This window comes from Haemorhous mexicanus, chromosome 14 (genome assembly GCF_027477595.1).
Source record: "Haemorhous mexicanus isolate bHaeMex1 chromosome 14, bHaeMex1.pri, whole genome shotgun sequence".
In the NCBI taxonomy this organism is placed as follows: Eukaryota; Metazoa; Chordata; class Aves; order Passeriformes; family Fringillidae; genus Haemorhous; species Haemorhous mexicanus.
Window position 1 is genome coordinate 3256432 of NC_082354.1, and position 71378 is coordinate 3327809.

The window sequence follows — 71378 nt, forward strand, 5'->3', positions numbered from 1 at the left end:
TACCTTGGGTCTGAGTCTACCTTTTTTCAGTTAAAACCATGCCCCAACCCCCCTGCTGAAAAGTCTCTCCCCAAGACTTGCACTAAGGAGCTGGAACTGTTTCCAGCCCATGGGTCAGAGGATTGGGCCCACATGGGACACACCTGATGGTTTTGGTGGCCGTGGGCCTGGCCCAGCCCTCTGTGTGTTTTATTTATTGGAGAGCTTCTAGTGCCAGGTGAAGCTCAGCCCTTCTCAAAGCTGGGCTGCTGATGGACTTCCCTGGACCATGGCCCCACTCCATCCCTGTCCTGCCCTGGGCTCCTGGCACCAGGATCCACATGGCACTGGAGCACTGAAATCCCTCCTGGCTCCGTTTTACTCATCTGAAACCCCTCTGAGAACACAGGCAGCTTGTAGAGCTAGCAGCTCTGCTTTTGGGGATTATTTCCCAGCCCCCTGCCAAGGGATCCACTTGCAGAACACAGCGTTCATGTCCTGCTTTCTGCTGGCAGGGCTGGGAATGACCCAGCCTGAATTTAGCCCCACTTCCTGCATTGCTCCTATCAATACTAATAAAAGGAATTGTCGTTTTTAAGACAACTAAGTTTTATTCCTTTTCCACAAGACATTGAAATCAGTGGCATTTCAGTACACACAGCTGCTCCTTCCCAGGAAAAGGCCGATCTAGGAGTGTGCTGGGACAGTCCCGGGACAGGGACCCACCCAGGGACAGTGGGCTGGGAAGAGGCTCCTCTCCCTTCGGCCGAGCCCAGCCCCACCTCTGCACCCGCGGAAGACAAAGCTGGAACTCTGCCTTGCCTTGCTGAGGTTTCCATTTCTCAGTTAAAGCAGCCCCACGTTACAGCAGAAGCGATCCAAGCCTTTTTCCCCACTTTTCCCCACCCCCAGGCGCTCTTCCCTCCCTGATGTGCTTCCCACTAACGAGCATCAGCCCAATTAGGCGGGGCCTGGAGTGCCCTGGGAGGGGGCAGCCAGACAGATTTGGTTAAAGAAACGATTCCTAATATTCAATAAATGGCAGTTTTAATTTCTTCTTCATACATGATCTTAAAATGAGATTTTAAATTTTTTTATTTATTCCATAAACAATATAACAAAACTCAGCAAGTTAACAATATGACGTTTTCACCATACAGAGTCAGTCACAAATATTTAAAACCTTTGCAACAAGAACAACAAAACCCAAAATATTACAAGAATAATTTACAAGAGGATCTATAAAACAGCAAAGCGCTCACAAATTTTCCAGTTTCCTTTACACAATATCACTACACTCTTTCACAACATTTCTTTTTATTACAAAATTCCCAACAAAAGTTTAATTTTTTTCTTTGTATTTTGGTTTTTAAAACCAGAAACTCTTAAGTATACATCCTTTTATTAACACCCGAAGGTGCAAAAAAAGGGAAACCTCACACATACAAACACTTCACAGCACTTTTCTAAGAAAAATATACACTTACAAAATATTTTACAAATTGGCACACTTAAAAATATACAAGATTTTGTAGGCGTCTTAGAGTGATCCTTAAGAATTATACTTCAATTGACTCTACAGAATATTTATAAAGCTTATTCTAAAAGAAAAAAGGCAAATCATTTCCAAACATGTTAAAATTGCAGTGTAAAATGTGGAACAGAAATGGATATGTTACATTCATAAAAAGGGCCTTTTAATAGTTCTTAAATGCTCGAGGGGGGGAATAAAAGTTTTCTTTAGCACCATAAAACAGGAGCAACTTCCTAACGAGGTGCCTCTAGTTCTATGGAAGGGAACTCAAGGAGCAGTACATTCACATCTCTGGAGGCAGCAGTCGAAGCGCCCGGCCGGCGCCGGGGCAGCGGAACAGAGCAGCTCCTTGGATTTCTACCCTGCTTCCCACCGGGAGTAAGAGACAAAAGGAGTTTCACTGGTACCTTGGTTTTGTGTGTGTGTGTGGTTTAGTCTAGGTTTAAGTCTTCCCTTTGTGCTTTAGAAATGGACGTCTGTCTGTCTGTCTAGCTAGCGAAGGGTAGTGAAAAGACCAATTTTATTTCTCGTTTCCTTTTGCACCAAGTGTTTAAAGGCTCAGTAAACGTGTCTGGCAACCCAAGCGTCCTGCAAGATGGAGGGAATCCTCCTGCTTCAGATCCCAATTCCCTTAGATGGCTGTTACTCCACTGTCATTAGTGTCACTTGTTTACCTGAGAAACAGATTTGAAAAGCCTTGCTTCTACCACAGACATTGTACTTGGTTTATTTTATATATTTTTCTCTTTTTTTCTTTTTTTTTTTCTTTTTTTTTTTGCACTATTTCACATGCTGAAGAGATAAAGAGGCACATTCTCCAATAGATGTCAGCGGTTTGAACCATGCAACCTCCACTGGACACCCTGGGAGCTGCACAGGCAAAGTCCAACACTGAGCTGAGAAAGTACAGACCGAGGGCCTGATCCTGCACCAACCCAAGTCCACGCTCCTGATCCTCTTCCCACTTACACTGACTTCAGGGGAGTTTCTCTTGGGACTTGACATACAGAGCTGGGAAAGCACTTCGGAGTGAGCTCCCACCTAAGTGCTCTGCTAGATCGGGAGCTTAGAGAAAGAACATGGTCAGCAGCTAAAGGATGACAATGCTTAAAACATCTTTATTTTGGTTCCTGGCTTGTTTGGCCCATAATGCTGAAAAAATGAACAGCGATCCTGATTTTTCAAAAGAGCAAACGGTGCAGCAATGGTTTCTCCAAGCAATCACCAGCCAGCCTTGGCTTCTCCTCTCCAAGCCAACCCAGCCTCAGCAGGACAGCACAGCATGGCAACAAGGACAGTCCTGTGGCTGTCCCAGCCCTCCTCTTGCTCCTCTTCCCAAAATGCCTGGCTACCTCTGGTCCACAATTCATTATTCTCATGATGTTTTTTAAAAACATCCTCCTATGCTCAAAAAAAAAAAAAAAAAAAAAAAAAAAAAAAAAAAAAAAAGAAAAAGAAAAGCATGATGTAAACCTGGTAAGATGTATTTTGTAATAAAAACCCAAAAGGTTTTTATTGGATCCCCATCACTGATATTTTTCTATTTACAAAACCTCTAAATGCAATTGATGGCCGTGGGCTGGGTTGGCTCCTGCTGCAGGATTCCTTTCTGCAGGACATCTCTCCTATTCCAGTGCCATGGGAGACCCGTGCTCCTGTGGCAGAGCAGTGAGTACCACCTTGCCCTGTGGAATTCTCCTCTCAGATGGATTTTACAACCTTTGGAAGTGGCTGGTCCCTGCTTTCTAATGCCAGTGCCAATTCTAAGTCACCCAGACCACGGTGACAGCATGGCTCAGCAGCAATGCTGGCACCATCCTCCCATCCTGCACTGGAGTAGGAGTGAAAAGAGATGAAGCAGAAAAGCCATTTGAAGGAATGCTGCAGAATAAACATCTTCTGTGTGGCTTGGATCCATTGCTCCCAAGAGCAAAATGAGCTCCCAGAGCCCAACGAGGAGATGCAAGAGGAGGATGGAAATTGCACTGGGACTGGACAAGAGGATGGGCCAAGGTGGGAGCCAGCACAAGCAGGGGCAGGGAGCCCCAGGGGTGTGGGGTGGCAGCTGTGAGCAGTGCCATGAAAAACAAAAATGCAATGGGAGAACAAGAGTTTCTATGGTGAGGGATGAGGCAAATGTAGGAAGTGAAAACCTTGAGGTAGTGATAGGCAGGTGGAGATGAATCCTGGGAAAGTAAAGTGCTGGCTCCTCAAGGAGGTGATCAGTAGGATCCCCTGGGAAACTGCCCTCGGGGATGAGGGAGCACAACAGAGCTGGCACATCTTTCAGGATGCTCTTCATAGAAAGCAAGAGCTCACAATCCCCAGGTGTATGAAATCAGGCAAGGAAGGCAAGAGACTGGCCTGCTGGTCAGGCCGAAGGGCAGGAGATGCACAGGCAGCAGGAGCAGAGACAGATATCCTGGGAAGAGTACTGGGATACTGTCAGGTTGTTCAGGGACAGGGTGAGGAAGGCAAGGTGCAGATGGAGCTGAATGTGGCAAGAGACACGAAGAATAACAAGGGCCTCTACAGGTGTGTCAGCATGAAAAGGAAGGGGCAAAGCAGGTGTGACACAACTGGCAGACTGCTAACAATGGATGAGAAGGTTGAGGAAACCTCTCTTTCCATCTCCCATGAGTGGTGGAACCACAGGACAGGGATTGGAGGAGCAAAGTCCCTCCCACTGTAAGAGAAAATCAAGTCTGTGACCACCTGAGGAACCTGAATATACCTAAGACTATGGACTATGCATCCCAGAGCCCAGAGGAAATTGGCTGATGGAGTTGCCTAGTCACTCTCCACAGTATCTGAAAAGTCCTGGCAGTCAGGTGAAGTCTTGGATGACTGGGAAAATGAAACCATTGAAACACTACCCTGTCAGCCTCCCCTCTGTGCCAGGACCAGATCCTCCTAGAAACTCTGCTGGGGCTCATGGAGGACAGGGAGGTGACTCAGGACAGCCAGCACAGCTTCACCAAGGGCAAGTCCTGCCTGGCCAGCCCAGTGGCCTTCTAGGATGGAGTGACTACATCCATGGACAAGAGAAGGGCTCCAGGTGTCATTTGTCTGGACTTCTGTAAAGCCTTTGACACAGTTCCCCACAACACCTTTCTAAACTGAAGAGACAGATTTGAAGGATGGTGTTCAGCAGATGAGGAATTGGTTGGACAGTCACATCCTGAGGGCAGTGGTCAACAGCTCACTGTCCAGGAGGACACCAGTGCTGAGTGCTGTCCCTCAGGGGTCTGTCCTGGGACCAGCAATATGGAGTATCTTCACCAGTGACGTAGACACTGGGATCGAGTCCCCTCAGCAGGTTTGCAGATGACACTAAACTGAGTGGTGAGGTTAACACACCTGAGGGACAGAGTGACATCCACAGGGGACAGGGACAAGCTCCAGAAGTGGGCCCAGGGGAACCTCAGAAGGTTCAACAAGGCCAAATGCCATGTGCTGCACCTGAGATGGGGCAACCCTGGGATCCACAGGCTGGGAATGAAGGGATTTAGAGCAGCCCTGCCGACAAGGACTCAAGAAAGACATTTTTTATGAGGGTGGTGAAACGCTGGCTCAGGTTGCTCAGAGAGGTGGTAGCCATCCCCTCCCTGGAAACATTCAAAGTCAGGTCAGACAGGGCTCTGACCAATCTCATCTAATAGAAGATGTCCCTGCTATTTGCAGGGGAGTTGGACTAGATGGCCTTCAAAGGTCCCTTCAGACAAATACTCTGTAAGGATCAAAAGGGAGGAGGGCAAATGGTCAGCTCAAGGCAATTTCTAAATTCTGGGGTCAAGCAGCAGAGGGCTGACCTTTTCAGACACAGGGAAGAGTCACTGCCACATCATGAGGGACCCAGGCTCTTTAACATCTCCCCAGCAGAGATATTTGGAGGACATGGGATGACCACCAAAGCTGTCAGCAACTGGAATAACAGGAGGACTGAAGGAGAGCAACAAGACAGCTGGGACTTGTGATTAACACCGTTCTGAAACACCCAGCTGGGTATTCATGGATAAAACAGTTGATATGTTTCATGCCTGATCTTCATGCCCTATTGCACATTCCTCAGATGCAGGAAGTATTGCTATCCCGTCCAGTACAAGGGGTTTTACTCTGAGTCCCATATTCTTAACATTAAGCATAAGGAGCACAGTGCAGGCCAGGTGAAATGTGCTTTCAACTGATGGTTCTGGGTCAGAAAGAAGGTCTGTGCCACATCCCAGCCCTGGGCCTGACCTGGCTCTGTAAGAGCAGGAGCCAGAACATCCAAAAGAAGGGAGCTGCCAGACCCACTCCTGCAGCACGTGGGGGAATGATCAAAAACTGGGATATGCCAACACCACAGGAGTGGCTGGAGCTTGTAGTATTTGATGAGCCTGTGAATAGAAAAGAGAGCTGCTGGGGAAGCAGGGAGAGCGTGGCGGCTGCAGGCCAGCCCAAGAGCCCAGGGATGGAGGCCTACCACAGCTCTTGTCTCCAGAGTAAATCCTGAGCATCTTCTGGATCTCCGTCCTGGAGCCAGAGCTGGGGGGGGACACTGCATGCCATGGGGCACCAGGGACCACTCTCATCCAGAGCAACCCACTCCAGGCAACACCAGCATTTATTCCATGAAAAAATGAACTTACAGGATGCTTTTTTAATTAGGTTTTTTTTTTTCAGAGTTCATCCTTTCATCTGTTAAATAAAAGACAATGCAACTACCAAGCTGTTCTCTCTGGGATTGCAGAGCTGAGCTGAGCTGCACCCCAAGATTTGTAGGAGCTGAAAACATGATTCTAAACTAACACTCTGCATCTCCACTTTGATTTTAAGTGATCGCTCTGCTGTTCTGCTAAATTAACTTAAACCAATTCTGCTGCTTTGCCTGGCACATGGGTGGAAAAAAACTGACTTGGGAGGAAACCTGAGCCCAGTCCTGCCCTCTGTGTGACACCACGTCTACGCCTGTGGCCGTATCAGCAAAGTGATCTGTCCACTGCTAGAAAGGCTCCTCTTCCTCACCACCTGCTATTGCATAAAGTGTCCAAGCCTCACATCCCTCTGCTCCCAGTCGCTCCCAGGGCTCTTGCATATCAGGGTTTTTCATGAGAAATCAGCAGCAAAACGCACAGGCTCTCAATTGCACAAGGAAAATAGATCTTTGTTGGGTTCCTTATTCTCGTGGAGGGCGAGGGTGTGGTGAGGAGGGTTACAAATAAGGCCTTTTGAGAATACATTTAGCATTCAGTACTTAACGCTGTCTTAGTAAAGTCCAGTCATGATCCGGCCCTGATTGGTGAGATCACAAATAGCTCCATTGGCTGGATTTGTTTCATGAACTGAATCAAATAAAAGGTTCAGAGTTGTATTCTAAATGAATGACTCTGCTTTTGAAAGTTCAAACTATATTGGCATCGCAAGGTTAGACATGGAGGAAACACCAAAGCTATGATGGGAGAGCGCTTCTGACAGGCTCTGCATCGAACATGTTTCAGAAACTATTCAAAGGAAAAGTGAATAGCACTCAATGTATGAAATGTATTAGTTCTGTTTTTATACCTATTTCAGAATTTATCCCAGGTTCTTATAAAATATATAAAACTGAGATACAAAGAATTAGCAATGTAACTTTGCATTTCAAATGATCTTCAGCTACAGGTTTTGCTTTAAGAAAACAGACACTTGAAAAGCAGCTGTTCTGTAGTCTCTAGATGCAGACACTTGAGTTCCTGGCAAACTTACCGTCAGTGGTTTTCTGAACTCCTCCACCATTGCAACTCTCTCCTATAATGAAACTCAACATTTCACCATTAAGTTTTTCTGCTCGTGGTTTCAAAGAGAGGACGTTACCATTTCCCAGCATCGGTTTCAAAGTTCCTTTTTTTCTTTTTTTTCTCCCCCCCCTTTTTGTTTCTTTTTTTTTTTTTTCTTCCCTTTATGAGCTTTAAACCACAGGGTGAATCCATGAAATGAGGTAAGTAAATTTGGCACACTTCTAGTCATGTCCATAAAACTTTTGGTAAGTTGTATCAGTGAACAATATCGTTTTTCATCTTGAGTTACAGGTGCTTTCGAAGGGGGGTGGTTAGTACTTAACAACTGGAATGTTTCTAGTAAAACCAAAAGGCATAGCTGCAGAAAACACTCACAACCCAATGTTGATAGAGAAGTAAAAATATATACAATACAGTCACTTGTTCATAGTTTGGCACAATTTTTTGTTGTTGTGGGTAATAGTGCATAAACTACTGTACAACAGTATGACTTTTAAAACAGTCTTTCACAGAGAATACCAGATTAGGTTTGCTTTCAAATAATAAAATTCCCACAATTTCAAACTCTTCATTTCAGCACTTACATTTCAACAGACCACAAGGCAGATTTCGAAAAGGAACCGATGGGGGGAAAAAAGAAAAAACAACTGGAAAAAAAAATGGTAAGAAAAGAACCAAACATCAACCGTCTTTCTAGAAAAGGGAGTCTCTTCTTCAAATACAGGAAAACCCAAAAATGCTGTTTCTGCTTTAAGAAGAATGGAGTCTGATTCCCTGCAGGAAAAAATCAAACATTTGATGCCATCTTAGTTAGCTCGTCCGGAGTCACCACGACGGAGTGAACGCGCTAAAGGCGGGCGGGTAGAGAAGATGCAGCTTTAGATGATGCAGGTTAGGAGACACAACAGCAGAGGGGGCCAGAAAGCACTCAAAAATTGCCACGTGAAGCTCAATTAGGAATGAGTTCTCATTTGCAAAGTAAAGAGCCTTTAAGTTTTGAGATCTTGGCTTTTGGATGCAGAACCTCTTTTTTTTTTTTTTGTGGTTTATTTTTTACAAAATGTTCCAAAAAAAAAAAAAAAGTCTTTCCTTGTCAAAATCATTAAAAAGAGCGTGTAATCTATTTTTTTTTTTTTTTAGTTTTTGTTTTTCCCCCGATAAATAAGTAATTATAAACTGAAGAAGCCAAACAGCAGAAAAGAGTAGCCTTGTTAGTTTTTTTAACCCCAGCCAAGCCAGAAAATTGGTCATTCTTTTAGGTAGCTTGCAAGTCATAAGTATTTTCATGCATTTAAAAATAATAATTAAAAAAAACCAAATGAACAAAAAAAGGAAACCAACCCCAAAACCAAAACCAACCAAAACTGTAAAAGGGGAATGTCTTTTTTTTTTTTTTTTTTTTTTTTCTCATGCAAACTTTTGCTCTCAGGAAGGAAAAACTGAGGAACAGCGGGCCTAGCAGGTGGGAGGGAGGTTAGGGGCATTCCAGCCAGTTTGGTGCAGCATTACCTCAGTTTCTCAAAAGCAGCTGTCACGGGTGGGTCCTTGTGGGGCTGATCGCGGTCCGTCCGCTTGATTTTACAGTTCTCATCCCTCAGTGATTTCGAACTGGATTTATGACGGTAGAGTTTTTTATGGGTAGGTCCATTATTGCCTAAAGTGCTCAGGTTACTATAGTTTTTATCAAAAAAGGGAGCGTGAATGTCCGTGGTGAACCCGGTGGAGCAGTTGGGGCGACCAGGGTCACAGGTCACAGCTTTGCTGTTTTTGCTTGAGCCCTTGTTGTTTGACTTGTGGTTCTTTGCCGCCCCCGGTGAGCCACCGTTCGCCTTCTTCTTCGTCTCTTGGGACGTCCCTGCCAAAATTTTAAGAGTTTTCAGTTTCAGGCTGTTGGACTCCGGTGACCGGAATATGTCTGGAACGCTGTTGTGGCCGACGGGCCCCCACAAGGGCTCAATGGAGGCCATCATAAACCTCTGCACATCGGCCATTCCCGACGCGATGTTGGACAGGATGTTGGAAGGTTCCTCGAACTCCCTCTGGTCGTCATCCAGGAGGCTGGTGGCGTTGCCCAGGCTGGCTTCTGACCAGCCCGTGCCCCCCTCTTTTCCCAGTGCCCACTCTCCAGAGAGCCCGTTGTGCTTGCCCAGCTTCAACCCCGCTGGGCCGCAGTGCTGAGTGCCCTCGGCCACGCCCTTGGTGGCCGTGGCCACGGTGCCCAGCTGAGTGACCACCCTGCCACCAACAGCTGGAGCCTTCTCGCCATTGACTCCTGCTGCATTTTTCCCTTTCCTGGTGGATTTGGGTGCCTGCCTGGAGTTTTTCCCTTGCGGCTTATCGGTTCCTTTGTTGGTTTTGGGTGATTTTTTCCGGGTGGCTTTCTGGGAAGAGCTTTGGTTTGTACCCACATTCTTGCTGGATGAACTTTTCCTCTTCGATTTTGACACTTTGCTATTGGTGCTAATTTGACCAGATGGCTCATTAAATGTTGACAAGCATGGACTCTTTTCGAGAAGGCTGACAGAATCTTCATCGTTGAACATATGGAACTGGAACTGGTGATTATTTAAAGCAAACCCATTATCTGCCTGATCCTCGGTCTGCAGGACCCCACAGTTCCACTTGACCTTCTCGGAACTGTTGAGGGAGGCCTGGGGACTCTCCTGAAAGCCCTTCAGGGTGCCCAGAGGCTTGGCATCGGAGCCAGCTATCTGTGGGGACAGGTTGGGAGTGTCTGGAGGGGACATCTCCGAAAGCGACGACTGGCGGAACCTATCAGGCGTGAAGTTGGAAATGTCTAAAAGGTCTGTGGACTCCTTCAAAGGGGTGATTTCATCTATGCTCTGCTGGATCACTAGCTTGGGACTGCAATGGGCCAAGAAATCATCATTAATATCATCCTCGCCGTCCTTTTCACAAGACTTTAAACTTAAAGAACTGTAATTGCTAGAACTAACTGACAATGAACCCACTGAATCAAAACTAATGAGCCTGCCATCATCCGTACTGAGTGTACCTCGTTGGAAATGAAAGCGCCCCTCTCCATTATTGAAATGACATGACTGATAAGAATCATCAGACTGCACTTGTTGGCTATCCGGCATGTAATTTTTTTGGTATAGCAATTTCCCGCTATTCAGATTGACTTGAGTGTATCCAGAGGCGGGGAGGCCGTCCGTGCTCGGGGCGAACTCGCTCGGCATTCCGGCCGCCTCTGGCACGTCCCCGGGGAAGTCCTGGCGCTCGCTGCCCTTGCTGGCCGGCCACATGCTGCCGAAGCTGCCCTGCTCCATCTCCAAGTGGCCGGGTGACTGCTGCAGCTCGGACTCAGAGGGCGGGGAGAGCACGCAGCTCTGCGCCGGCTGCAGGGACGAGAAGGGCTTTTCCGGCGGGACGATGCTGGGGAGCGGGTGCTGCTGCTGCTGCTGCTGCTGCTGCTCGGAGGGGTGCTGGGCGAAGTACGGGATACCCGTGTTGCTCGACAGATCTGAAGCATCTAACAACGTCTGCAGATACCCTCCGGGGATCAGGGGTACATTGGTGGTGATATTAGCAGATGGCAGAGGCTTGTCTGAAGAGGAGGTGGATGGTAGGAAAGGAGAATTTTTAGCAACCTTATCCTCGTGGCACTCTGGGAGATGGGAGCTGTCTGAAGCACAGGGACTGTTTTCGTCCTTCAGACGCGCTGCGGAGTCCTGGTTTTCCAGTGCTGGGGAGTCCTCTGCCGTACTGGTGGCAGCTTTAATCTTCTTGCACTTCAACCTGGCTTCACTTTTGAATTTGATTCTGCGGAGCACTTTCCGCTCCGTCCCCTTGTGCTCCCGCTCCTGCGGTTTGCATTTCACGGCGATGCCCGCGATGTCGTGGACGTGCAATCCATTGGCACAGCTGGGGGTGGCAATGGCTAATGCCGGCAGCCCTTTCAGGCCCACGTCCTCCTTACTGCTGCAAGGCTGCTTGTGATCAGAGGAGCAAGAGCCCAGCTTGTTCACTGATTGCTCGATGGCTTTAATTCTTTGAATCCGGTGCCTGTTTGCTAGCTTGCATTTTCGCTTCCGTGGGTGAGGGAGGAACGAAGCATCTGAGCCGTTAAGATAGAAATTCTGCTTGTGGTAGAGAGACGATCTGAGCAAATCCAGCCGGCTCTGCTGCCTCTCCTGCCAGAAGCCCTTCAGTGGGGCCAGCTTCTTGTATTTGCTGAGCAGCTCCTCGTTCAGAGTAACAGTTGTCTCATTGGCATCCACTTTGCTGAGCTTCACCAGCATATGCTTCTCCCCTTTAAACCTGTTAATGATGATGTACTTGATGATCACGGGGGGCTCCTTGCGAGAGACTTTTCGCCGTTTCTTGGGGCACCACTCATCGTCGTCCTCCTCCTTGGGCCCGTCCGGGAGCCACTCCTTCTTGTCCAGGATCTTCTCGTTCTCGATGGAGTCCACATCGTACAGGTAGTCGTCGCTGTATCGCACTTTCCTCTTGGCCCGCAGCCCGTAGTTCTGCTGGATGAAGGAGCCGGAGTGGTCCCGGGCCAGGTACCGGCTGCAGTCCTTGATGTCCCGCAGCACGTCGTAGGAGGACTCCGTGCAGGTGCTGTCGTCGCTGAACTCCCCGGAGTCCTCTGTGGAATTCACCGAGTCCAAGAAGTGGCTCCTCTTGGAGCCCACGTACTGCACCATCTCTGTGCTGTTGCAAGATTTATTTAAGGCAGCTTTCTCCTCCTCCTCACCGTCCTCTTCCTCGCCGTCCTCCTCCTCCTCCCCCCAGATGATGCCTTCCTCGGATTTGAATTGTGCAGGGTCGGTGGCACCGCTGGGCCCCCTTTTCAGGGTGCTCCTGCTGTCCCTTTTGGTGCAGTTGCTGAACACGCTGGGGAAGAAGTTGAACTGGGCGTCCTCTTGTAGCGTAGTGGTCTTCTCCCGCACATTGTCCTGGAAAGATTCGTATCTAATCTTTAGGGAGCAGACGTCACTTCCCAAGGTGGAATCGTCATCATCGAACATGTAATTGTCCACGTCTTCCTCAGAAAACAGATTTACGGAAAGCTCATTTTTGGAGCAGAGGTCAAGCAGCTCAATTTTACTTTCACTAATGAAAGATTCAAAATAGCCCCATTCCTGGTTGGGATTTGTTAGTAAAGGTTCCTCACCATTGCATTTGTCTAATAGTAATCCCTCGTAATAATTTTTCTGAGTGGGGTCCTCTGAATCACTGTCAGATTTCTCTGCATCTCTTTTGTCCGCTGCCCTCGATTTATGCATAGGGAAGCTTAAAAGCTGGTCTGAAAGCAGTTGATCCCCATATCTCATGGTTTCTCCTGTGCTCATGCAGTGAATCCCTATATCAGAGACCGAACAGGTGTCATAATCCCTATTTATATCCCCCACTTTCAAGCTTATTCCCGGCTCCGCATCAATGCCGTCCTTGGATTCAATAAAGCAGCCCAGACAGGTCCGGCTCGGCTGCATCAGGCAGTCTCCCGTCAGCGCCGACATCCCCCCGGGCTCCATCATGGTGAACGGGGCCTTCTCGCAGTCGCCCGGCAGCGACCAGGAGCTCATGCCCTTGGTCACGCAGGACGTCAGGGAGATGGCGTGGGCCGAGGAGTCGTCCGAGGCGTGCTCGGGGACATCCGTGAGGCGCAGCGGCGACGGCGGGCTCAGCAGGCACGGCTTCTTGGCCGTCGGGGCGCGGTGGCACGCGGGGCCCTCCTTGGGAGCCGCGCTCAGCGCCGGGAACGGCGCCGCTGCCTCGGCCGCGCTGCAGGGCCTCTCGTCGGCGTCCAGGGCGTGCGACTCTGCGGGGATGGAGGAAAGGGAGAGAAACACACAGGGGTTACCACCCTCGGAGGTAGAAAAAGAGAGAGGGTTACAAAGGTTACCACCCTGGTAGGTATCAGGCTTGCCACCCCGCTCCCCTTCTCCCAGTGACTTCTCCCAAGCGCTCCTTTGGGAAGCCCTTCCCAGCAATCCTGGATCCAGTTAACGTGGTGATGTGCAGAGGTAAACAGGCTGCTCCCCGCAGCCAGCTGGAAGAGGTACAAGAGTACGTTTAAAACACGCAACGCATCCGCTCTTCCCTCCTCATATCCATACGGTTACCTGGAAACTGCCTCTCAAGCCTCACAATGTTATTAAAAAAACAAAACAAGCCTAATAAAAATGTTCTCATTAACATTGAAAAAATTAACGGGAACGTGAGATTCTTAAAGAAACAAAGCACCCCCCCTGCGGGGTCTGAGCTTGCACACACCTGAGCCGCTTTACTGCTCCGGAGTCAGGGAGTGATGGCTGATTTTAGAAACCCAGCAGTCTTTTTGTCACTGTCCACGCCAAGGGAAGGCAGAGGATAACACAGAGTTTAAAGCAATTATTGTTAGAATTATTGTGGGGTTTGCCATTCTTCCCTAATCGCTAAAAATGCCTTTTTAGTCACGTAAGGATTTTTTAACCTAAGGATTTTTTTAGTTTTACCTCGTTGTGTTTCTTTTATGGCAGAATAAAGTTATGACTGTACTTTTATCTGCCTCCTGGCTCAACAGACGGTATGACCCTTGAAATTTAAATACGATGTCTTTTCATCCATGAACACGCTCTGATATCTCTGTATTAAAAAAAAATATATTCCAATGAGTGCATTCATCCCAGCCAGAGAGCTCTGCCGAATCAGAGCCTGCTGCTTTTGTCATGGCTCAGGTCTTTCCTTTTTGGTGGCTCTGCTGAAGGCAGAGGGACGAGAGCCAAAGCTTTCCAAGGAGGGACGAGTGCTTTAAAACACAACTGGAGCACCAGGATGTGGCATTAAATGGGGCATGCAAAGGGATTTATTTGGCTGCTGTGATGCTCCACAAGGGCTCTTATTCCAAACTGAAAGTGAGTCTCCTGCATCCTTGGCAGCCCGGGGAGGGGAAGCTGGTGCTAACACAGGTACCACCAGCACAGTGGAAGACCCCCCAGGTGGGGAGGATGGAAAGGAACAGGATGCCATGGAAGGAGTGGGGTGCCTGCCTGTGCCAAGCAGGAGGTCAAAACCCCCCTAATTTCACTCCCATAAGTTTTGTGCTATAGGGGCCTTAGGGATGGAGCCATCAGTGAAGTCTGAACAAAGCACAAACTGCAGCTGGAGCCTCGCAGCGCTCCCAGGACTTTAAACCTTTTCCCAAAGACTCCCTAACTCCAACCAGAAGTGCAATGCAATGCCTGTCATCATCTTCAACACGTGTGACTTGGGAAAGGCCAGACTGGCTTGCTTGAAAATGGTTAAAAAAAGGAAATAAATAAAAAAGCTGATTTTTGAGTCCCTCCCACCAGTCTTCAGATCAGAAATGCAGAGGTGGTATCTTTTTCCTTAAGCACCAAAACAAATTAACCAGTGCAGTTCCACTTCAGAAGTAAAATAAAATAAAAATCAGCTTGGAGCTGACAGGAAGCATGGAAAATTTGAGGATAAAAGAAGAATGTCTGTGAATGCTGTAAGACTCAAAGAAGGGGGAGGCAGAAAGCTGAAATTCAATCTCAAAAGCTGCCTTCAATAGGCAAAGCTGCTATTATATAAAATAAACCCTCTCTGGGCGTTTCTTTAGGTTTATACTTGTGTGAGTGAACTTAACTCTTGTGAAATACAAATGCCAAAACCTGATTTTCTGGGGCTCCATATCAGCTAAAAATCAGGCCTGTGTTCAAGTGATGCTCCAAGGGAATACAGCTCACACAGAAAATGCTGGAGAAGCAAAACCACTTTTCCCAGTTTCCCTCAGCATCCACCCAACAGCACACGGGCAAGGCGAGGTGGCAGCTCCAGAGCTTTGTGCTGGCTCCTGGCCTTGGATTCAGCAGCAACTCCCACACAGCAGTGTTCAAACTGAAAGTTTAAACTGACAGAGGGGAGGCTGGGATGGGATGTGGGGAAGGAATTCTTAGCTCTGAGGGTGGGCAGGCCCCGGCACAGGTGCCCAGAGCAGCTGTGGCTGTCCCTGGATCCCTGGAAGTGTCCAAGGTTGGATGGAGCTTGGAGCAACCTGGAATAGTGGAAGGTGTCCCTGCCCGTGGCAAGGGGTGGCACTGGATGGGCTTTAAGGTCTCTTCTAACCTAAAGCAGTGTTATGTCTAATTAAAGCACTTTTTAAGCCCTGTTTAATTGAATCCCATGGAATTGGTGTGAGGCTCTGTTCTGGATTGCAAGGCAGGATGTATTCTATTACCATCTGTATGGCAGTTGTCTAGGTGTTAAGTGGGCAATTTCCCCTTATCTCTCTCCCTGCGAGATCACAATCACTCCTCCCTCAGCAGGGGGCATCCCGTGATAAGAGGCTATTGAATGTCACTGCATGGCTGATAAGAACTGTAACATCCCATTGTGAGATGCTCCGCCCAGAGGGAGGAGCCGAGCATTGCTATCCAGATATAATCAGGAGATTCTGACACACCAACACAGCTTCTCCACTGGATTCACCAGAGGAACAGCAGCTGCTTCTACTTCCACGGATCTGCGGAGGAAGAATCACCCTTTTTCTACAGGACCCCCTGCTCCAACAGAACCACACCTGACACCTCAGGAGGACTGCAGCCACTTTTCCAACTGGACTGCTGCCAGCACCCTGACCAACAGGGTGTCAGGTTGAGTTCTGACTCTGTCATTTTAGTGTACTGCATTGTTTTTATTTTATCATTTTATGGTTTTTCCCCCCTTCCCTATTAAAGAACTGTTATTTCCTGCTCCCGTATATTTTTTTTTGTTGCCTGAGAGCCCCTTAATTTAAAATTCATAGCAATTTGGAGGGGTGGGGAGGGTTTGCATTCTCCATTTCAGGGGAAGCTCCTGCCTTCTTTAGCAGGCACCTGTCTTATCCAAACCAAGACAGGTTCTAAAAACCCCTCCTTACTGATCAGAGCAGCACTGACTTTGTCGTCCACTGGATCAGACAAAGGGACCATGGCTACAAAATCCCTTTGCAGCTCCAGCAGCTGCAGCTTCACCCTGGGTAGCCAGGAAGGGGATGGGCTGACAGGGACAGAACCTCCCGAATTACATCCCAGGGCCAAGTGTGAGCATGTGCCTCACCTGCCACCAGCACGAGCTGTGGGACCCTCATGGGCACCCACGTGGCTGGAGCTGCTCCAAGGTTTTGGCAAAGAACATTTGTCTCTACCACCTTGTGCAGAGCTGACAGAAAGGTTTGAACATATGTCAGAGGACCAAGTCCTTGACATCTAACAGGATCAAATTTATATATAAATAAAATATATCTATCTATTTATCTCAAGATTTATGGGCCAATACAAAATGTAAAAAGCCATGAAATTAAACATAAAACACATTGAAGAATGAAAGCATCAGGCTCTGCCTCCCCTCTGCATTTACCGTGGCCAGAGATTACAGTCCAAATGACCTCAGAAAATGCTCAGAGGCTTATTTATTTCAATCAGGGCTTCAGACAGCTGAGCACTGTTACTCCTAATTAGTCATTCTGAGAGCAAATATAGAATCAATGAAATAGATACAAAGTTGGGCATTCTGGGAGGCTGCTGCAAGGGGCTGATCCTTCCCCACCCCTCTTGGTGGCTCCCAGGAACACAACCTGTCTGTGCAGAAAAGGGATTACAGGATAGGGAATCCCATGTGCTGGGTGATTAGGCAAGAACGAGCTCACAAACCCAACCTTCCCTTCCCACTAATCCTGGGTCCTTTCTCCCACCCAATCTCTAATTTTCCCCCAGTTTGTAGGGACTAAGTTTCCTTCAGCTAAATCTTGCTAATATTGCCTAATGGGATTGTAATGCCAAGGGAGGGAAAGATTCCCAATAGACAGAGGGGCTACAAAGTCCTGGATGACTTTTCTCCCCCCAAGAAACCAAACTAAAATCTCTAATTCAAACTGCACATGCACATAAACATTTCCAGCCATGCCCATGCACAGGTAAAAGGAGATCTTGTTAAGGCCTAAAAAGGTGTAGATTTATGGCTGGAATGATTCCTGTGCAGAAAACACCCATCTACTCCCCTGCTCCACATTGCAGAGATAGCCACAAACTGCTAATATTGAATGCACAGAAGGAATTGGGAAAATAAGTTGGCTTCCAAGTTGTCCCTGCTCCCTCATGTACCATAATTAAGTTCCTTACCATTTTCTTTCACCCCATTAATCAGGATAGTTTCTTGGTCTTCTGAGGCACAATCCTGCTCTTGTTGGTCATCCATCAATTTAACCTCTTTCTGTTCACTCCATGCCCCACTGCATCTGGCCAACCTGCACATTTCCAGAAACACAACCACAGTCAGTGCAATCCCCAGGATCAGCTCAAGGAACCGTGAATAAAAAATAACAACAATAAAACACCCCCACACAGCCTCACATGCTGCCTGCAGCCTCCTTAAGAGGACAAATCCAATTTATTTAGGCTCTCAGCTTGTCACTTTTCCACTCCAAAAGCCAAGTCCCATGTACTTTCAGCAAGGTGAAAATGTTGTGTCTCAGCATTTCCTTCCCCCAAGTCCTGCTCTGGGAGGTGGGGAGGAGCTCAGCACCTCTGCAGGACCCTCCACATCACCCCAAACTGCTGTGCAAAGGCACTTTAGTCATGTCCAGCCAGGAAAGGCCATCCATCTCCAGATGGATCCGTGAAGAGATGAAGGAGAGGATTCATCCCAGTTCATCAACAGCAACTCTACGATGGAGCTGGAAGAACCCACAGATGTGGAGGGACAGCTGCTCACCCTCGCTGTCAGCCACTGCCCAAGCACTGGCAGGCATGAAAAACTTCCCCAAAAAGCAGTTTTTGGTGGAAAAGTGTCTCCAGTCTCACTGTTCACCACAAGAGCTCCATCTCTGGAAGCCTCATCCCCCAGACCCCTAAGGCTGCCCCCTCTGGGTGAAGCTCCAGCTCCAGGGAGTGATGAGCAGTCCAGGCTGATGGGCTTGGTGGGGCTCCACCAGAGCAAAGAACCTGAGGTGAGATGAGATGAGATGAGATGAGATGAGATGAGATGAGATGAGATGAGATGAGATGAGATGAGATGAGATGAGATGAGGATCCAGGATCTTCTCATTCCTCCATGGAGGGCCCCCCACCCTTCAAAGCCACCACCTGCCTGTGGAGTGATGTGGCTGGAACCCAGGCATGGCTGGCACTGGAGAACCCTCATCAGGGATCTTGGCTGACAGAATTTCACCTCTTTGACTGCAAATCCAAGTGAAAATCTATTTTATGCTCTTCTGGCAACTCAAACTCAATTTCTTCCCTCTCCCAGAACAGGTACTAGATTGCAGCATTGGTTTAGGTGTTTTTCTGGGTTTGGGGGTTTTTTTGTTTGGCTTTTTACTTTTCACATCAACATTTGTCAGTGTCTGCTGTTCCCACAGCACTCATTGCCCTGGGGTTCAGCAGCCAAACTTCATTCATATTCAGATTTGCAGTGGAGTCCTCTTAATTAACGTGAAATCTTTACAACCGCCTTAGTAAGTGAAACCTTCACCCAACTTAAAGATGTTGTGACACCGAGAGGAAGATAAGAATAACAAGCATCAGTAACTCCATTCCTTTGCATATTTAGAGGAATATTTAACTAACCCCGAGAGTTTTCCTTTGATGCAAATCCCCATCTCAAAGCTCTCCAACACCAGCCTGTTTGCTGTGCTAAGACCCCTCTCCTGCCAGCACCCTCCCCACAGCCTGAGCTCCCTCTGTGCCCTTTCATTGCTGACATGCTGCAGCAGGAGAGGCTCCAAAAGCCAGGGCAGAGATCAGAGTTATTTTTCCATGAAGGAGATTAATGTCTGAGTGTGGAAGGTGCTCTGCATCTGCCACTGACAGGCTGCAGCTTCGTGTCTCCTTGATAATATCTCCTGCCTGTTAAATGTGCCTTAATTAAGAGAAGTATTAATAAATTAAGTTTTTAGAATATCTATTAATGAAAATATTAATAAAATATCGTCAGCCTCGGGAGAACCAGAGGGGTCTCAGGAGACCAGAGAACCACCACTGGCTGCACACATGGGCCAGTGGGGCTGCTGGGGAGGGGGCTGAGGTGTCACAGAATGGTTTGGGTGGGAAGGAACATTAAAGGCCATCCAGTGCCACCTCCTGCCATGGGCAGGGACGCCTGCCACTGTCCTGGGCTGCTCCAAGCCCTGCCCATGAGGAAGAGGTCCATCTTTCCTTGATTCTGATGGATACTCAAGGGCCAGCCTTCATGGAGAGAGCAGGAACAGACAGGGGCAGAGCAATGAGCACGCAGGCAGCCAAGCCAACAGGCACAGAGGGAGAGTTTACAGACCCTTAATCTTGTAGTATGGTGATTTTTGGGGATGTGTGTGCACAAGGGGGAGGGAAGCACACCAGGGATGTTCCTGGTGGATGAGATCCAAAGGCTGGAGCAGACAATGAAGGCAGTGGAATGCAGCAGGAAAGGGGATGTGCTTGGGGACAAGCCTTTTCCCTGAGTGCAGGGACCCAGAGAGCAGAGCTGAGCTCCAGAAAGCAGCTGGGAAGAACTGAGAAGGGTCCAGGTGGGCCATCTTCCCACAGGGTCAGGCAGACGAAGGACAAATGGGACAGACAGCCCAGGTGTGCTGAGACCTGCTGGACAAGGGGACCTTTGGGACCAGTGGGACCAGGAAAGGTGAGACCCCAAAAGGGATGGGGAGAACCAGCAGCAAGTGGGAAAGAAAAGCTGACAAAGGGGCCGGATGTGATGCAGAGCAGGAAGGAACAGAAGGCTGGGGATAACAAAGAGGAGAAGAACAGCTGGTCCCAGGCAAGAAAAATGAAAGCAGGAGAGGTCCAGGGGATAAGGGCAGTGTGCAGAGAATACACTGGGTAGCAGGAGAGCACAGAACACAAGAGTCATCTGCAGACTGAGGTACAAAAGGGAGAGAATATAGATTTCAGATGGTGTCAGGCAACTGAAGAGGCACTGCTGGGGTCAGGATATTATGAAGAGCTGGCAGGAAGAAAATCAGGCACCAGCTCCAAGTTTGTGAACTTGTCTGGAGCCAGAGTGGATGGAGGAAGAGGATGGCGGGCGGAAGGGACGGGCAGAGACGTGGGGTCAGATGAGCTGCAGCCTCTGGAGGAGGAGGGCAGGAGCAGAGAGGGGCTGGCTGTGCTTCAAGGACAGGCACAGCACGTTCAGGCACAGGGAAGAATTCAGCAGCACTTTTGCTGATTGCTCCAGGACTTCAGGGCATTGGCCTGCTACGATCACAGCTGGCACCACAGAGAGTCACTGGCCAGCAAGGAGATGGAGGGGAAGGAGCAGGAGGAAGCAAGCAGAGGAGCTGAACAATAATCCAACTCATTTTAAGCACAAGATGGACAAATTAATGGACAGAAGGCCAGGATGCAGAGCTGTGGCAGCAATACCCAGGGCTCATTGACCTGGAGAAACCCCTTTCAGCCCTATGGCCCAGGTCAGGTGAAAGGCTGCAAGTGCCTCTAAAAACCCTCAGCATCACAGCTGAGGAAATTCCCCATTCCTCACAATTCCTGTCAATTTTCCTAGTGCTAGTGCTAGCAGGGCCATACAAAACCTGTTAGTGACCAGCCCACGTGCAGACAAAGACAGCACCACAATGGACCCTCTGCCACAAACCTCCTGCTGCCTTCGAGCAGGTCCTTCTGCCCAGGGGGCCAAGGAACCCGAAAGATGCTTTAGTTCTCTTTTAAAAAACCTCCTGAGACACTCAAGAGGTGTTATGGATGTTGGTGCTGCTGGAATGAAGGCAAACATGGCTGGAAAATGATGTCCCAGCTGAGGCTCCTCCAGCTCCCTCTGCTCCCAGCACAGAGCAAGCTCCTGGTGGAATGTCCCTTCACCAGTTCCTTGGAGTAAAACCAGATTATTTCTTGTTCTAGAAATCCCTAGAACTGCAGAATCCCAGAATGATCAGGGCTGGAATGAACCCCTGAACAGAGAAGGAAACACCCAAATTGCAAAGCTAAAAATCCTAGACATGTTCCCTCACTCACCTCCAGTCACATCAATGATGGAGCTGCTGCTCACTTAAGCCCATCCCAACTCTAGGACTTAAGCATGTTGCTGCTAACACTGATTTTACAGAGACAAAAGGGGAAATGCCATCCTTTTAAACAACCAAAAAATAGCATCTGCTCAATGGCTGCCCTCTACAAAGAGAGCAGCAAGTTGCTTTGCTTCTTTGTCAGCCAGAAAATGCCCATTTTCTGCTGCAGCTTTTCTGAATTGGTGTTTACAAAGCATCACTTCACTCTGTCAGAGGTGCCATGGGGAGATGGCATCCCCTTCAGCCTCTCCAGCTCCACAGATCCCCAGGTGCCAGCCCAAGGAGGAACTGTGCCAAGGGACCTGCTGGAGAGGTTTCCTCCCCCTGCAGACTTTTCCTTGGGCAGCAGCAGTGGTTTGGCTGATGGCATTTCCCAGCAGAACCAGGGATGGTCACAGGGATGCCCAGTGTAAAATAAAATGAAGCCACAGGGGCTAGCTCCTTAGCTGGATAGCTGGTCCCTCGTAGGGAAAGCACCCCAAGCAGTCTCAGGGCTGGGTACCTCAGCCCTCTGGAGGCTGGGGTGCCCTAGGCCAGACTGTGACACAGCCATGACCCCTAGCAAGCTCAGTGATTGTCAGCTCTTAGTGAAAATCAGCTCTTTTATGGTTTCAGCTCTCAGCTTGCTCGTAGGGGCTGTGGCTGGCCGTGGCTTCTGGAAGGCAGATGAAGGTGAGAGAGGAGAAGGCGGCCAAGGGTTCCACGATGGTTTATTCTGAGGGTCTCACGAAGGGTCTTGAAGCTGCTCTTCTAGAAATGGGCCAAGACAGCCTCTTTTATAGGGTTAGGGAGGATTGAAAACTGACCAATTGTAAGGGTTACAGAAACTAGCCTGTGGGGTCACAGAGAGATAAGCAGGCCTGGAGGACCAGAGTGAGGACTCCTGGTTCAATTCCTAGGACTCAGCAAATTCCTATCTCTAAACATCCCTCCAGGAGCCATAGCCAGCCCTGCATCTGCTACAGCCCTGGGTGCACTTAGAGGGGATAAAACAAACGAGTTGGTCATGACTGCCACAGAAGCCAGTGCTTGGCCACTTAAATCTGTGTATCTACATCTCAACATAATCTATAAATACAAATATTTATCCCCTGCTGCTTGAACATCACCTCATTCATGTTTCCTGGGTATCACCATTACACCACAGAGCTCAACACTCTGCCCAGGCAGAGGAGGGGGAAAATCTACCAGGTAAAAATAAAGGAACAGCCCGTGAGCCCATGACAGGAAAGCCAGCTGCTGGGAATTCTGTGAGGAGGACAAAGTTCTGAGCTGGTGGTGGCTGCTCTGGAATTAAAGTTGCAAGAGTGTTTCCCCTTCAAGCTGAACAGACAAAAAGCCACTCACACCCAGACAAAACCCAACATGCCAGCTCCTGTTTACACACAGCTTCCACATCCTGAGTGCTGTAGCTCAGGAGGGGAGATGGAGAGGGAGTACCTAAAGTGAAGGAGAATCTTTTTATGGAGAAGTGGGGGAAGAAAGCAAAGAAGAAGAAGCTGTACCTTTTTCTCCTGCAGAATTGTGAATAAGTGCAGGTGTTCTATATATGCAGTTGTATCTTTCAAAAAAAGAGCTTTAGAGAAATTAATTACATGTCAGAGCCTCTGACAGGTCTTTTAAGAATTGTGATACTTTTGAATGAAAACATTATATACTTAAAAAGAAATACCATGTAAATGTCTCCGAGATATTTACAGTCAGTGGAGTAATAGTAGGAGAGGATTCAGCTCTCTCTGTGGATGGGGGATGCTGAACACATCATGCTCCTCCCAGCCATGTCTCCTGCCCCTGCAGGACCTCAGCTGCAGAAGCTCAGAGCAGAGCTCAGGGCCAGGGATTGCTTGGGAACAGGGCCCAGGCTCTCCCAGAATGCTGAGCCAGCTGTCTGTCTCTGCCCTCCATCCCTGAGCACCCAGCTCCTCTCAGCAGCAAGGACATCACACACCCCTGCTCCCCTGCTGGCACAGGCTGATGCACCCCTGGAGAGGACAAAAGCCACGTGGTTTTCTGCTTGGTTGGTTTTTTCTTGTGTTCTTTTCCCCCTTTTTTCCCCTTCTTTAGTCCCACAGCAGGACACAGGACAGAGTTCCCATGGAGAAATTGTGGTGAGGCAGCACCAGAAGGCACAGCAATGCCAGGCTGGTGGTTCACTGCCCTGAAGGATGCTGTTTTCCTACCAGATTCTGAAATCCCCTGATCCTTTATACTCCAGGGATGCCATTTGATCCTTGTTTTTTCACTATAATTCCATAACTGGGGGATGAAATGCTCAAAATTTTCACTTGCCAGCAAATGAGGGTGCTAAATTTTAATGCTAACAGCACCTCTCTGAATAAAGCTCTGTTTCCATGAATTCACATTTCTACCTAGGCCAAGGGCCTCTGATTTTTGCTGAAATAAGGAAAAAATGCAGAGTACCTGAGGTTTCCAGATCTGACAGGGTCAGAAAGGTGAAGTTCCTAAGGAAATGTTTCCTGAGTGTGGAACCATCCCCCTCCCTGCCCAGCACCAAGTGCTGCTCCAGTCCCCCAAAGGGAGGTTGCACTTGAGGGTTCTGGTTTCAAAGCTATTTTCCCAGAAAAATCTCACAAGGAAATTGCATCTCCCAGCAGTTCCCTGGGTTCTTCCTACCAATGATGGTGAGTGCACAGGAGAAAAGCCCAAGTGAAGGAGAAACAGGAAACAAAGAAGGGTTTTGTGGGTCAATGCCAGCAGTGAGACATCTAAAACCCTACAAGAAGGTAAGGTCTGATAGAGCCAGTGTTAGCTGAGAATAGGTTCAGGTATAAATACAGCTAAAAGCCTCCAATTAGGAATAAATCTGGAAGGGGGGGTGTGGATAAAGTTGATTAAAGAAAAAGGAGGTTGCAGAGTTGCAGAGAAAATGGAGAACACAAAACCCATTAAAATAGGAAACTATTTCAGAACTGGTGTGTTCCCAGAAGGTGCAAAGGATGGATGAGTTGTTAATATTCATAGCAAGCCTCCACTTTTCCTCAGCTGAAAGCAGATGCAACAATTACTGCAGAGCCCAGGCCCCAACTCCAGCAGACCCCCAGATATGATATTAAGAGCAGGCTATTTAAAGCCAGCTCTCAAATAAATGACAGTTTCTGACCTTACTCTGGGAGGACATAAGGTGTGAGTGTTTCAAGACCTGTCACAAACAACTTAAAGGCAAAAGGAAGGAAGTGAACAAAATTACAGCCTTCCTGACAAAGCACACGTTAAATACCAAAGGAGCTTTCTCTGTAAATGTATTCTCAGACATCAAGAGCAGCAGTGTATCACAAAGGGAAAAAGGTGGCAATTAAAATCCTGGAGGAGCTGAAACGCATGAGGGAACGTCTGAAATGTGGAGGGCTTCAGCATTAATACTGTCCTGGGCTAGGGAAGGCAGAGCTGCCAAACCCCAGAGAGGAGAGCTCCAAAATGCAAAGCAAGGAAGGGAAGAGTCAGGGGAGAATCACTGGAGAGCAGGGGAAGCTGGTGGGGAAATGGAGAACAGAGAGACTGAGGAGATGGAAGGGAAAAGGATGGCCCAGGGCCACGAACAAAGGCTGTGCCTCAGATGAGCACAGCTCCACTCCACATCCCCACAGCCATCACCAAGAATCCGAGGAAACCTTGATGATTCAAGGGAGGAAGAATTAAATCTCCATTTTTACCAAATGTGGGATGAATTTGCACATGGGGCAGGGTAAATATTCCTGTGGGAATAATGAGGGTGAGGAAATGCAGGAGCCCAGGTGGACCTCATGAGGGTTTCAATGAGTGCACCCTGTTCTGAGGACAAGAAGCATAAAGAGAATTCCTGCCTACCCAGAGCCAGGGAGGATGATTAAGAAGAGTCGCTGGGGTTTTGTTTTTTTTTTTTTGGTCATCCTCTCATATTTTATAGAAGTGGAAGGAAATGAAGCAATAATTAGTGTCAGCAGCTGCATAGTTTTGAAAAGCACTGGCAAGTGAGGGGGAGATTTTCATCTCCTGAAAATGAGTAAGAACACAAACTTTGGTTTAGCTGCGATGGCCAGAAGTAAAAACATTTCTAATTAACAGAATCTCAGAATGGCTTGGGCTGGAAAGGACCTTAAAGCCCATTCCACCCCCTGCCATGGCAGGGACACCTCCCACTGTCCCAGGCTGCTCCCAGCCCTGTCCAGCCTGGCCTTGGGCACTGCCAGGGATCCAGGGACAGCCACAGCTGCTCTGGCACCCTGGGCCAGGGCCTGCCCACCTGCAGAGCAGAGAATTTCCTCTTCTTTCCTAATCTAAATCCCCTCTGGCAGTTTAATCTCTCTTTGTCCTGTCTGGAAAGCCCCTCTCCATCTTTTTTCAAAGCTCCCTTTAAGTAGCAAAGATGCCCAAAGTCAGCCCAGGATGGTGCTTTTTGCCTTTCCCCCTTGAAAGCAACTGTATTCCCAACATGTCGTTCTCACTCCATCTCTGCACATGAAGTTAAATAAAATCAGAAATGTTAAGGGCCTGGATTTCTGAGAAAATTAGAGTGGAATGATTGAAAACTCCAACTCTCATAAATCTGCAAAGGTTGAAAATTCAGCAGGATTGTGGGGTATTAACCTCACAAAAACACAAGGACTCTCCAGAGCTAATTATACATCAGTCTGCTTTAAAATAACAAAACCAATAAAGAACAGTTTGGGATGGAGATTTCTTGATGGGCAGAATTGCTTCATTTAAATGAACTTATTACCCAGATTCCCTTTCTGCTGCTGTATTTATGGATCCATTGACAAACCAGTGTCAGAAAAGCTTAACAAACTCTTCCTGTGCACCTCATCAGGAAACAGGAGAGGCCAAGGTCAAGTGCATTAAGATTACAGAAGCTGATGAAGCTAGGGGATGTTTCAGAGTCCCTCACACACTGGGTTTTATGAAATGACTCAGCTGAAGGAGGGTGTGTAAAATTTTGTTTAGAGATATGGATGAATGCAGAGCTGAAACAGCACAAAGAGTTGGATTTCACAGGGATGTGCTGAAGAAAAGTCTCAGTCCTAAACTTTGCCATTGCCTCCTTACCTATGAGAAATACTCTCTTATTTTCCCTGTTAAAAAAAGAACACCAGGTTTAAAAAAAGAAGGAGGAAGAAAGGAATTTCTTTTTTCTGCACGAATTTGTAATATATTAAAGTTTGGGCTAAGGAGGGTAATTAGGCTGGTGCTGGAGGAGGATGGGGAAGCTCATCAGGATATTTGCAGTAACCCTAGTGGGGTAAACACTTCTCTTTTCTAATATCTTCAAATTAGAAATTTTATAGGAGAAAAAGAAACTTTAACAAATCTCGTTTGTCTCTTACTAGCAATTAAGCAGCGTGGACTCCGGATAAAAAGTGTTAATTTCTAAAGTACACATAATTTTCATAAAAGCACAGACAGGAAACCAAACAGCAGAGTGCTTGGCTTAGGCACAGAAAGGAATTAAGATGGTGCAAGGGAGGAAGGGCTCATTCCTCCCATCTTTTACTCAAAGAACTGGTTCAGGGAGCTGCTGTTCCCTTACTGTGGGACATGGAATCCCAGGATTGTCTGGGCTGGAAGGGACTTCAGAGCTCATCTTGTTCCCATGAGCAGGGCCATGCCATGTGCTACATCCCAGGCCATCACCTGCAAGAAACTAAAGACTGCCAGAAAAGAGGCAACGGAGAGAAATCCCCCCAAAAAAGGGTGATGTGGAAGACAAAATCCCCTTAGACATTATATCCAAGTTTCTAGCCAGATCCTTTGAATATTCCTGAACAACTCCCAAGTTTCATAAGGATTTTTCCTTTCTATGTACATATAAATGATGGCACTGATAGCAGATGGGTCCTTCCATACGATTTCCTTTTTAAAACTTCCAACCTCATGCAATTCCTGCATATTCCTTGTGCTTGGAAAGGAATGCCTGTGCTTTCAGCTCTGGAGCACAAAGCTGGGGTTACTTCTGCTCATTTGGTTTTAAAACTTTTAATTACACAAGCAGGTAGCAGCTCTTAAACCCATCATCACCATCATTTTGCCCTGAGACCAGCTCGGTGCAGTGGCTCTGCCTGGCAAGGTGAGCCTAAAAGTGAGCCACACTTAGGGAAAACATGCAGCACCTCCTGGCTTGGGTTTATTTTCCTGAGTAATTTCCTACAGCTGACACAGCTGGACCACAGATTTTCCAGGTAAAACAGCTTCCCAGTCTCATCCCGTGATGTGCATCCCAAGGAGCCAATGCTTCTGACTATGGAGGGAATCAGGGGAGGTAAGAAAAGGAAATGATCAAAACACTTATCACACCGAGAAAAGAACTTATTAGGCCCGATAAGGAGTTGGAATTGATGACAATTATAAGATACCATCCATTTTTAGCTAATAATTCAGAAAAGGGATGAATTATTTGAGGAATAATATGTGATCATTTATTTAAAGACTTACACTAATGTATACGCTGGAGGAAGCGGAGCTGAGGTTGTGGGAACACTTTAACACTTCCATTCCTGGGTGGTTCTTCCTTTCCACTCAAATGCAGAGATTTAATAGCACTGGATTTAGTTTGAGGGCTACAGGGCCCCTGTAGAAAACATCAAGCCATTTTCCAAGGCTGCTTTATACACAACCTACTTTTCCTCCACTTTCCTATTCACATGTAAGAAATCCACCAACATTTTCCCTTTGAGAACTGGCTCATTTATTCAAAATTCCACACCAAACCCCATCCCCATTCCACAGGCCTTAGCAGATCCCACAATTAGATGGAAACAACAATTAAATCTAAAGCCACCTCTCTTAATTTTACTTGGGAAGGTTTTGGGTTCCGCTGAAGGTCGGAGGTGATTTCTGAAGGGAAAATCCCGCCTCAGGAGAGACTGCACCTCCTAAGATATCCATCCAAATCTCCATCCGTATCCAGGTAACAATCTGGAATGCTGATATTTAAGAGGAAAAATATCTGGACAGCTGCCCCAGCTCCCTGGGAAGCAATGTTTAGTTAAAGTCTTGGATATCACTGAAAGAAGATGTGGAGATGTCACACTGAGGCTGGAGCATTTTTTCAAGTGCTGAATTATTCACCCGTGAATCTCAGATGTGAAATCCAAATGCTCCGGTACTGCCCCGGCTTTAGACAATGGCTAATTCCTTTCTGTGCCACTGCAGGGTCTCTTCATCAGCTTTCTTTCATCTATAATCACAGCCAGGTCATGGATTATTAGTCATATTCAGTGCAGAATTCAAGCCCTGCCACACCAATCAGCCGGGCCGGGGCTCCCCCGGCGTTAACAGCGCGGCTTTGGAGGAGCCGGCGGCTCCTGGCACGGCCTCACAGGGCACAGCAGCCACAAACCCAGAGCCACTTCCCAAGCCAAGAGGGATGAAGCCCTGAGCTGGGAGAGGACACAGAACAACCTGGGGCTGCCAGGCATCTGCCCCAACATCCCACCTGCGGCATCAGGCGCGGCACAGGGGAGCACAGATCGAGGCGTGGGTTGGATTGGAAGGGATCATAAAGATCAGCTCGTTCTGAGCCCTGCCATGGCAGGGACACCTCCCACTGCCCCAGGCTGCTCCAGCCCCAGTGTCCAGCCTGGCCTTGGGCACTGCCAGGGATCCAGGGACAGCCACAGCTGCTCTGGGCACCTTGTGCCAGGGCCTGCCCACCCTCACAGGGAACAATTCCCAATTCCCGATCTCCCATCCATCCCTGCCCTCTGGCAGTGGGAGCTATTCCCTGGGTCCTGTCCCTCCATGCCTTGTCCCCAGTCCCTCTCCAGCTCTCCTGGAGCCCCTCTAGGCCCTGCAAGGGGCTCTGAGCTCTCCCTGGAGCCTTCTCCTGGTGAACATCCCTAGCTCTCCCAAGCTGGCTGCAGAGCAGAGAAAGTCAATATGTTTCCCCTCCATGTGAATGCAGTGGGAAGAAAAAATCATAAAGACAGGCATTTATCAGCCTTTGCTGGAGGTGTTACTTTGCATATCAAGCCATGAGGATGCAATTGTTTCATTAGGACTTCGCTGGTGTTTGTAACGTTTAATGAGTCTTGGAGAACAGAGGAAGAAAATACTACAGGCACTGCTGCAGCCAAGATAAATAGGTAAACATCCCCTGCCTGACATCAGTTAATGCATCACAGCTCTGCTCACTTAGGGCAGCCATGAAATCAATTCTTCAGTAGAAATAAAAACCTCGTATCCCAATCTGCGCTCACGAGGCAAGGGACGATGTGAGGGAGGGAAACTTCAGCTTGGCTGGAGGCTCCAGGCCTCTCTTTGTCTCCTCCTCATGCCAAGCCCTGCTGAGGGCTTTGCTTTCCACAAAACAAGGGTTTTGTCATTTTTCCTCAAAATAAATAATCTGGCTTTTTAAAAACTTTGTCAGGAGTCAGCAGCGATGTGTTCCCAGCCTCTCAAGGACACTTCACTGTCAGTTCCAAAGCACCCCAGATAAATTGAGAGCAATGATGGAACTGCTAAGAAAAAGTAAAGCCAAACAAAAAAAACCACCCAACTTCTCTTTTGCAAAGCTAAAAAACGTTTTAAATCACTTCAAATCCCATCTTATTTCTGGCTATACTTCTCAGCCTCCCACCTTAAAGGGTAAGATCTCAACAAAGTCAAAACCCAACTGAAAACAGATTAATAAATGCCAGCTGAATGATGAATTCATGGTTTTGTACCAATTCCCCTGGAAAACCAAGACCAGATAACGCACAGGATGCACCTTGAGGTTCCCCCCTTGGGTGGGCTTTGCTCATGTCCCCTCTGTCACCCACCTGTGTCACCCTGACCCTCAAACACCTGCAGGGATTTAAGGGGTGACCATCCTTGTGCAGGTCCTGGCTACGAGTTAGCCCAAGGGGCAGCACACCTCAGTTTCCAAGGGAAAGATGGATGTGATGGACCCAGAGCTGCCCAACCCAACACCTCCATCCCCCTCCCAGAGCACTGCAAAGAGCAGGGAGAGGGGAAATGCAAAGGGACACGGAGCCCACGGGCTCTGGCTTGGCAGCAGAAGCACCACCAGGGAGGAGGATGCCATGGTGCCATCTGTACCCTCTGGTGCTCCATGAGCTGCTGCCACTGCTGCTGGCCCGAGGTGGCCAAAACCCAGCCAATTCCACCCTCCAAGCCAGTGCCAGTGGATGACCAGGGGGCACAGTTATCATCTAAAAGAGGAGAACGTCGCTCCTCTTCTCACCTCACCTCTAAACCTCCTGAATCCAGCACTGCTGCTGGGATAAAAGGAAGTGGGAAGGGAGTGACCTTGGCATCCCGTGGCAGCACAAGGGGACACAGTCACCTCCAAGGGATTCATCAAAACCCCTACAACACCTCCTTCCCTTTAGCCTCACCAGTCTGGTTCTCCACTCTGAGAAGGGGTGCAAGGCAGGAGCTTGGGGATCCTGCACGTCACAGAGGCACCTCTCAGAATCCTGCTCAGACTTTACAAAACCATTCAGGGCTTTTTTGGGCAGCAGCTTCCATCTATTTTGGGCTCAAGTTGATTGGCAATTTTGAAGAAGGCGCTGCAAATTGCTCTGCTAATCACAGCAACTCCAGCCATGGAACTGTATTAAAATAACATCAGTGCTGAGACACGAAACTGAGATCAGCCAGGGAATGCTGAGCTGAGGCTGCCTGCTCTGGAGCCACCATCCTGCCTGCCTGGAATGCTGCAGCCTCCCCAGTTTCTCCCTGCTCTGCAGAGATTCCAGATTCCAGCTGGCTGCTTCCATCAATCCAACGATAACAACACTCAGGGTTTCAGTATTTTCAGAAAAGCAAGTGGCTCTCTGGTGGCCACGGCCTTTCCCAGGCTCCAGGTGCCTTCCCAATGCCACCCACGCTGGCACACACGGATCAGGCTGCAGCTCTGCATCTCTGACATGCTGAGTGTCAACCAGACCTGGGAAAGGCCATTCATCCAGCTGAAAAATAAGGTATCTCTCCAAGGAAATATCGACAGACACCAAAGCAGAAGATTTAAAATTCCTCTCATACCAAGTTGTCTCTAAATCCTTCTAGTGGAGACAGGGAGAGACAGGGCTTTGTGACAAGTGGGGAAAGGGTCTGCCCTGAGCACGTGGGTGCCACTGTCTGACCTCAAACCCTGCTCAGCTCTGCCTTCCCCCAGCTCTAAACCAACAGAGCCTTAGGGAGCACCCTCTGTGGCCTAACAGCCTGCAAGGAGGGTCTGTGCCTCCACCCTCTGGGATGGAGATGGATGGATCCCTCCCTTCTGCACCACCGGTGAGATCCCAGCACCTCCCACCAGGGTCTGGAGAACTTGGGCCATCAGCTCCCACTCCAAGACACAGAATCCCCCACCACGGTGACACAATGAGACTGTGACACTGTGTTGTCTTATTTTCCAACTCATCACTTCAGATTTCTAATGAGATACAATGAAAAGTTTCAGTCGGATGAACCAAAAATCATCATTCAAACTGCAAGCAGGGCCACGCACCCAAGGCTGGTCCTGGCCACTGCCATGGGTCAGCCCAGGGTGTTTGGATGCAGTGTGTGCTCAGAGGTGGATCCTGCTTGGGAAGGGGCTGTGCTGCATCCACCTGGGACAGACACCAGCAAGCGTGGGGGAAACAGCTCTTCAGGAGAGGTGGATTAAAACCTTCTGGCAGAAAAATGAGTCTCCCGTGTGCAGAAGGGTGTTCCCACCACTGACTGTCCCAAAAAACCAGTGAGGAGGGAAGGGGAACAATGCCCTCTCTGCTGGCTGGCAAACACAAAGGTGGAAATGGAAGGAAAAATCACCCAGCTCCCCTTCCACCATTTCCCTTGGTGAAATATCCTCCACAATGGATGGAATCAAAGTCCATCACCAAGTTCAAGAACACATTTAATGCAGATCTATTCATTTCAAGGAGCGTCTGCACAATGGACAGCTTTCCCCTTCAAAAATTATTCCAAACGGCACGCTCGCTTTTCATTCTTCTGCATCTTAACATTTAAAAATTACAGCACATTTGTAATGAAGACACACGTTGCATAAACCACAGCCTGCTCTAAAAAGTAGATTTCACAAAGACTTGCCACGGTACAGGGACAAGGACCACTTGTTGATAAATTACTTTCACTCCCAGAGTGGAAAAGTCATATTTGTACACACAGTAAGTGGTGCTATTGTTGAGCAATTTGATGGAAGTCCAGCAAAACACGTTGTGCAGGTTTTTATTTAACCTCATTTAAATCAAATTAAGCAACAGGGATGGTGTCTAGGGACAAAGCAGAATCCTGTACATAAATGAACCAAATGTATCACTGAGTGCCACATCCAGTCTTCCCTTAAACACCTCCAGGGATGGGGACTCCACCACCTCCCTGGGCAGCCCCTTCCAATTTCTAATCACCCTGACTGTGAATTTTTTCCTAATGTCCAAACTGAACCAGATGAGCTTGCAGCTTGCAACCAGATAAGCCTTACAGTCCCTCCCAACCCAAATCCCTCTGTGATTCCATGATTTGCTGATGGAAAGATCTGGTACCCCTGCAAGAGTGCATAAAAAAGGGAATAATAACGAAATCCCTCCGACCATAAAGCCAGTATGAGAAGCCAGAGCTGAAAGTGAAGACTTTCAAACCACACAAGAGGCTTTTTAAATCAAATCAGGGTAAAAGGTGCATGGGGCAGCTGCTGCCCAGGGAGAAGAGCCTGGGGTTTGCTCCTCCTGAGCCCCAGGGAAATGCCACGTCCACCCCAAAATTAGGAGATTCATTTGGAAGATAGAGACTCCTGGAGATTAGTGCAGAGCTCCAGATCACAGAGATTACAGGCTGCCTAAAACTGACCTGGGATTTCATTAGAGCTGATAACGGTGGGAAAAAAACCCTTCCCCAATGTGCATTACAAATTCAGTCTGTAGAAACTCTTTCAAAGGTATCTCAGTTAAAGCAAACCATGTGCAGGCGTTTGATTTGCAGGAAATCAGGGATTCTGCCTCTGGGAGCAGTGGCAGGAGCAGCAGCTGGTGGCCACAGGGGCTGCAGGGAACGTGGGGCTGAGCCTTTGCCAGGAGGGACAGGAAGGAACAGAAATCTTTGTCCTGCTCCTGGACCTCTGGTGAACTCAATATCCGAAAGCAGAATTGATCAAATCTGGTCTTTGCTGAAAAAAACACAGCTGGAACATGGGAGTGTGTGACCTCCAGCATGGAGGGTGACCATGGTGGGATGAAGAGCAGTGGGCAGTGGGCAGAGATGTGGTCACTGCCCCTGCAGCCTTTCTGTGGATGCAGTGGAGAAATTTTCCTGACTGAAGAATGGGAAAGTGGTCTGGAGACACTGACACACACTCACAGAATCACAGAATGATTTGGGTTGGAAAGGACCTCAAAGCCCACCCAGTGCCACCCCTGCCATGGCAGGGACACCTCCCACTGTCCCAGGTGCTCCCAGCCCCAGTGTCCAGCCTGGCCTTGGGCACTGCCAGGGATCCAGGGGCAGCCCCAGCTGCTCTGGGCACCCTGTGCCAGGGCCTGCCCACCCTGCCAGGGAACAATTCCTAATTCCCAATCTCCCATCCATCCCTGCCCTCTGGCAGTGGGAGCCATTCCCTGTGTCCTGTCACTGCAGGCCCATGTCCCACATCCCTCTCCAGCTCTCCCAGAGTCATTTAAGCACTGGAAGGGCTTGTAAGGTCTCCCTGAGCCCTTCCTCACAGGATAGGAGTTCCATGACAGGAGTTCCATCACTTCCATCACCTTTTTGGCCTCCTCTGGACTCGCTCCAGCAGCTCCATGGCCTTCCTGTGCTGGGGACTCCAGAGCTGGAGGCAGCCCTGCAGGTGGGGGCTCACACGAGCCACCACTGTGACATACCCATCCTTTATCTTAGCAAGAGAGCCACAACCCACTGAATAAACTCCAGAGCAGTGCATAAATTAAGTCCTAAACCAGTCCTCTAGCTGTGCCCAGGGCTCTTGTTTAAGGAAAAGGCATTAGCACAGCATCTTAAAGTCACTTAGAGGATCCCTGGATATCACCCCGGCGAGGTGACGCCGCTAATGATGCTGCAGGCAGAATCTGCTTTCCCAGCCTGGATGTTAAAGAAGGGGATTGGCATGTCCAAGAATATTTAAAGCAGGGGGACAGGCTGCTCTCCCAGCAGGACAGGCCCTGCAGCAATCCAAAGGCACGGCTCTTGGCTCGCCGTGCTGGAGAGGTTAATGGGGAAGGCGCCGGCTGGCGTCTCCCGGCCCGCCTGCTCAACCCACACCATATCCCTGCTAAAAACCTCGAGCAGGAGCTGATCCATGGGCTGTGCTGAGCCCAGGGCTGCTCCCCGAGAACTGGGAGGGCTTCCACCAGGAGCCAGTTTAGGCTGGGCACGGCCAGGTGGAGGCTGTCAGCACGGGAGCTGTCAGCTCAGCCAGCCCTGGCGCCCATTCCAGGGGCTGGGCTCTGCTCGGGAGGGTTCATTGGCAGGTTTGTCAGTATTTAAAAACAATTTGGGGTTGGAGTGAGTCTGGAGAAGGGAATGGAGCACCAGGAGAGGCTGAGGGAGCTGGGAAGGGGCTCGGCCTGGAGAAAAGGAGGGTCAGGAGGGCCCTTCTGGCTCTGCACAGCTCCTGCCAGGAGGGGACAGCCGGGGGGATTTGGGATCTTTTCCCAGGGAACAGGGACAGGAGGAGAGGGAAAGGCCTCAGATTGTTCCAGAAGAGGCTCAGGTTGGCTATTTGGGGAAACTCCTTCCTGGAATGGGCTGTCCAGCCCTGGCACAGCTGCCCAGTGGATGCAAAAGCCAGGTGGATCTGTTACCTGGGGACCGGCTGAGTCGTGCCTGGACCTGAGAGCCTCAGAGGGATTCTCCAGCCTGAATGAGGCTGTGATTCCATGGCTGTGAAGGAAAACCAGAGCTCTTCCAGTGGCAAGCAGCAACCTGAGAGCTACAGCCTGCCTCACCCCTGGTTTAAAAGAATTTATGGGATGGATTGAGGGCTTCTGCTTTGGGTTCATCCTCACCTGAAAAACACAAAGGTCTTGCCAGAGGAGTGACTTATCCCAGCAAGAATTAAGTGCTGCAGAAAGGAAGCAATTAAACCCCTCACAGTGATTCAGTCCATAAAACATTTTCACTGCTATTTGTCTGGGAATAACTTGCCAGAAATGACAGAGCCCACTTATGTGTAATGGGTTTTGGAAGAGGTGGGAATCCCCTGGGATGAGACACCCAGGCATCCTGCAGTGCTCTGATTCTGCACCCAGCCAGGGCCCACTCCTCCTTGATGATCTTTCCAACCTTAATGATTCTGTGATTCTGTGAAAAAACACAGATCCAAGGGAGGAAAAGCACAGCTCAAGGTGGAGACTTCCAAGGCTCACATCAGCTGGAGACATCTTTAAAATCTGAGAATATTAAACATTTCCTGGCCTTTTGTCTTTAACAGAGAGGCCTGTATCAAGGAGATAACCCATCACAAACTGCTCTGGTACCTTAAGTGCCTCAGAGAAAAGGGGCCAGGCTGGGGGTGCAGAGGATGCTCCCCAGCCCCTGAGCTCACTCCACATCCCTGAGCTGCCACTCAAACACCTGGACAACAACAACCAGGGCAGGGAGTGATGCCTTGGGAAGGCTGACCTAGAGGTAAAGAATAAAGCAGGGATTTATTAGGAGGCCTCCATGGATGCACCTTGGGCAGCACAAGATCCCAGCCAGGGCTGCACCCAAGATGAACCAAAATGATCACAAAAATCCCTGACCAGTCATGGTGTCCTTCACTTTTTATAAGTTCTGCTCCATTTGCATATTGGAGTTCATTGTCCCATCCCAGCTTTAGCCCATGCAGTCCCATCCTTCTTGTTTTTCTCTCTCCAGCCCACGGGGTTTGTGCTCTTGGGCTGAGATTTGGATCATTTGTCCTTGGTCCCAGCTAGAGCAGGAATTGTTTTGTCTCCCTGCTCTGTGCAGAGAGCTCGCCATCCCATAATATGAAGCCCAGACCCACACACCAAAGCAGCACAGAACCTGAAAAATAGAAAAGCTAAACCTGAGGCATCAGGAGGAACTGGGCAAGAACATCTCCCAGGGGTGACTCTGGCCCCAGCACCTTTCAGCCCCACTCTGCTGCTCCAGGGGCAGCCGGGCTCCCTCAGGAATCCTCCCCACTCCATCAGCCCATGGACAGGCAGGACATTTCCATCTGCAAGCCCTGAAAGGTCCATCCAGTCCAGCTCTGTGCCTCAGTCTGCCAGATGACAAACGTCCTTGGCTCCCATTTACTTCAAGATGTGCTGAGAGCCTTTCAGAAGCCAAACCTCTTTATTCCGAGGAAATGACTCACGTTCTGCTGCACAATCTCCTTCCCTATTATCCCTGTGCCCAGCCCTGAATGCAGGTGTCACAGGTGGTGCAACTCCATCCCACTAAAGGGTTTTTGCCCTCCTTCCTTGGAGCCAGGGATATTTTCTCTCAATAGCAATCAGATCCCTGGGTTGGATTGGCTCAGTCCTGTCAGGTCACTGCTGCAGCTCCCCTGTCTACCAGCACAGATTTCTCTCACTGTTGCTTCTCCTGGCAAGGATCTGCCAATATTTCATTAGCAGATCCCTGGTGTCTGTTCCTTGGATGGATGGGGAGGAAAATGACAGAGTTCCTCTCTCTCTTTGGGCCTGGCTGTGGGAGGGAGCTGAAGCTCCACAGAATTTATGCTGGGATTGGAAAGGATGGGATCAGTTTGGAACTCAAAGCACTTCCATGGTTTTTTCGCCTTGGTTAACAACCCAGCAGCGCTGCAGAGGGGAAAGATTTTAAATGATCTAAATGTAGTGCTTCCAGCTCGCCCTGTGGGATCAGCTCTGACTGTCTGGTGTCTTTCCCAATGCTGGAGCTCCTGGAGTTGAGACCTGGCAGTCTCACCTGAACCAAAGCCTGTGCCTGGCCCACCAAACTGCAAAGAAATGCTTGAAAGCATGAAACAAGTGTGACTTAGAAGCTCGAAAACCCAGCACACACATAAAAGAAATCAGGATTTACTTTTTAAATCGCTTGGTTTAAGCCAGTCTCACAATTTCTGAGCATGTGAGGATTCACCATGTTCCTTATCTTTTACCATTTATCCAGTCTGTCCACATTTTTCCCTGACTCCACCCTTACACATTCACAGTTGCTACAGTTCCTGCTCTGATTTACCTGCCTGATGTCACCATTGCATTAAATGGTGTTGGTCTGCTTGGAACTGCACTGTTCCCCTCTTTTTATAGAGGTTCAAAAAAAATCAAAAAACCCAGTTCTGAATGGCAAATTAAACTGGACTTAAAACAGCATGCAAAGAGCAGTTTTTTGGGACCATTCCCCATCAAAGGTCCCTTTAACAGGCACGAGCCCCTTCTCATGTAACAAAGTAAAGGAATCCAGAGATGTACAAGAGATTTTTCTTGAAAATCTTACAACATGCAGATGCATATCCATAAAAATATTCCCCAGCAAGACAGAATCTACTTTTTAAAACCACAGCTTTAAAATGGCTTAATGGATGAGAACCATTTTTGGTTTTCTGTTATTTTTTGGGGAGGTTTTTTTTGGTTTGTTTTTTTGGGTTGTTTTTTTTTTTATTTTTTCAATTGCATCTGGGCTGACAGCTTGAACACTGAGCTGCAGCCTGTGAGACAGAAATACCAGCTCACAGAAGTACCAGCAGTGCTGCTCCCAGTCGCTGTAATGATCTTAATCAAAGAGTATTGTGATAAAAAAAGGGATTCTGGTCTGCCTGCCTTTGGCATATCCTAAATATCAGTGTCCACATTCCACATGATGCAGTTGGAAAAGAGAAATTCCCTCTATGGCCAACCACAGAATCACAGAATGGTTTGCACTGGAAGGGACCTTAAGGATCATTTTATTCCACCCCTGCCATGGCAGGGACACCTCCCACTGTCCCAGGCTGCTCCAACCCTCTCCAAGCTGGCCTGGCACACCTCCAGGGATCCAGGGGCAGCCACAGCTGCTCTGGCCTCTCCACCCTCACAGGAAGGATTTCTCCCTAATATCCCATCCAGCCCTGCCCTCTGGCATTGGGAGCCAGTCCCGGTGTCCTGTCCCTCCATCCCTGGTCCCGAGTCCTTCTCCAGCTCTCCTGGAGCCCTCCAGGCACTGGAAAGGGCTGTAAGGCTTCCCTGGAGCCTTCTCCTCTCCAGCCTGGACACCCCCAGCTCTCCCAGCTGGCTCCAGAGCCCAGGTCTGTGTGTGCAGGCTCAGTGCTCCCACAGCTCCAGCCGACCCCTCTGTGCCCCAAAGCCAGCAGGAAGCCAAGGGGAGAAATGCTGCCTCTTGTCCTTCCCCTCCTGCCATCCCTGCCCCAGAGCTGCTGTCAGGAGAAAGCCCTGGGCAAAGGAGGTGTCCATTAAATATCCATTATTTACCCCCTCTGACCTCGTGCTTTCCCCAGCCAGCTGCTGGCTGACCCAGGGCTGCCCCTGCTGGCTCACACCAAGCACCAGCAGCCCCACCAGGACCCCAAGAGCACCCCAGCAGGAATGACCCCACCTGAACAGCACTTCAGGAGCCAAAGCAACAACATTTTGATGCTGCTGGCGGTGCCTCCTGATGTTGGCAATTACTGAATGTCACCTGTTAATCCAGGTCTGAAAGAGCAGCCACCTGGGACCACCTCAGCTCGCCAGCTCCCTGCCCTGCTGTCACCCTTGGAGCCCGGGCAGGATCCAGCCCTGCAGGGCTCAGAGCCCCAGAGGAGCCATTCCAGCCCTGCAGGGAAAATGTCACACTCTGACTTGTGCAGAGCACAACAGGGGCTGCAACACAGGAAACGTGAGGAGGAGGAGGAGGAGGAGGAGGAGGAGGAGGAGAGTAACTGTGGTGTTTGTGAGGGTCCCCAGGATGAGGTGAGAGATGAGAATTTGACTCCATGTCCTCAGAAGGCTGATTTATTATGATATGATATTAAAGAATGCTATACTAAAACTATACTAAAGAAAGAGCAAGGATACATCAGGAGGCTGAACAAGAATGACAATGAAAGTTCATGACTGACTCCTCAGAGTCTGACACGGCTGATGGTGATTGGTCATGAATTAAAAACAATTCACACGTTTGGATAAACACTCTCCAGATCACATTCCAGAGCAGCAAAACATGGAGAAGCTGAAGCTTCTCACCTTCCCAGGAGAAGAAATCCTGGCAAAGGGATTTTTCAGAAAATATCACAGGAACAAGTACCACCAAGAGAAACACCTGGACAGGCAAAGGGAGAGGCTCCATCTAAATCCTGTGTGAGTTCCAAGGGAAGCAAACAAGGTGAGGAAACAAACGTGGTGCTCCTGCCTCCCACTGACTGCCAGATGCAGAAATAGCTCGGGCAAGTCCAGATGATGAAAGCACAAAGTGCAAAAGTGCTCCTGCCACACACAGCCCCTGTGGCTGCATGCAGGCAGGCTGTGTCTGCAGGAGGGCTGGAAGAGGCTTTCCCTCTGCCAGGTAGGCTGTGCAGGAAGAGCTGGAATGCTGTGTCTCCCGTGGGTGACAGCACTGTCACTGAAAATGTTTAAACACCTCACAAGCCCCTGGGAATCTGTGCCACTGGGAAAAAGCAGGAGGAGCAGGGCTTTGAAGGCAGCCCAAGAGCTGGCAGTCTGGAGTCTAGGGTTGAACCAGTGGAGAAACCAGAGGAGAACCACAGGATCATCAAGGTTGGAAAATGGCCTCCAAGACCACCAAGTGCAGCCCTCACCTGTACACCACCACGACAAATAAAGAATACCACAAAGTGCCACAAACAGCCAGTTTTTGGACACTTCCAGGGATGGGGACTCCATCACTGCCCTGGGCAGCCTGTTACAATGATTAACCACTCTCCCAGTGAAGACATTTTTCTCAATATCCACCCTGAGCCTCCCCTGGCCCAGCCTGAAGCCGTTCCCTCTCCTCCTGTCCCTGTTCCCTGGGATAAGATCCCAAAATCCCTGGCTGTCCCCTCCTGGCAGGAGCTGTGCAGAGCCACAAGGTCTTCCCTGATCCCCCTTTTCTCCAGGCTGAGCCCCTTCCCAGCTCTATTCCCTCCTCTGCAGCCCCTCCATGTCCTCCTTGTCCCAGGAGAGGAGGCGTGGCAGAGGCACAGTGTCCTGAAAAGCCTGGAACACCAGTGCTAATAATAACAACCTCCAAAAGCCTGGCCATGTTTATCCCGGGAAAAACAAAGAGTGAGCATCTGTCACCAGCCCCTGCTTGCCAAGATGCAGCTTCCAGAGAACCCTGTGGACTCCAGATTGGCAACTCTGGGCAAGCCTGGCCAGAGCAGCTCGGGTACGTGAGCCACACGTGTGTCACCAGCCTGGACACGGTCCCTGTGTCCCCAGCACCTCCTCTGCCAAAGGTGGAGCTTCCCCTCGGGTCTCCAAACCCCTCAGGTGATGATGAGTCCATGGATGCTGTGGCTGGCTTCACAACTCCATCTGCTTGGGCCTGTTTTTTTAAAATGATTTTTCAGCCTGTCTCAACTCCACAAAGCTGAGCATTCCCAGAGTCCTGCTGGAGAATCCGTGGTGAGAAGCAGGAGAAATCACAGAAACTGAATCCCAGAAATTCAGCTCATGGTATCTCTGTGCAGTTTGGATGATAACAACAACTCTGTGGCTCCTGGGCAGTGTCTGTCACCTGCTTCCATGGGCTGGTGACAGAGCTGGCTGAGACTGCAGTAAATCCACCTTGGATTTCCCCCCTACCAAGCCACAAACTCTCCATCACTTCCCAGTTTTCTGCTGCTGTCTTTAAAGCCAACACTCACACACTGCATGGACCAAGGGTGACTTTCCATTCTGGTGTTACTCTAAAATAATCACCACTGGCTGCAGCACTACTGGAAACGAAACAACATTTGCATTTCACTCCACAAAGGTGGCTTTGCTAGGCAGGAACATTCCTACCCTTGCACCCTGCCTGTGTTCTGGGGAAGCAGAGCACAAACAAAAATAGGAATAAATGTTCACATGGAAACACAAGTAGATTTAGGTGCAGCTTAAGGCTTAAGAACAGCACAACACAGATATGAGCAAAAGAAACATTTCCTCTTTATTAGCTTCAATTAAAGAGCTATTTTGTTTGAACTCGTCTCTTCTGTGTTTAAGCTGCACCAAATTTGCATCATTGGTTGAAGCCATAAAACCAGAGAATCATGGAATTGCTTAGGAAGGAAAAACCCTCCAAGATCTTTGAGTTCCACCATTGCCACAGCACTGCCAAGGCCACCATCACCCCGTGTCCCCAAGTGCCACATCTACACAGCTTTCAGATCCCCTCAGGGACAATGATTCCACCCCTGCCCTGGACAGCTCAGGCCAGGTCTGGACAGCCTTTTCCATGGAGAAATTTTCCTCAACACCCAATCTACACCTCCCCTGGCCCAGCCTGGGGCCGTTCCCTCTGCTCCTGTCCCTGTTCCCTGGGATAAGATCCCAAACCCCCCTGGCTGTCCCCTCCTGGCAGGAGCTGTGCAGAGCCACAAGGTCCTCCCTGATGAGCCCCTTCCCAGCTCCCCCACCTGTATAAATGGGGAAAGAAATCCCTGGAAAAGTAACCAAATGTGGAAGTGGGAGCAGTGGATGTTCACTGTCCACATCCATCAGTGGTGAAAAGAGAACTGAATTTAAAATTCCTTTTATTTAAACAGTGTGATGCCACAGTGGCCACGCTGAGCAGAGATGGGAAGAGCTGACAAAATCCCACCTCAAAATTCCCTCTTTCCACCATGGGCTGGGCAAAGGACAAGGCTCACAGGGCAATCCCTGTGGATAAAGATCCTGGTGTTAAACCAGGAGGCAGCACTGCCCTGCACTCCTGACCCTGGGACAGACAGGGAGCACTCCTCACCACCCCAGGGCCCAGCAGCACATCTGGGGGAGGTGCTGCCAGCAGGGAAACACCAGGAATGGGGGTGATTATGGCAATGCTGAGGAGGGAAGAGAATAGGGATGATGATGATGATGATGATAATGGCAATACTATCAGTCACGATAATAATTACCCCATTAGAGGTGTCATTAACTTTATGCAACTTCTAAATACATAATAGAAATAAATATGCAACAGATATATACTGTGTATATAAAATACATAGATATATATATATAAAATATTAAATCTATAAATATATGTATAATATAACATTTTAAATAATTTTAATTTTAAAAGCCCCACACACATACCTAACTGACTAAATAAATCTGAAATGGTGCCTGAAAGCCTTTCTGGCCAGGAAGGGATGGATGTACCAGGGGTGAGGTGCTGCAGGTGGGCCCAGCAGCTCCCAGGGGCTGGGGGGCTGAGAGGGATCCAGCAGGGCTGGGTCCAGCAGGGCTGGCTCTGGCACATCCAGGGCCTCTGCCCACTTGCAGCACTGGAGCCAGGATCCAAACCCATCCCTGTCCAGCTGCCAGCCTCCAGTAACTCTGCTGAGAGTGGAATCACTGAGCTCTCACTGCTGAAAAGCCCCTTTGAACGGGCTGGAGTGTCTTACATAAGATGGCAATAAACTAGCACCAAAAAGGAAAGCAAGCAATTACACCACTGCCTTGTAAGCTTTGATTCTGTGCTGTTTGGGAACAATCTGAGGATTTTTTTTGGTTTGGCTTATGAGGATAATGCCGAGAACAGCAAAGGTTTGGAGGTGGGCTGTCCAGCTTTCAAGCTCCCATGTACAAACACAGGTGCCCTTAGAATTTCACAGCCTGACAGGCACGACCAGAGAGAAGCAGGAGACATTTCTGCCCTCTCCAAGCAGCTTATGTATTATTCCTTAAAAAATAAAAAATAAAAAAGGAAAAGGAAAGAAAAACTTCCAGAGCAATGTGGTGCCTTTATTCCCTTGTGTTGTTTAAACCATTTTTCAGGGCACTACACAATGAGCTTTCTTTGGGAAGTAGAACAGCAGCTTTTCCTCAGACCACAGTGAAGCACTTACAGCTCCAGTGCCTTAAGAAGGTGGTGGATAAAACAGAAAAAAAAGGGAGAAGAAGCTAAAAGGAAGAGAGAATGAATTGGGAACTTGAATCAGGGAGAAAGGTGGCGGGGGGGGGGGAAGAAGGAACAGGCATCAAATGCAGGGATAATTGCAAAGCACCACCACACTCCTGTCCAGGGAAAAAAGGGAATTGTAGATGAATGGTGAGTGTGACAAAGAATCCCTTCAACAAGTTGTCTTTTATCACAACTTTGCTGCTCTACAGCTACACTGCAACCAGGAGAAATTGCATCATGTCAGCAGCAAGTTTATAGAGATAAACTGACTGGAGCAGAGGAAAGATGCTGCAGTCCCTTGTGCTTCCCTGCCAGGCTGCAATGAACTCCCTGAGAGCAGCACACACAGGGCATGAGACCAAAACACACCCCTGAAAGGGGCAGCTCCAAAATACCCCTGGAGGGAACCTGCCAGAAATCATCCCCCCCAAAGGCCCAGCTGTGAGCAGGGGCATCTTTCACTAGGTCATGTTACTCAAAGCCATCAACCTTTTGTTGAGGTTTGGATTGGATTTGAGGAGAGATTTCTTTGCCCAAAGGTTTGCCCAGCCCTAGCACAGCTGCCCAGGGCAGTGGAGGAGTCCCCATCCCTGGAGGGATTGCATGTGGATTTCTTGGGGACACCTGGGGTCAGCGGTGGCCTTGGCAGTGCTGGGGGAGTGGCTGGACTGGGTCTGAGAGGGCTTTTCCACCCTGAACAATTCTGTGATTCCATTCTGTGACTGCCAGCCTGTGTCTGACCCTTGCCCTGAAGCACTGGAGGGATTCTCCTGCCTCCCTGCCCAGGTCCTTGCCCTCCTCTCCCCTCTGCCACAGCCCCCAGAAGGGCTGCTGGCTCAAATGCAAATAGTGCACATGCAGGCACAGGAGCTTTTTTTAAATTCTGAAAGCTGAGACTTCTAAGTTTATCTCAGAAGGACACTGGAAAGATGAATAGAGAGAAATTATGCAGAGAAAGAGAAAATATTCAAAGAGTGGAATTATGTATGCATAATTGCCTGGCTCCCTGGGGTGCACGGGCGAGTACACCAAGTCACTTTGTGAAATCATTCCCCACAACTCCTGGATCCTAATTATAGTGCAGTAAGTGGGGAGAAGCTAATTTTTAAACAGTCCTGATGGGGTAACTGGAAGAACCACAAGGATGCTGTTTAACCCCTTGCCTACTGACAGGCTTCAAGCAAAGAAGCCACCGCAGGAGGAATAAATGAAATGCTGGTGAAGCCAAAGCATTGTTCCCTGGTTGATTTAAAGGTGGCCAGCAGGAGAACCAAGCAAGGACAAGCCTTCAGGTTAAAGGGGAAAAAAAAAAGAGGCAGACCTGAAGAAATAAGCCAAAATTCAAAAAACACCAGTAAACATGACCTCTGCCCAGGCTTCAAAGGAGACTGGAGGCAGCATTAGCCTGTCTCTGTGTCCCTCTGCCCTGCACAGCAAATTCTCAGCCAAAAGCTTTAGAAATCCTAAGTATGCCTGTGCAGGAACCTCTTTATCCATGCAGAAAATGCAGCCACAGCTGCCTGGTACCTCAGCACAATCCCCAGTGCAGCATGAATACCTGCAGCATAAAGAGCCCTATTTAATGCTCCCTGGAATCCTGGCTGGCTTGGGAAGGACCTGGCTCCAGCAGGGATCTGCTGATCCAACACCTTCTGAACCCCCACAGGTCACAGACCACAGTGGGACACCAAGAAAGGACAAAACTGGGTGGTTTTCCTGCAGTATCTGTGCAATGCTAAACCTGATTTTTTACAGGAAAATAAAAGCAGTAGCAGGACATCCCTGCCCTCAAGGTGTGCCAGGGGAGATTTAGGTTGGATAACAGGGAAAATTTCTGCCCCCAAAGGGCTGCCCAGCCCTGGCATAGCTGGGCACAGCTGCCCAGGGCAGTGGTGGAGTGCCCAGCCCTGGAGGGATTCACAGCCGTGTGGATGTGGCACTTGGGGACATGGGTCAGAGGTGGCCTTGGCAGTGCTGGAGGAATGGCTGGACTCAAAGATCTTAAAGAGCTTTTCCAACCAAAATAATTCCATGACCCAAGCCATGCTCCCACACTGCCCTGCGAGTTCAGCTAATGCAGGAATCAGCCACCAAAGGCCTCTTCTTCTCACCATGCTCAAGTTTAAGCCAACCAAAACCACTCCTGGAAGTCCTTAAACTCAGATATTTTGACTAAATTCCCTTTAAATTTCTCAGCCTGGTAATATTTGTTCTCACTCATTCCAAACCCCTTCCAATGTTCCAATTAGCATTGTGTTTTTCCCCTATCAGAACAGATGCAGGCACACAGGATTAAAAAAAGAAAAAAAAATAAAATAAAATACACCATTTACCCATTCTAGATGGACAAAGGATGATTTTGTCCCTCAGCCATGCCTTGCACAATGCATGAAAACACCACTCAGGACTCCCAGAACACCTGGATTCCAACACCTGCTGCCAACAGAGACAGGGAAAAGCCAGGCTTCCACTCCAGGCTGCATTATTTTGAATCCCCAGGGTGTTTGGGCTTTTGTGTTTCTACCATGCCCATGGAGATGGATCCCCTTCAGGGCAGCTGTCAGCCTGGAAAAGGGAGACTGACACTTGCAGGGCCCCTCTGAGAAAAGCCACCTCCAAAATTGTATAGATATCCACAGAGTTTAGGACCAGAAGACCATTTAGGAGGACCTCCTACAAAAATAAGCAATTAAATCTTCCCCAGTCACCTCTTTGTTGAGGCCAATTATTTGTTCAGAGGAGAATTTGCAGAAAGTTGTGCTTGACTTCCAGCCTTGATCTCAGATCTCAGCACGTGAAGAACTCTCAGTGCAGTCTTACAAATGATGAACTCTGCCAAGCCCACATTAATACCTAACCCTCATGCTCAGAAAATTATATATTCTACTCAAATTGAATAGTTTTTCCTTTTTTTTTGGCCAAAGTAATAGACACAATTTTGCTACTTAATCCTCTCCTATTGTCTCAAGCTCACTCAAATTACAGCCATTTGAACTGTGATCTGAGCTCCCCTGTGCTTAAGGAACTAATTACAGCAAGGACAGTCAAACTTCCCAACTTCCTGAATACTAAATTCCATGTCTGGCCAAGAGCCACAGGATGAGCCCTGGGAAGGGAAGGAGGGAAGAGCAGAAGCAGCTCCCAGGTGGGTGATGGCTCCAGGGACATCCCAGTGCCTCCCTGTCAGCTCCAAGGCAGGGGAACAACCACCAGGAGCTGACAAAAAAATCCCTACTGAGTGGAAGAGACAGTTCATGTTCTCTCTGTCTTCTTGGAAAGAAATGTTCTGTTCCATCTGGAGAGAGCCTCAGTACATTGTTCTTTGGGGCACTTGTCCCAGAAGAGGAGATTCTGGTTTGTAATCTCATTTTGGGGTGCGATTCCACCTCTCTCCTTTGAAAACCTCACTCAGTTTGCCTGAGTTCAGAGGCCCCACAGGTGAGGGGCTTTAGGCTGTACCTCGTGTCACCCCCAGTCCTGTCCTGTCCTCTCCAGCAAGGGCAGGATGACACAGCCAATCCAACCTCAGCAGATCTGGGGTGGCACCTGGCTGTGGCACACGAGGTCAGTGCTGTAAAACACGGACACAGAACATTGTCCAGGCAAATTTCCTTTTCCTTGGGAGAACAGAGGGAATCAGGCTCCAGGGGTAACAACATTTCAAAACAGATGTAAAGGAGGAGTCTGAGGATGAGAAAAGGGTCTGGGACTACAACATGTTGGCAGCAGCACCTCACCTCCAGCTCCAGCCTGGCCCCAGAGCAGGAGTACACCAAGGATTTCCTGACAGGGTTCATTGCTGAGCCTGCTTTGAGCCTGACAGCACAGCCACCTCCTGCCTGACAGGACAACAGGAATGACAACAGTACAGAAACTGAAATTGCTGTCTGCACTTGAAGGTGGCCCTGTCTCAACTAAAATGTGCAAATAAATTTGCACCACCGGTGTTGGGTTCTCTGGGTGAGCTTCAGGGCTGTCAGTAAGGCTTACAGAGTGGCGTGGGTTGGCAGGAACCTTAGAGAACATCTCATTCCATCCCCCTGCCATGGGCAGGGACAGCTTTGACTGTCCCAGGCTGCTCCAAGCCCTGTCCAGCCTGGCCTGGGACACTGCCAGGGATCCAGGGGCAGCCACAGCTGCTCTGGGCCAGGGCCTCACCACATTACCCACACTGATTTCTTACAGTCATTCATACATGTGAAACAGCCAAAGAAGAAGCCTGTGCAGATGCCATGAGACAGAAAAACAGACTGGGTGCAGCAGCAGCACATCTGCCATCGAGGGACGAGGCTGGAGGGGTCACAGGGCGAGGGCACAAGGAGGGCTCACAGGGCCAGACGTGCCTGCTGCCCTTCCACACCACCACCTCCTGCAGACAGGGCCAGGAGAGTTTAGGGAGATCTCTAGGCATGGGGAATATTCCTGCGGGAGCTTGCCCAAACAGCTTTCAGTGTAACACAAAAGGAAACTCTCAAGTGTTGGGAAGGATGTTGTGCAGGATGTTCTGCCAGGATGTTCTGCAGGATGTGCAAGGGCTGCTCCAGAGACTGCAGGACCAAGAGCCCTGGGCAAGGGCAGCAAGGAGGAAGCCCAGGAGAAGGCTGAATTCAGGCAGGTTCCCACAAGGATCTGCAAACTGGCTAGGAGGGTGCCAGAAGACTGAGACTCAGCTGGGTCCTGCCACCTCCTGGAGACAGATGATTGTAGGGATGAGCCCCTTGTCAACAGAGTGACAAAACTCTCCTTTGTCTCTTTGAAAAGGAAAGAAGCCCAGAAGTTTCTCTCCTCAATTGGATAAAAAGACACCTCATAGGACCTGGGGGACTTCACCTCCAACTTAAAGACGGGCAACTGGACAGGAACCAGGAAGTCCCACCTGAGCAATTCACCAGAAAAAGAAGAGAACAAAGGAACTAATGGCTGTTGTGAGGTGTTTTACCAGGAGCAAGAACCTCTTGCACCTGGCTCGGTTTTTCTCTGTAAAGAGTTTTGTTATTTTGCCTTTTATTAAAACTTTTCTGTTTCCAACAGTACCACAGAAGCCATCCTGCTGATTTTATGCCATCTGAGGTGGCTGAGCTACCTCAGGTGTGATAGAGATCTCCAAGAGCTTATGAGACCTGCCTGGAGGAGACCCCTGTATCAGAGGATCACCTTGGGCTGGGCCCTCCACGCTGGGGATGCTCTGGGATGGGTCACAGCCCACAAGGAAGATCCAAGCAGTCCCACCCTGACCCAGCCTCCCAGCAGCACCAAGAGCAAGCCTAGAGCAGCTCGTGTCACTTTCCCACCCTCAGAGCTTCCACTGGGTGCAGATGATCTTGTGACAAGATCGATGGATCCTGATTTAGCAGCACTTGAGATAAACACTGCTGCAGAAGGGCTCTTGTGAGAGTGTCTGGTGTGAGGAGGAGTTTGGAGGGATGCGTGGTGAACGAGGGACAATGGGACACCTCCAGCTGCTGGGAGCACTCTGCCACCTTTTGTACAAACACACCCTTTTGGAGTGACACTTAAACTTACCTGCAAAGCCATTTCTTATTTCCAAGCCTTCTTTCCACAGTCCTCACAAAAGCTTTTTGGCATCAGCACAGCTGTGCTTGGATGTGTCTGACACAGAGTTCCTGTGTCACTGGTTCAGAGCACTCCTGCAGCCCCAGGCAGAGACATCTACACCTCTGCAGGTGAGCAGATCTCAGCTCCAGGGAGGTGAGCAGGGGCTGACCTCCTCCCTGCAACCCCCCGGTGCTTTGGAGGGATGTGCTCCAAAATCCCAGGCATCATCACCACCCTGCTGTGGACTTGCTGTACCCCAGGGTGTTACAGCAGTTAAACACCTCCAAAATATCACAACTCCAATCTCCCAACTGCCTCTGGCCAGATCACAGCCACATCAGCAGGAAAACAATGATCCTGGTGCCTCCAGGCTGCCACAGCCCTGCCCAGCACAAGCACAGAGCTCTCATCTCAGAGGGGCTGGTTGCACATGGCACAGGGAGAATCCCAATCCCTGCAAAGCCAAGAGGAGCTGGGGCACACCAGGACAGTCTTTGAGCAGGACACACCACCAAGGACACAGATCCATAAACAGCTTCCTCAGGGACCTGATTCCAGTAACCACATCAGCTTTAATTTTTACGCTGACTTTAAAAAAAAACCCACACAAACACACTCCTAAAATCAGGAATCTTGCCCCACCCTTTGGCCAGGTAAAACCACAAGAATGGCTGGCACAGTGGCCAGGATCAGGAAGGGGAGGGAATGTTTGTGAAATGGTTTTAACCAATTCAATTTTAAGGCAATTTGTGCGCAGCAGCAGAGGCAGCCCTGGCTGCAGCTAACAGGGAGCAGGCTGGATCAATGGCAGGGTGGAGGTGGGGGCAGGAAAGCAGGAGCAGCAGACTGTGGCATTGAGGCTAATGGCTTTGGAGCCATTTATTCCATGAGAAACACAGCTCAGAGCCACACGGGGTCTGTGCTGGGAGCACGGCAGCGCCTCCGAGGGACAGTCCCCAACTCCAGGGAGGATCAATACCAAACACTCCAGGAAAAGCAGGGAACTTCTCCTCTTACAAGGATAAATAAATGACAATTAATGGATCCAATCAGGCTGCCTGCAAACCCCAAAAATTCAGCTGAAAAAAGCCCCCAACCCAGCAAAAGCTCCAGCGCTGTGCCAGCATTGCTCCTGGGACAGCCACTGCTCACAGCCACGCCCTGGCCCTGCCACCTCACCCCAAACAAAACCCTGCTGCCAGAAATGGGGTTGGACTCTTCATTTCCTGCACCAGCAAGGGAAAACCCATGGAAAAATATCCAACCCCTTCCCAGCTTGGTTCTCAGCAGCCAAGCTTCACCTGGAGACACCATTTCCCCTGCCCCCCATGGGCTCCATCCATGCTGTGGATGAATGTTCAAGGAGTGGACAGTGAGAGCTGGTTTGGGGCTAGAACAAAGGGAAATGGCTTTCTGCACCCTGGTTGTGACAGATGAGGGGAGGAATTGCCCCTGATGGCTCCCAGTGCCCTGCCATGCAGGACCAGCAGCTCTGGATCTCTGCACCAGCAGAGTTAGCTGGGAACTGCTCCTGGTGGTGTTTGCAGCCCAAGGATAATGTGCTGCTCTTTCCACATCCCACTATCTCCATGCCCAAGCACATATGGTCTGGCTAAATAAGAAGCCTTGGAAAGGCTGTCAACAAGACTAGAGGAAGGTGGGCATCTGTGCAGAAACATATGCATGTCCCAGCACTGCACTGTGAGCACAGAGAGGATGCCCAGAATGCCACCAAAACCTGCCTGGGTCCAGCAGAACTGGACCAGGGACACTGGGGCTGCCACTTCCCTTTGTGCTGAGGGACTGCAAACCCATCATTCTGCTTCCAAAGAGCCTCCTGCCAGGAAATCTGAGATGTTCCCTACTCTGGTCCAGCTTTTCAGGGCATTGCTGCTCCAGCCCTCCTTTATAGACCCACTGATGTGTTTGCTTCAAAGTCTTGTGTGTTTGCTTTATATTCATCTGTAAAAATCTCCCCCACGGTACTGAAGGCAGTGGAATAATCTACTATTTCAACCCGCATTCCTCAGAGAATTCTGCAGTTAAAAAAAAAAAAAAAAAGAAAAAGGGGAAAAAAACCTGGTTGAATTTGATTAAACCTTTGGAATCTCTCCAATATTTCCAGTTATTCCATCTGTAGAAACACTCTACTGGCACTTGGCACATTCAGAGCTTTAACTGCCTTCTAAATCAGCAGCAGTTCTGCCTAACAATTTGGCATTTGCACAGTGCCTTGTAAATCACCCACCTTACATCTCTGGGTACGAGCACCAAACCCTCCAAAAAGCCCATTACTGCCTCAGAGAAATTCTTCAGGAAGAAAATACCTTCTTATGGGCTTGCCTCCTGACAAAAAGAGGGGGACCCTGGCATGCCGTGGGCACGGTACTGGCACCAGGGCTCCTGGTGTTACTATGGCACTGAAATGAAACCCAACACAGCCAGCTGGTTGCTGCACTGCTATCAGAGCTTCTTCTCTGTTTCTGACCTTTCTAGAACTCTCCAAAATGCATTCATCTGTACCAAATCCAGCCAGGATCTAAACTTGATGCAAGGTGAAGGTGTTGGTGTCCTGGTCCTCCCAGCGGGCACCACAGAGGGAACGATTACAATTCTGTTTGCTTGTTTTGTTTGGGTTTCTGGGTTTTTTTGGGGTTTTTTTTGGTTTTTTTTTTGCAAGTCAGGAACCAGGCTTGGAAGGGCTGCAGCTCCAAATCAAGCCACAAAGCAGCAGGAAAGCACTCAGCAATATCAGCAGCAATTTGTGCATTTCTTGCAAACAAAGAGCGGAGAAGGTCGGCGTTGTTACCTCCCTGCTTCCACCTCTTTTGTCTTCCCAAATCGTTGGAGGCCAAAAACCTCCCCTTCCCAAACTGCTCCTGGCTCCAAAGCTCTTCTGAAAACACTATCCCCTTATCTTTATCCACACCTGACCCTTTTTTATGCCTCCCCATCGACAAAGTGTAAGAAAATCCTCAATTTAAGCACGATGCTCACGCCCTGCCCCTCGCCTGTGCCTCAGATGTTGCTTTGTGTGGGTCCTTCCCAGCATGGATTTGGGCTCTGAAGTGTACAGGGGGAGATAAAAAAACAAAGAGGAAGAGGACAAGGTAAAAAAGAAAAGAAACACATGGAGCTAACTCTCCTCCTCCTGCCCTTTGCTTCTGAAATCTCACTGATTGTCACACGTGCTGTGACCCTGCAGCATCAGAAACCCAGGGTGACCTGAGGACCTTGAGATGGTCACTGGGCCAGGCAGGGTGACCACTTGGAATGTGCCAGCAGGACAGAGGTAGGGGCTTTGAGATTAAAAAGGACTGGCCACCACAGTCAGAGCTGGGAGGGGATTTCTGACTTGTTTTGCAGGTGCAGATCCAGCATGCAGAGCTGAAACGCTCTGGGCCTGTCCCACTATGAGAGCCAGCGACTCCAACTGGTTTACTCATTAATATTCCTTAGGAATTAGCAGCTTAATTGATGCTTCCCATGCTAACATTTTAAAAAATTGCATTTTGTCCGTCCTTTTGTATCCTTTGCTCTAGCCCTGCTTGGTGTCTTTCTTATTTTAACCCCAAGGAGGAATAATTTCCCACCTTGGCTTCACTAAGACACCTGCAGCAGTGAGCACCCAGAGTGTCCTTCACCCATTTCTAACCAGCTCATCAGGCAGAGCAAGGTCCCATCCTACATCTACCACAGGATCCTGTGCCACATCCATAAGCCTGGGGTTTGGGCTCCCCCAGTAAAGAGCTGAACCCCCTGTGCAAGGAGCTGGTGGGCACGGGGTGTGACCAGGACACCAAGGATGCTGCTCCCCCAGTGTGCCCCTCCTGCCCCAGCACTGCCCTGGCACGAGGGGCTGGAGCAGGAGAAAGGATCCTCACCAGGAGGTTTGGAGAAGCAGAGCTGAGCTCAGCTAAATGCTCCCCACCAGGGCTGGGAGAGCACCAGATTTGTGGCCACTCAGCTCTGCAGCCACTCTGCACACGATGAAAAGATCTGTTCCCTCCCAGCCAAAAACCCTAAAAATAATAACTAAGCAGAGCTGTGCCTGCAGCCAGCGATGCATACGAGATGATGGCCTCTCAACACGAGAGCAAAAGGGCAAATGAATCACATTACACTCCATGAATAAAACCAGAGCCTCAATGCACAGAGACTTAATGATTCCACTCTGGATGCACCAGAGAGTCTGGCCTCGTTTGCAGAGGTGCTGAGCATTCCCAAGTCCCCCTCAGCTCCTGGGGACAGCCAGGACTCCGAGCTCTCCTGAGACCCATCCACTCTGAGGAAATCCCCCCACTGGCACGGAGGCTTTCCCTGAGATCTCTGAAATTAGAAGCTCTCAGCAGCTGGCCTGGGCTAAAGACCTCCTATCCTGACCTGCTGCACCTGAATCCATCCCTGGGCAGGTGGGATTAGGGGCTGCAGCTCTGTTTGAACTGTGCTTCCATTTCGTGCAAAGGGAGGAGGAACAAGCCCTGCCCACGATGGGGCAGAGAGAGTCCTGCACTCCCCAGGATGCTCCCACTGGCACCAGACAACCACGGTGTTTTCCCAGCCCACCTTGGCACATTCCCTGGGCACAAGTGAAGGGCACAGTGGTGCCCTGAGGAGGTCCCTGAAATGGAGCAAAGAGCATTTCCAAATGACCTCCTCAGCCAGGAGCTGATGGAGCTGTTACAGAAAAGCACATCGTGGAGAGATGGCAGAATAAAACCAAACCCCACTGCCAGGGCATTACTGGGAAGGGGCTTCTGCACAGCACAGCACCCAGGGAGAGTGGGAATCACCTCCACTGGCATCCTGCTGGGGTGCTGAACAGGCCCCTGCCCCCCCTGGGCTTTCTGGGCTCCCCATGGCATTTAAACCCAATCCTGTTCCCGTTTTGTTTGGCAAACCTTGCAAGGCTGGCATTTCCCACAGCAGCTCCAGGGTCACACCCCTGTCACATCCAACACATGGACAGTGCTGGCAGGGTGAGCTGCACCCAAGCCTGGCAGCAGCCTCCTGGGAGGGACTGAAAATCCTCCACACCTTCACTATTTTCCTACATCTGCTTGGAAAACAGAGCCCAGGACAACCTCTTCCAACCATCAGTCCTCTGGCAAACAAAAGGAAGTCAAAGGCAAACTATTTATTGCCAAACCCTCTTCCTTCGTTGTAAAATACTGCTTAATTTTATCCCTCAGGCATCCATTATCTCATAGCCCATATTATTTTTCCAGCTATTACTGCTTAATTTTCCCCATCCAGAAAGTCCGTACAGACAGCAGCCAATTTCCATCTTGGCAGAATTGTTTAGGAGAAACAAGCAGCTGTTTCACTGGGGTCCTAAAGAATTGATGGGCAATCAAAGCTTCTCCTTTCTTTGGCCACAAGAAACCTTGGAGGAAAGTCACATGTCCCCTGCCACCAGCACTGTCACCCTGCCAGGGGACACTTTGTGATCAGAGGGAGGAGGAGCTGGGGGCATCCAGCAGACCCCTCATTTACAGCCCCACTCTGTGCTGGAAATAAAGGTGAGCATAAATATATATTTTTTTTTTCCTTTAAATAAAAGCTGCTGATTTTAATAAAAGCTTAAAACAAAAAGTAAAACCCATGGCTAATGGAATCTGCCTGGACTGCTTCTGTTTCCCATTCCTGACAGAATTTGTTTTACCTCTTGTTGTTTTGGTGGGGTTTTTTTAGCTGCAAAGCTTCTGTGGGAGCTCAAAGTATTCCAAAAATGCCAGCACTGGTAAACACAGGACATTCTCCAGGCACAAAGCCCACAACTTTTATTTTATGGAGACTCTGGAAAAGTGATGACCAGCATCAGCTGGCACAGGAGGGAGCAGCACACACCTGACAGGGGTGGAGGTTTGCAGGGGAGCCCCCAGGAAACCATCCCTGCTCCCCAGACTAGCATGGGGCAGGTAAAGGAGCTTAGAAACTCTCACCAAACAAAAATGATGGAGGCAATTAAGAAATTTACAAAATGGTGAAATACTGTAAAGGCACACAAGGAATGAGCAAGTTATTGGCAAAATGTGTGAATGCCCAGCTGTGTCTGTGTGGGTGAGATGGGCAGGGCCAGGAGCCCATCTGGCCTGGATTCACAGCAGCATTTTCCATGCAGGGGTGTGCCACAGAAACATGGAAGATCCTGGGCTGGAAGGGACTAACAAGACCATTGACTCCACCTCCTGCACAGGACACAATCCCATCCAGTCCCTTGCAGTGGTATCCCAAGCCTCCTGCAGCTCTGGCAGCCTTGGGAGCATTCCCTGGGGAGCCTGAGCAGTGCCCAGCACCCTCTGGGGGCAGAACCTTTCCCTGAGATCCAAGCTAACCCTCCCTGGCCCAGCTCCAGCCCTTCCCTGGGCGCTGTCCCTGGGACAGGGATGTGTTTCAGCCCAATTCCAGTCTGGGGTGAACATTTGCTGGAGCACTGCTGACACCCTTTTCCCTCCAGACACAGCTGTTTATGGTAGTGTTGGGATTCTGGGTGCTCACCAAGTTGATTTTTTTGTGTCACAAAGCACCTGCACATCCAAGGGTTCCCTGATGAGTGGGCAGGAAGGGACTGGTGACAACGGAGGGAATGGGAGAACATTTTTCAGGGACCATGGAAGAGCCTTGATGGGCTCAGCACGTGGACAGAGCATCCCCCACATCCTCCTTCCTTTTAACACTTTATTGCTGCTCCTGAAAAAGGCATTTTCCTTTCCTGTCCTGGCTTTAGATGTTCAATTAGAAAAGAAGCTCCCAAGGCAATGGGAATCATCAGGGCTTTGCTCCAGCCTTGTCCAGTGGGTGTTCCCAGAGCAAACAGGAACTGCAGGGCTGGATGGCAGTGAGTCAGGGAGGCAGAGAGGCGTGAAAACAGGATGGATGGGAGGGCAATAAACCCACAGTATTTCACTGAGGGACTCAGCTCCTGCATCACCTCCATCCATCAGCACCAGCAGGGCCAGCCAGGGCTCTGCTCACACCAGTGGCACTGGCACAGGAGGGGCTGTGGCCACGTGGGAGCATCACCAAGCCACGGGCTGAGGCCACCGTGAGCTGTGCCAAGGCCACCCAACATCCACCCCCTCCAGCAGCTCAGATCCCCCTCCAGAACAACAGGGAAAACACTCCAGCTTTTATCTGTACACGAGGCATGGGAGAAAAGGGATGGGGCAAATCCTATACCCAGGAAAAGGAGCAATCCAGGAGAGGCCCTGAGGGTGGATGCAGGATTGAAACTGTCCTGCTCAGGGACTCTGTCCAGGAAGGATGCAAAGGGCTCACCCGTCCTGGGTCTGACCTGCTTCGGGAAGAGGAACCTGAGGAATATGTTTAAAAAGGAAAGTTGTTCCCTGAAAAAATATGGGAAACAATTTAAAGAGACAAATCAGAAAAAGGTCACCCCCAAAACTCCCAGGGTCCCTCTTCCCCTATTTCTCCTGGAAGCACAAAGCATGGCAGCTTCTTTTTGGGACCGAGATGGGAAACCTCCCCTCTCTCTTCATCTACAAAGGAATCACAAAAACATCACCAGGAAACAGAGGATGGGAACTACCTCAGTGCTTTATTTTCTGGAGCTCCAGTCCATTTCAGAAAGAGTCACTTCTTTTTCAGAAGGATCTCGACAGGTTCCTGCACCTCCTGCCATCGCTGCCCATCTCTTGCTCCAGAGATCCAGCCACAATTCCACAGCAAAACCAGCCACGCATGAGCTTTGCCTGCACACCAGGCTGATGGCATTCCACAGAGAGATGCACCTCCCAAAACAGAGCTCTGCAGCCTCCTCAGCTGCTCAGTCCAGCTGACCTACAGCTTGGACACAGGTGGGGGCACCCACCCCGGCTGTGAATAAATCCCACCACTCTCTCCCCAAAAAGAAGCAAATTCCCTGTTAGAGCTGCAGCAAACTCAGGCAATCAGCAAGAAAAAAGCTTTTTAAAGAGATATAGCTCAGGATTTCTGTGTTGAAACACACGCCACAGATGGTGGAGCAGACGAGGATTAATTCATGAATCATATTTCTTAAACGATACAATCTCTCTTTTCACTTCCATCCTTTCCCTTTTTGACTCAGAAGCAGGGATTTAAGATGCCCTTCCCAGATATGAATTTTGCATGAACAAACATTGCAGGGGTAAAAAAAAAAAAAAAAAACCAAACCCAAAACCAACAAACCCACAACAGCAATAAACCAGAAAACCCAGATGTTTAAAGAGAAGTTCTCAAATGCAAGCGAAGGCATGTCCTGTCCATCTACACTAGAACACATGTGGAAATAAAATACAATATATGCAAGCACAGAGCTGGGAATGGGGTGGGAAAACGAGCTCCCCATCATTTGGAGCTCACTAATGCTTCAGCCAGGGTTCTGGATTGCACCAAAGCTGATTTTCTATCTCCTCCTATCTCATCCACCACCCTCGCAGCAAAAGGAAAGCCTGGAGGCAAACATTTCCAGGAGAGGCCTCCTGGCTCTGCCAGTCAGTTTGTGCCTCCTCCAGCCCCCATCAACGCTTCCCTTCGGAAAATCCCGGCGCAGGCACCGCCAGCTCGCTCTCCAGGAAAAGCTCCCGGAGCTGAGGGGCTGCAGAGAGCAGCAGCAAGGCAAAACATCCTGCCCCACAGGAGCACACAGCTCACCACCCCAGCTGAGAGGGGTTTGAAGTGGGGAAGAGAGAAGGAAATGACACAAGAGCTCTTCAGCAGCGGGAGACTCCGATATCCCGGCTCCCTCCCAGCTGGGGAGCTCCTTCAGACCAGCCACAGCCACGCCAACCTGTGCAGAGCCTCTGCTTCCCCCCAGGCAGGAGCAGACACGGATCCAGGGTGAGCAGAACCAGCACCAGCACTCCAAACTGCCCCTCCCGGGCACTTCCTCACCCTGCTTTGAGCAGCAAAGCAGCATTTCAGTCATTTTCTCCACTTTGCACACAGAGCAGCTGTGTGTGTGCCTGACAGCTTCTTTACACAGTCTTGCACTTCCTATTGTAGCTTTACACACAGAATAAGAGTGAAAAAAAAAAAAATCACTTACCCTTCAATTATTTCAACCTTTCCCTGCTCTGTGTGTGACGTGGGCTTCTCTTTTGGTTACTATTTCCAGATTTGGTCTTTGGGTAGGTGAATGGAAGAGGAGAATGACAGGAGTTGTATTTGATGACGATGGAGACTGTAAAATAAAGAGAAGCATTTTCAGCACAGAGCAGTCCTCCCCTATACATACAGATCAGATTATATTAAATTAAATTAGTGACACCTACATAAATGCTTCCTACTGTTTTTATGCACACATACAAATATCACAACTGTCAAGGAGAATGCGGCTGTCAGTGATACGGCAGGGGGGAAAAAAGAGCAATTTCTAAAATGGAAGGGAAAAAAGGAAATCTAGGCTAACAACCAGCATTTGAGCAGCAGCAGAGGGGCTGCTGCTGGTCTGCAGGAGGGCCAGGAGGCAGCTGGAACTGCCACAGGAGCCCTGCCACGGGAAAGGGCTGGAGCAGAGGACAGCGTGGAAGGAGCACGGGTAGAGAAACTGCAACAACAACCCTGACAAAACGCTCCTCTGCTTCCCAAAATACCACATCAGCTCGGGAGGAAGGGAGGAAGGAGCCGAGAGAGAGCTCCAGGAAACAATTCCCCCATCCCCTGCAACGATGGAAGGACTCCTAGCACGGGAAGGAATGAACAACGTGGTCATCGTAGCAGCAAGTACCCCCCTAAAAACCAGATTAATCTCCCACCATCTGCTTTAATAGCAGAATTTCTGCTAAGTGGTTTTCCCCTACACAGCCCCACATATCCGTGTAAACAGACAAACAAACCATTTGGCTTCCCGCAGTCCCGGGGAACGCAGCTGCTCCGAGCAGGGCTCGCTGCCTTTGACACGGTGCCAGGGTTGAATTCCTGCCATCCCATCTACTCCTGCACCTCTCCCCACACCCTGCTCCTCTGCAGCCTCCTGAAGGTGATTTGGGTACCCCCCGAATCACTGCCCGTCGAACATGGCAGCCTGGGATCCTTAAAATATCCTTTGATTGTAGCTGAGGGAAACAAGGGAGGTGAGGAAGGAGAGGAATGGACTTCCATGCTGTTATTTTCCTCGTGGCAACTCTCCCATCCTCTGCATGCAACTGGCACCTCCAGCACCACGGGTCCCGGCCCAAACACTGAAAGCACCCCGACAAAAGCAATATTTACAAAATCACTTGGAAGATGCCACGGCAGGCAGTGGAAAAAACCAACCCCCCGAGTCAAGGAGATTGTCTGCTTGGTTGGAAAAACACAAAGGTCACCGCAAGGAGTATATAAAAATACATGCTAACATTGAAGAGGTATAAACATAACACTAAATAACGCTTTTTATACCCAGCTCAGCATTTAACACTTGCCCAGAGGCCTTTGATAAATCCCAGGTGCCTGAACAAAGCAAGGAAGCTTTTTCATTGCTATTTAGCAAAACAGGGAAAGTAAAGCACAAGAGAATAAAACTGCTCAAGACATCAAGGACCGAGTCAGAAAGAAACAGCCAGGTCTCCACATCCAGCTCTTCCATAGCCAAATGCCCTGCACCAGGCTGCTGGATGGAAATAGAAATACTATTGTTAGCCCCGAGCCATGCAGACTCATTAACATTTATTTTAGTACTATAAAATATATTTTTAAATACTTGAAGAAATAATCTGGAGGAAGTGCTAAAAGCTAGGAGCATATTTTCAATATGTCCCAGCTTTTCCAGGGAGATTTGAGACCTCCTGGAAAGACAGCGACCGTCTCAGAGGCTGTGGGAGCGTGAGGGTACCTCCAGCCACCCAGCAGATGCAATTCCCTGCCCTTGCTTCTGCTCCCAGATTGTTCAGTGAGAGAAAAGTCTAAAAATGTCATTGATTTTAATTACTCGTGGACAGCAGAATCCCCACAGCATCGTTTCCCACAGGTTTTTAATGCATCTGGGTGTTCATATGGGAATAACACTTGGAAGGAAACAGAGGAACCTGATGCCTGTGGGGTCACCTCTTCGCCAGAAGAAACCCTTCAGCAGGGACAAAACCTGCTGAGCACCTTCCACAGGGCCCCAGGTCCCTCATCCCAAAAGTTCATGGAGACAAAGCATGTCAGAATTATCAGGAGCATCTCCCCATCCTTGTGGAGGGCAGCAGCCCCATCAATCCTCCAGCTCTTAGGAGAGGGGTTTGGGGTTGGTGGAGAGGAGCTGTGGTTATTCCAGAGGTACCCATAAGCACATCCAGAGAACACCATGGTGTGGGAGAAGGGATTTAACAGGGAACAGGATCCCGAGGTACACGGGGACACACAGAGCACAGGGCCCGTTCCTGCCACGCCCAAATGGATCAAGTATATGGACAATCCATTTTATCTTAAATAAACACTCCATAACACAACTCCTGTTTGCCATCTGACCCAGACAGCTTTGGATAAAATAAAAGGGGGGGAGCCAGGGATGGAGAAGAAACAGTTCTCTCCCTTTTCCTTGTCAAAATGTTGTTGGAGATTCCGTGTTTCATGAATTTGGACAGTCTTTAATCGGTGTTCTGCTGGGGGAAACAAAGGGCCGTGACCATTTGTGCAGTTCCAGAGCAGGGTCAATAGATGTCCACTGTGCTTTGCCGTGCCAAGCTTGGAGACACCACCTTCCCCAGCACCAAGGGGACCAGCCTGGCACAGGGCACTGGCCATGGGATGGCACAACAGAGCTGGAGGAGCCAGTGCTCCCGGATGTCAAGGCGCTGCTTCTCCCCCGTGCTCTGGGGCTCAGCAGACGGCAGCAGCTTGGGTGTCCGTCCCTCAACAAAATCCGCATGAGATGCACCAGGCACCGAGTTCAAAGTCAAAAGGAACATTTGTTCTACAAGAAAACACATTGCAAAAGACCCCTAACAAACTGCAGCTGCTGGAGCAGCCAGCTCAGGGCACAGCAGCATCTCCCAGCCCCGTTGTTCCTGGGGCGCCGCGCTGAACGCGCCAGCACCAGCGCAGCCACAGCCACAGCCACAGTTTGTGTTTCAGTACAAATTACAGAGCAGCACCACCGAGCTGGAGAGGCAGCTCTGCTCTTCCCTGCATCGCTTCCCTCACGTTTTGATGCCCATTAAATGCCTTCCCATTTAGTTGCTTTATTTCAGCTCCTGGCTGCATAAAATCGTTCCGCCAGCGCCAAAGCCGAATAAATAATGGCAAAACTTTCCCTGCAAAAACTCCACGAGCTGTTATGTAAAGCAGGGAGGGGATCAGCAGATAGAGACAACTTGGAGGCAACCTGAGGGTTGGGATTCTGTGTCAGCTCGATACACAGGGGAAATAACCCTTTAATCCAGTGCAGTGTATTTCATTTACTGTAGTGTTATCCAGTTCGAAGATGTTATGAAAGGAATCCCTGGAGAGACTTAAGACTTCAAAACCAGCCTGAGTTTGAACTTAATTCCACTGTTGCAAAAGGCTGGAGCTGTGGAAGATGACCTTTTCCATACCTTGGATGCCAGGAGCCATCCTGCCTCATAATGTCACGCCAAATTAGAATATTCTCTTTTTGTTTTACTCGGGATTTTGTTTTGTCGTTTCTTTTTAATTAAAAGCATCTGTCACTGTTAATGAAATGGGGGAAAAGAGAAGAAAAAATATCATAACACAAAAAAAATTAAAGCTGGTCATGTCCAGAGAGATGGAGAGAGTCAAAAAGCTGGATAATTAACAGAGGAACTTTCACCTCCCTGTGAGATCATCACCAGAGCCCGGTCAGGAGCCAAGGATCACCAGTGCCATCTCCTTGCTGCTGAACAAAACCAAGGCATGCTCCCCACACACATCCCCCAGATCCCACTGGCAGCAGGGCCCTGGGTGGTCTCCTCTCCAATAGGAAATGAAGATGAAAATACTTTTGAAGTGCAAATCCCAAAGTTGTTCAGGTCTTGCCAAGGTTATCCTGAATGAAAGTTCAGAAATACTTGAAAAAAACCAACCCACAAATCCATGCTAGTGAATCAGAAGCTGGTGGAACCCCAGGGGTGAAGGTGTGTGGTCTCATCTTTCACCAGCTGCAGGAGCTTCCCTGCCCAGGGGGTATTTTTAAGGAACCCTGCAGGAACTCATTGAACAAGTCATGGAAATCCCAATTGAAGTTGTTCACTGCTGTTAACTGCTTCCATGGACTTTCCTGTTTGGAGGTGAACCATAAAAGGCCAGTTTTCACTCGCTGCATCTTCCCAGTCAGATTGTGAGTGCAATTAAATGTAAATTTGTATTTTCCAAAAATAGGGTTCCCCCACAAAATACTAAATTAATTACAAAATGTATTCCTAATGTGAAATTATTTAGCCTGTTAAAGCGGTACAAACAGCTTTATTGGATCATTAATGGTTAGAAACGTTCAGTCAGCACAGTTGGAAAAAATGTAAACTAAATATGTCAAGGATACGTTGCTTTCTCCACTCACTATTTTTTTTAATGTCTTATTTCATGGTAGATAAGTGAAAAAATCTTTTTACCTGACTTAGTAAGAGGCTCATTTACTCATGCAAATTTAAAACCAAGTGTCATAATACAATGAAATTATAAAAACATATCAAAAAGGAGTTAGTGAGTCACTAAATTTAGCTCCTAATGGAGTTTAAGCTGTCTTGTACAGTTGTATGTTAATGGGAAGAGCTCTGGTGGTCTGTAAACATCAGAGCAGAGCTCAGCCACCATCCCACGTGCCCGGGGTTGCTGGAGAAGCCCTTTGGGTTTCCAGCCCTCCACACCTGAGGAAATCTAAGGGAAACTCAGATTTTGATCCCAGCCAAGGTGAGAAATACAGCCAGCATTAAATAAATTAAAATCCACTGCTATGAGCTCTGGGCAGCCCCAGGTTCTGCTGAGCCACACCCCAAGCTCTGGTACCAGACCTGGGGTGATTTACAGGTGTGATCCTCAACATCCATAGGGATTTTCCTAATCCATCCAACATATTAGGGCTGGCATGGGGAAGCACAGACTTTGTGGGCTGGAAGATACTGAGCAGCACAAGGGCTTAGCTGGGAATCTGGGCAGATCCAAGTAACAAATTCAAGTGGTGCCTCTGAAACAACAGCAGCAATCCGGGTGCCAGGGCAGGAGCAGGATCCTGGCTGGGGCTTTTTTCACTCACTGATAGTCCAAGGACAGCATTAATATGAGATCCTTACTTTCTGGAACAATCTCACTCCAAGAGTAAGGAAAGCTGGTGTAAGAGAAGAAAAAGGGAGGGCCGAGGTTAAGAGATGACCAGTCTACCCAAGAGAGCTCAAGTATCCATCAAAACCCAAGCACCCACTGGGCAGGGTGGGAAGAACAGGCTTCTGCAGAGAAACTGGCTTAAGATACAGGGAGGCAACTTCTTAAAGGTGAATATGTCCCTATAACACCTCCCAGGGCCTGAAGGGGCTCCAGGAGAGCTGGAGAGGGACTTGGGACATGGGAATGGAGGGATATGCCACAGGGAATGGCTCCCACTGCCAGAGGGCAGGGATGGATGGGGTATTGGGAATTGGGAATTGTTCCCTGGGAGGGTGGGCAGGTCCTGGCACAGGTGCCCAGAGCAGCTGTGGCTGCCCCTGGATCCCTGGCAGTGCCCAAGGCCAGGCTGGACACTGGGGCTGGGAGCAGCCTGGGACAGTGGGAGGTGTCCCTGCCGTGGCAGGGGTGGCACTGGGTGGGCTTTGAGGTCCCTTTCAACCCAAGGCATTCTGGCATTCTCTGACACCCCTGTCCCTGGGGGCAGCTTGGGTTTGGGTGCCAGCCCAGCAGGACGAGGTGGCTGCAGCAGAGGGGACAGAGGGAGGCTGTGGCCCCATGCAGCCCCTTCAGCTGCTGAAGGGCAAAAGTGGGGCCCAGCACACCATGGAAGGAAGAAATAAATATTCCCAGTGCTTCCTGACCTGGCAGAAAATCGTGAAAATAAGGGCCTGTAAGGAGAAGAGGCGAGGGAAGTAATGGGAAAACATCTTGTTGCATTAAGGGCTGTGTTAAAGGTTTACAGCATCATCTCCAGACAAGTCCACTGATATTCCTGAACCCTCATCGATCCACAGGTCAAAGCAGAAACGAAAAATATCAATTTCAGAAAATATCACTGGCTGAGATACAATAAACCTGCCCTGTCCCTATGCACAGGTAAACAGAGAGACCTTCCCACGTGAGAGAGAAACCTGCCAGAGAGCTTGGCTGTGGCTGCAAAATCCCTGACCTGTCCCCATCTGTAACACTCACAGGCTGATACAAGGAATTAGGGAGATGCCCTACATAACTGCTTTAATTAATTTGTGAAATTTTGCACCCTTCCTGGAGGCGGGCGACGTGGCCCTCTGCGCTCCCTTGGATTGCCACCGCTCTCAATTTTATTTTTATCCTGAGTTCGATATGAATCAGGCTTTGCAAAAGACAAAACAACCCACTGTAATCATCCAGCATGCCAATTAAACTAAAAGATACCCTGGAAATTAAAATTAAATGCCATATCTATGAAAAGCAGCCGACAGCTTCCTCAGAAACAACAACAAAAAAAATCCCATATTATAGGAACACGACCGTGGCAGCCCAAAATCGGCATTGAAGCACTTCTGTAACTTACTGCCACCCTTCACATCTGCATACTGGAGGTCTTCATCAAACTGGGTATGTTTTTGCACGTTTATCATCAAGATTTATTGAAGTTGATTCCATAAATTTCATTGAGTTGTTCACTGCTGCTATTTGTTTCCAAGGCAACAAATGCACTTTGCCCAAGCTGCACAGTACATCACAATTGTTCAGGATTTGGGGGTCCCTGCCCCTGGTGCTGCACAGCGCCAGCACCTCCCAACACCAGCTTGGCAGTGCTGACAATTAACAAATTTGGGGGGGATTGCTGGAAAAACAATCCCTATTAGGGGAGGAAAATGTCAAATGAAGCAGGCAGGGAGCAGGCTGCTGGCGAGAAGGTGGGATTTGTGCAAAGCCCCCGCTCCCATCTCATTTACACCTCGGATAGCTGGAGGTTGAGAAATCCATTCGCAGGTTCAGGAGGAGTTGGAAGGTTCTTTCTGCACAAAATAATGACAGGAAGTCGCCTCATTGTCATCGTGGTGGAGAAAGGGACAACAGGAGAAGTGAGGGGAATGGAGAGGAGGAGGATTTACAAACGCTGCACAAGCATCTCCCCATCAGCAGCACCCAGGAGCCAGAGCCTGTGGCACACAGAACTTGCAGGCAACCTTGGAAAAATTTGGCTTGGGATAAGAAAAACCAAGCACCAACTGAAAGGAAGCATTGCTGCCCAATTTCCTGCTGTTTGAAAAGTGGCATCACTGCTGTCCTGGCCCCACCAGTGCTGGAAAAGCTCAGGAGCACCTCTGCCTCTGCAGCACAGCCCTGTGGCTGGGGCACAGTGCTAATCCACACAGGATCACCAGAACATCTCGTCAATAAGTGGCAGTGACAGAGGCAACCTCAGCTGCAGGAAGGCAAAATTCAAATGCAGCAGACCAAGGCAAAGCAGGTTCTGCTCCTGGGACTCCTGTGGGAAAAGCCTCCCACAAAAAGCCATTCCATCAGCATTTCTAAAAACAAAACCAATCTCGGACACGGCAATGATGTTTCACCAGGACACAGCATTTTTCCAAAGATAATGAAGATGTTTTTGTTTATCTGTCATAAGCAAATATCCACAACTGAAAGAAGGAGTGGCTGCCAAACTCAGCACACCAGTGCTGACTGGTACCGACTGAACTGGAAACTTCATGGTGGGAGTCAGGGAAACCTGAAAACCATTCAGCTTCCAAACCCAGTCACCAGAGTGCCGTGCAGATGCAGAGGAGACAGCCCCAATTATCCAGAGCACAGGAAGCTGCAATCCCTTCCCTTTTCCCCTTTTTTTTTTAAACAAAATTGCTTTGTTGGGTAGCACATTCCCTTGGATTCCCAGAGCGATCAAAAAAGACAGCATCCCTGATGACAAAAGCCACTCGTTTTTCTGCTTTCAGCCTTAGAAACGTTAAAGGATTGTTTGCTTTCTAAGTGCAAGTCCACATTTAAGAGGAATAAAGAATTTCTCTGGCAGGCTGGATCAATGATGCAGCAAGCCAAGCATGCGACCTCCCGCAGGGAGCCTGGGTCCAGCGCTCCTGGAAACAATAAAATAACCTTACACTGCTCCTGATTGACTGCATGGTGTGGGAAAGGGGGGGAAACTTACTCCTGACCCTCGATGTGGGAAAGGGGGGGAAACTTACTCCTGACCCTCGATGTGGGAAAGGGGGGGAAACTTACTCCTGACCCTCAAGGCAAGGAGCCACCCCCTTCTGAATGAACCGATGGCTTTCATTAACACTGTTATGATCATTTCATCCCCTTCTCCCCTTCGTCAGACTGGCACCCAGGATGCCACCCCTGCTTTCAGAGCCGTGGCAGTGGCTGCAGCCCATGAATTGCCCTCTTCTTCCAGGAATGATGTTGGAAACAGACGGTCCTTGCAGTCGGGCGACGGCTGAAGAACATCCCACGCTGCCAAAAACATCGAATGGAAGGATATTCTCCAGCCAGCAGCACAAAAGCAGGGAAGGGTATAAATAGCCTTTGAGGAGGGTGTATAAATAGCTGTAGGTAACATTTGTATGCTATAAAAACCCTTCATTTTTGGCCCAGCTTGGCAAGAGTGAGTTTCCTCTCGCAGCACTTTGGAGACCGGCTTCCCCTCGCCTTGAAGTCAGCACAGCAGGGAGAGGGCAGGGACTGCTCGGAATCCACTACTGCAGCCCCTGAAAAATGGTGGGAGTGGATTCCCCTTGCTGTTTGAAAGAGATCCTGTCAAGGCCTACCCTAAATGGAGACCAAAAATTGGATATATTGGGCTAGATCCTTCTGCAGGTGGCAGGCATGGGGATGGAAGGGGGGTGGTGGTTTCCACGTGCCTTCCTTTGACATAAAACTCGAGTGATTACGTGGCCTCACACACATCTCCAGCTCTCCCTCTCCAAAGCAAATCCTATCTGTCAAAGTGGGAATGGGGTGCTCCAGGCTGGGGGAGCAGTGCAGTGACAGTGGCATCTGCACACCCTGCTCCCCCTCTGCCTGGGCCATTCTTACCAACCAGCAGAGGATACAAAGGCTCTTTAAAAGGCCTTATTTTCCTCCCAGGCTATTTGCTGGCGGTGCAGCCTGTGGCTCACACAGCCAAAGCAGTGGGAATTTCACATTCTGACCGGCTCAGCTCGGCTGTCCCCCCTCCTGTGCCGCAGCATCACCCCCCCCAAAGATGCTCCAGCCCAACGCCATCACTCTCCACATCCCCCTCGCTTCTCCCCCGGACGGAGCAGTGTCCTGGCACATCCACAAGCGCCGATCCCAGCTCACATCCCTCCCAAGAGCCCCGGAGAAGCCGGGGCGGGAGCAGCCCCCTCCCGCGCTGCAGAGCCGGGCTGGGCGAGGAGCGCTGGCACCGCTCGGCCGCCCCGGGAGCGGCTCCCCGCGGCGTGCAGGTGGCTCCTTTGATTCCTGATTGCTCGTCAGCCTTCCTTCGGGCTGGCACCGTGCCGGGGGCAGACTCTGCAGCGAGCCGGTCACCCCAGCAGCCCCTGCAGAGCCGCTCCCGGCTCACCGCACGGAGGGTGGGACACCGGGTCCCCAATGCCTCTCCCGGGCAAATGCTTCTCCCCTCTCCGATGTGATGCCCCCCAGCCAAAAGCTGGCACAGCATCAGAGAGCTGCAGAGTGGAGCTACTCGAAAAGTCCCGGTTGAATTTGTCCACCAATTCATTGATGACAAAATGTTGGGTCAGGATATGCCGGTTTTAGCAGAAATCACACCAGGAATGCCTCAGAAACCCCAACATCCAGAGCAGGTCACAGCATCATCTCCCAGGCAGAGAGACCTGGGTTCAGGACCCTGCTGCGTCCACTTGCCTCCAAGCATCCTCAAACCTCCAGGGGTAAAGCCCAGAGAGCAAAATCACTGGAGCAAAACCTTCCAAGGTTGTGGGGCAAAATCCACCCAAGGTTGTGGAGCAAAACCTTCCAAGAGTGTGGAGCAAAAACCACCCAAGGTTGTGGAGCAAAAACCATTCAAGGCTGTGGAGCAAAACCACCCAAGGTTCTGGAGCAAAAACCACCCAAGGTTGTGGAGCAAAACCTTCCAAGGTTGTGGAGCAAAAACCATGCAAGGATGTGGAACAAAACCTTCCAAGGTTGTGGAGCAAAAACCACCCAAGGTTGTGGAGCAAAAACCATGCAAGGATGTGGAACAAAACCATCCAAGGGTGTGGAGCACCACAAAAAGGCACAAGTGTGTGGAGAAGCCTCTACAAAGCAAAATACCCAGCCTGTCAAATCCACAGCTCCACAGGCTGGTAACAGCAGCTCTCCCAGTCCCATGTTCTTCAATAAGAAGAAGCACAGGACTCCACTGGAGATCCCAGCACCCTCCAGACCAGGCAGGCAGCTGGGTAGTTTGGCCTTTTTTAACCTTGCCCAAACCCCTGTTCATTTTGGGCACAGGGTGTTTCCCAGTCTGGATCTGACCCTTCAGCTGAAGCTCTCCATGTGTCTGCCCGCCTATACCAGCAGGGACTGTGTGTATTTGTGGGAGAATGAAGGAGCTAATTCAGAGCTTTGGTGAGATGAAAGGAAAAACCTTAATTAAAATAAGTTTTAAAACCCATCAAGATTTTTTTTCCTCTTATTCAGATTAGCAGCCATGCTAAGATTTCACTCAGACTCCAAAAGTGCTGCTTGCCTTCTGCCATTGTAAGACACTACACCCCACACCAACCTCAGAAAATAGAAATAGAGGGGAAAGCACATCTGACAGTAACTAAAATTACACAGACTTCTCCAAAAATGCAAAGTAATGCCCTTATTTTGTAAAAAACTTCCTTCTGCCCAACCCAGCTCATGACAAGCACTGCTGGGAGCACAGCCCTACTCACAGAGGGTCCAAGCAGCTTTCCTTCTTCATGGAACCATGGAATGGTTTGGGTGGGAATGGACCTTGAAGCCCACCCAGTGCCACCCCTGCCACGGCAGGGACACCTCCCACTGTCCCAGGTGCTCCAAGCCCCAGTGTCCAGCCTGGCCTTGGACACTTCAAGGATCCAGGGGCAGCCACAGCTGCTCTGGGCACCCTGTGCCAGGGCCTGCCCAGCCTGCCAGGGAAGAAAAGGCTGGTTCACACAGGGGTTTGGATGACAAGGACACTCATCCATCCCCCTGTGGATTCTCCAGAGCCAGCAGACACTGTCAGGAGCAGCTTCCCTGAGCAACTCCAAGCACCCAGGCACGAGTTCTCCTCTCAGCTTAGGGAGCTTTGGCCCAGGGCAAAAGCAGAGGTGGGGCAAGGACACATTTCCACAACAGGCTGATTTTTAAAGGAAAATCCCACATCAGAGCCACGGAACCTCTGCATGTTCACAACACTCAGAACAGATCCTGACAGAGAGGAGCAACGAGTGATCAACAGCACATGAGAAATGCACTTGAACACTGCAGTCCCCCAGTCCCTGACTCTGCTTCCACCCCTGTTTGTGATCCCCAGGCATCCCCCAGCCCCTCCAGGAGGGAATTCTTCGAGGAACATCTGCAGAGTTACAGCAACAGCCTCACACAAACATGTTTTACAACGAGGAGCAAGCACAGAGAGTCTCCCTACCATCATTCCAACTAACAAATCTGTATCAAAGATAACAAAAATCCCTCCTGCTCAGAGGTTTCTCCAGCAACACCGCTCCTGACCTTCCAGTCACCCATCTGCCCTCCAGCCCCGGAGTACAGGATGGGATTTGGATGCTTGCTGTGATATACAGCAAGGCAGGGAAGAGGAAAAACAGCATTTCCAGGCAAATCTTTTGACAGGTATTTGTTCTCAACTCCACAGCAGCCCGAGCCAGGGCATTACCTGTATTGCATCCCAGGTACCATCAGTTTGATAGTGAGATTGTTTTAAGAAAAAGGAAAAACCAAATTGATTTCTTGGGAGGATAAACTCGCAGCTAAAGGGAAAAACTACAATTACACTTTTCAGCCATGAAAAGTAAATCAGATGGTGCTGAAATCCCAGCAGAAAACACAGATTAATTAAAGTCTGCACTTTCTAAATCTGTTATTCAACTAAACACAGCTGTTAAAAAAATGATGCCTTTGCTGTAATTTCCATGTACATTCATACCACCGAAATACTGCAGAAAACATTATTAAGTGTGTTCAGTGGCTGCTCGAGTTGAACAGGAAAAGAAAGCACACACATAGCTTTAATTATGACAAGGACTGCTTTCTTTAAAAGAAAAAAAATTTTACTTGGGAGCTCAAATGCTGCCTCCATGGATGGGCTGGGATTTATTCCAGTGGGAAGAGAGCAGGACTGGGACCTTGAGGTGGAGCAGCCCAGCACCATCTCAGCAGGGTGGGAGCTCAGGGTGCTCCCTCCTCCTGCATCACCAGTGCATGCCCATGGCACATGGCACCCATCAGCCAGATCCCAGCTCTCCTTCTGGTGCAAATCCACTTGTGCTTCCAAGAGCTTTTGGCCATCTGTCCATCACAGGCAGCGCTTCCCAACTGCACTGATTTCATTAACCCTAATATATTTTAAGATCTTGCACAGATTAAAAAAAAAACCCCAACCCACCAACAGTTATTCTGCAGGGCCTCATCTAAAAGCCCATCAAGGCGAGGAGAGGCTCGTGCTGACCCCTATGGATCCAGCTCTGCTTCCACACTTTATTTATCAATTATTCATCAGGAGACAGCTCAGTTACTGAGGCAGGGAAATCCTGCAGAACACATGTCCTGGTCCCTCTGCACATCCCAGCCCCTGCCAGGCTCTGGGGGGCCCTGGCAGGGTGAGGAAGAGCACAGAGCTGGCAGAGCACAGCCACACTGCCACCCTGCCAGCTGGGGACAACCCAGCACACCTCAAACAAAAGCACAAAAACAACACACCTCAAACAAAAGCTTCCCTTCTTTTGCCCCTCCCTTCCCTCCAAGTCACCATCAAGGCTCAAAAGGGGAGAGAAATTTTCTTTGGAGAAATTGGGATTTGAGAGGCACTCTGCAAATGAAACCTCCTGGCCAGCCCCAGCAGAGCTGTGCCTCCCCTCTGGAGGAGAGAGCAGCACTTGGACCTCGCCTCCTCTGCCAGGGGGAGAAGGCATGGGAGAGCCCTCACTGCCTCCCAGTGCCTCTGAAATCATTCCAGCTCGAAATATAATTATGATGATTTAATGCAGTCATATATTAATGTTGGCAAGAGCTCCTTGCCTCCATACCAGCCCGGAGAGCTCCTGTGATCCAGACCTGGGAGGTGACAGCAGTGCCACCAACACCCCCCCACAGGCTCTGGCACCAGGGGGACTCCTCTGTGACCCTGGAGAGGGGAGAGCCAGCAGCTGCACTGCCAGGGCTCTGAGAGACACCAGCCACCACTGTGGGCACCCAGCAGCACCCCTGGAGCTGCTGTCCCAGCAGGGAGGGCACCCAGCCACCACCACCCCCAAGTGAGTCCCTGTTTGCATTTAACCTCCACAGAAATCACCACCTTTTCATTGCCCTGCATTCCTTTTTGTTCTTTTTT

General features: G+C 49.4%; 1 protein-coding gene across 1 annotated transcript; it reads right to left on the minus strand.

Annotated features, from left to right (window-relative positions):
• Positions 1-7897: 7897 nt before the first annotated feature.
• Positions 7898-57970, minus strand: NEXMIF (neurite extension and migration factor). The gene is made up of 3 exons (XM_059859359.1): positions 57840-57970; positions 17391-17515; positions 7898-13066 (listed from the first exon to the last, which is right to left on the minus strand). The coding sequence occupies exons 2-3, from the start codon at positions 17464-17466 to the stop codon at positions 8778-8780; spliced, it is 4365 nt and encodes a 1454-aa protein (XP_059715342.1). The 5' UTR covers positions 17467-17515; positions 57840-57970; the 3' UTR covers positions 7898-8777.
• Positions 57971-71378: the final 13408 nt, after the last annotated feature.

Coding starts and splice junctions, on each gene's coding strand:
- NEXMIF (XM_059859359.1), bottom strand. CDS start 17,466: ATGGATGACCAACAAGAGCAGGATTGTGCCTCAGAAGACCAAGAAACT. Junction 13,067..17,390: donor TAATGGGGTGAAAGAAAATG/GTAAGGAACTTA, acceptor CCATCCCCGCAG/AGTCGCACGCCCTGGACGCC.